Source organism: Cucumis melo, chromosome 10, assembly GCF_025177605.1.
Source record: "Cucumis melo cultivar AY chromosome 10, USDA_Cmelo_AY_1.0, whole genome shotgun sequence".
NCBI lineage: Eukaryota > Viridiplantae > Streptophyta > Magnoliopsida > Cucurbitales > Cucurbitaceae > Cucumis > Cucumis melo.
The window spans coordinates 5776607-5848695 of record NC_066866.1 but is presented as its reverse complement, the minus strand read 5'-3'; the positions used below and the strand labels follow the sequence as shown (position 1 = coordinate 5848695).

General features: G+C 29.0%; 5 protein-coding genes and 8 non-coding genes across 16 annotated transcripts; 10 read left to right on the top strand and 3 right to left on the bottom strand.

The window, feature by feature from the left end:
• The first annotated feature begins 7161 nt into the window (after positions 1-7161).
• LOC103500179 (60S ribosomal protein L35-like) lies at positions 7162-8660 on the top strand. The gene is made up of 4 exons (XM_008463395.3): positions 7162-7269; positions 7424-7559; positions 7699-7855; positions 8384-8660. Exons 1-4 carry the CDS (start codon positions 7266-7268, stop codon positions 8456-8458), a joined length of 372 nt encoding a protein of 123 aa, XP_008461617.1. The 5' UTR covers positions 7162-7265; the 3' UTR covers positions 8459-8660.
• A 3333-nt stretch (positions 8661-11993) lies between these two features.
• LOC103500178 (3-ketoacyl-CoA synthase 19-like) lies at positions 11994-15141 on the bottom strand. 2 transcript variants are annotated; one of them, XM_051091354.1, is made up of 3 exons: positions 14668-15141; positions 14030-14123; positions 11994-13754 (listed from the first exon to the last, which is right to left on the bottom strand). In XM_051091354.1, the coding sequence occupies exon 3, from the start codon at positions 13605-13607 to the stop codon at positions 12198-12200; it is 1410 nt and encodes a 469-aa protein (XP_050947311.1). In that variant the 5' UTR covers positions 13608-13754; positions 14030-14123; positions 14668-15141; the 3' UTR covers positions 11994-12197. The 2 variants fall into 2 exon arrangements, with proteins under 2 accessions (XP_050947311.1, XP_008461616.1); XM_008463394.3 differs by lacking the exon at positions 14030-14123.
• A 1537-nt stretch (positions 15142-16678) lies between these two features.
• On the bottom strand, positions 16679-18948 carry LOC103500176 (exocyst complex component EXO70H1). Its single transcript, XM_008463392.3, has one exon. It carries the CDS (start codon positions 18828-18830, stop codon positions 16974-16976), a length of 1857 nt encoding a protein of 618 aa, XP_008461614.3. The 5' UTR covers positions 18831-18948; the 3' UTR covers positions 16679-16973.
• Positions 18949-32718: 13770 nt separating this feature from the next.
• Positions 32719-32834, top strand: LOC127151503 (U5 spliceosomal RNA). The gene has a single exon (XR_007824554.1). It is a non-coding gene; the product is annotated as a U5 spliceosomal RNA (small nuclear RNA).
• Positions 32835-33531: 697 nt separating this feature from the next.
• LOC127151498 (U5 spliceosomal RNA) lies at positions 33532-33646 on the top strand. Its single transcript, XR_007824549.1, has one exon. It is a non-coding gene; the product is annotated as a U5 spliceosomal RNA (small nuclear RNA).
• Positions 33647-35425: 1779 nt separating this feature from the next.
• On the top strand, positions 35426-35542 carry LOC127151504 (U5 spliceosomal RNA). Its single transcript, XR_007824555.1, has one exon. It is a non-coding gene; the product is annotated as a U5 spliceosomal RNA (small nuclear RNA).
• An 804-nt stretch (positions 35543-36346) lies between these two features.
• Positions 36347-36463, top strand: LOC127151499 (U5 spliceosomal RNA). The gene has a single exon (XR_007824550.1). It is a non-coding gene; the product is annotated as a U5 spliceosomal RNA (small nuclear RNA).
• A 4024-nt stretch (positions 36464-40487) lies between these two features.
• On the top strand, positions 40488-40602 carry LOC127151502 (U5 spliceosomal RNA). The gene has a single exon (XR_007824553.1). It is a non-coding gene; the product is annotated as a U5 spliceosomal RNA (small nuclear RNA).
• A 7117-nt stretch (positions 40603-47719) lies between these two features.
• LOC127151497 (U5 spliceosomal RNA) lies at positions 47720-47834 on the top strand. The gene has a single exon (XR_007824548.1). It is a non-coding gene; the product is annotated as a U5 spliceosomal RNA (small nuclear RNA).
• A 3192-nt stretch (positions 47835-51026) lies between these two features.
• Positions 51027-51143, top strand: LOC127151500 (U5 spliceosomal RNA). Its single transcript, XR_007824551.1, has one exon. It is a non-coding gene; the product is annotated as a U5 spliceosomal RNA (small nuclear RNA).
• A 3652-nt stretch (positions 51144-54795) lies between these two features.
• Positions 54796-54908, top strand: LOC127151496 (U5 spliceosomal RNA). The gene has a single exon (XR_007824547.1). It is a non-coding gene; the product is annotated as a U5 spliceosomal RNA (small nuclear RNA).
• A 2456-nt stretch (positions 54909-57364) lies between these two features.
• On the top strand, positions 57365-60235 carry LOC103500175 (3-ketoacyl-CoA synthase 19-like). 2 transcript variants are annotated; one of them, XM_008463390.3, is made up of 3 exons: positions 57365-58274; positions 59188-59560; positions 59824-60235. In XM_008463390.3, the coding sequence occupies exons 1-3, from the start codon at positions 57483-57485 to the stop codon at positions 60096-60098; spliced, it is 1440 nt and encodes a 479-aa protein (XP_008461612.2). In that variant the 5' UTR covers positions 57365-57482; the 3' UTR covers positions 60099-60235. The 2 variants fall into 2 exon arrangements, with proteins under 2 accessions (XP_008461612.2, XP_008461613.2); XM_008463391.3 differs by having other exon boundaries at positions 57366-58274; positions 59794-60235.
• Positions 60236-64219: 3984 nt separating this feature from the next.
• LOC103500174 (uncharacterized) lies at positions 64220-66985 on the bottom strand. Of its 2 annotated transcripts, none has more exons than XR_539990.3 (5): positions 66672-66960; positions 66512-66561; positions 66132-66267; positions 64594-64739; positions 64220-64519 (listed from the first exon to the last, which is right to left on the bottom strand). XR_539990.3 is itself a non-coding variant. In XM_008463389.3 (5 exons), exons 1-5 carry the CDS (start codon positions 66856-66858, stop codon positions 64478-64480), a joined length of 522 nt encoding a protein of 173 aa, XP_008461611.1. In that variant the 5' UTR covers positions 66859-66985; the 3' UTR covers positions 64220-64477. The 2 variants fall into 2 exon arrangements, 1 of the variants encoding a protein (XP_008461611.1); XM_008463389.3 differs by having other exon boundaries at positions 64594-64700; positions 66672-66985.
• Positions 66986-72089: the final 5104 nt, after the last annotated feature.

Sequence of the window (72089 nt, the reverse complement as noted above, 5' to 3'; positions counted from 1 at the left end):
ATAACAAAATGACAAAATATTTGTACTGTATACAACAAATCCAAAATCAGAAAAAGTCCACAAGCCTATTATGAAAAATACAAAAAATGTTCCGTCAACCACGTCATCACTATAAAAAATACAAAAAATCTCTCATCAACAATGCTCATAATATATTTGGACATTTAGATTTTACTATTGTTTGCTACTATTGTTTAGATTTGGCTATTATTTAGGATACGATTGTTTAAGATTTGGATCTTTTTATGCTAAAAGATTTTTCTAAGACTTGTTTTTTTTTTTTTTTTTTTTTGAATTTGGATGCAAATAACGGTAAGAAATGAAGAGAAAATTAAGTTAATTTTTAAAAATAAAAAACTAAATAGTTACGGAAGGGAAGTTTGTTTTTAAATTTTGAAAATTAAATTTATAATAAAAAGTTAGCATTTTAAAAATGTAAAGCAAAGGTTTGGAGAAGTAAAAAAGAAAATTAAAAAAATGATATTGTTCATAGCTACTCTCTAACGTTGTCATTCTATAAAATATCATATGTAGGAGTGATTGAATTTCATTTACAAAAAGAAAATTATTGTCCACCACTACTACTACTACTCAAGTTTCATACTACTTTGTTTTTGTCATGGAATCACTTGATTGGTAATGCCTTAGAGAACAGCCATTGTCACATAAACTGAGCTTCACATAGGTCCGATAATCCTTACCAATTACCACAGTGGTATACTTTTATTTTGATGTTTGATTGATAATGTTTGTTGCCAATTGCCATACTCCCACCATTCGTATTACTACAAACAAGTATCTATCTGTCTATATATATATATATATATAGTCCTATGCTAAAGATTTAAAATTATAGCATCAGATTCAAATTGAATTTGTTTCTTTTTTCTCCTTTTGTTATTATAATACCATTTTGATATTCGTGCTTTGAGATTTATTGTACTTTAATCCTTATATTGTCAATTGTTTGAGTATTTTCTTTCATTAAATTTTTGTCTTCTTTAACTAATTTTTTTATTTTTTTTTATATAAAAGATAAGTTTAAAATATATTAACGGATGTTTGGTCGGTGACTATTTGATTTTTTTAATTATGTTTATAAATATTCATTTCTCGTTTTGTTATCTATTTTTTCATCAATGTTTTCAACCGTCAAGCCATGATTTTAAAACTAAAAAAATAGTTCTAAGAACTAATTTTTGTTTTCAAAATTTTGCTTAGAATTCAAAATTAAATATACTAAACATTTTTTTTACCACTATAAGAAACCAAGAGCAAATAGACTTAATTTTTAAAAACCAATAACACAAAACGAAAGCTTCATGTCGTAACCCTTTGGTTTTTTGTGTTTGAAATTTGTACTTGTTTTCTCCAAATATCTTCCTCACAGTATACATATTTCCTAGGTAAAAGTTTGAAAGTTTAGCCAATTCTTGAAAACTAAAACTAGCTCGTTTGATTATAATCGTTGCTTTAATATATATTTTTTTATCCAGTTTTAAAAAATAAAGTCAAAATTAGAAAAAAAAAAAAAAAAATATAATTTTGTAAAACTTGTTTTACTTTTTTTAAATTTTGTTGAGAATGCAAGAAAAATGAAAGAGAATGGACTTGATTTTTAAAAGACCAAAAACAAAAGAAAGAAATAGAACTTTCATAAAATACAGTGAATAAAAACTTCAAAACTATTTGTTAGCTATTTTTTGTTTTCAAGGCCACAATTTAGAAAATGAGCAATAGATTCTTCATTAACTTTTGGCATAAGAGTGACAAAGACTATTGTCAATATGTTTATTTTTCTTAGTGGAGATTTTGACAAGTGCCTGACACTAAACAACGTTAACCTCTCCCTAAAGAAACATAGAAAGAGAAGAAGAAAAGTTAAAAGATCCCATCAAATCATGGAAGAAAATATCGTTCTATTGAAATATTGACTATAATAATCATCTTTTGTTACAGTAAACATTCATTCTCAAACATAAATTATTATAATCTATTCATGTAATAATCTAAAATTATAATAACTTAACTCTTCGATCCAAACATCTTCTAAAATATTATAAATACCTAAAATGTAGAAGGTGGTGTAAAAATATAAACTCTCCGAGGTGTGTGCAATAATGTTATTGGATAAAAATACTAACATACCATCAGTACAAATAATTGAGATTCATTTTAACCTTATTAAATGGTTGGCTAAAAATTTCCCCAAAACAATAATTGTATACTTGTCTATGATATTTTTAAATCATTTTTTTCTCTTTTAGTCGACAATATTTATAGTTTTTCGACAATTTTTTCATTCCAAAGTAAGTTTCTAGTTGATACTTTCATTGAACGTGGGAATGATTAATTTCAAATGTGAGGTAGCAATTTTCTTTTGGATATGAGTTTTGAAAATAAAATTGTATCCACAGGTATTAAAATTGTATCTACCTATAACTTTTAGTACATACATTATATATGTGTTTTAAAATGAAGGAATAGCACAGAGGAGTTGTAATGGACACTTGAACCAGCTGACTTTTATGTAAAATCCAAAGTCTAATAAGAGTTTTAAAAGGGGTATGCTCCTGACCTCATGTATTCTAATTTTCTTCTTGGAAGATTGTGATGGGTGGTCACTTTTTGTTTGTTGTGATTAATTTGAAATTTAATTTGGTTTTTGTTTCTTTCTTTAGGACTGATGTGTAGATTGAAAAGAGATTACATCACTATCCTCTTCCATGGATTTTTCTTCTCTTTTTTCTTTCTTCGTTATTATTGTTGTTGTTTTTTTTATTATTATTTACTTATTTACTTATTCACTTATTATTATTATTATTATAAGCAATGAGAATGAAAGTAAATTGGTACCTTTTTTAAAAAAAAAAAAAAAAATCAATCTTGAATGGTTGAACTAACCCTTTCACAAATCCCATGTCATATCAATGTTATATCATCACTCTCTTTAGAAAATTCTATCATTTAATTTATATTGACTGTACAAATCCCTATAAACCCCATACTATCTTTATTAATTAAGTAACAATTTGATTTTTGTATCGTCACAAATCTCAATTATTATAGATCGAATATTTTTTATTTCTTTCAATTCAATATGACATTTTACTATATAAGAAATTCGAGTTTTTGATTTCTTCATTGACGAAACACGTATGTGCTAGTTGAACAATATATACTCGTATTGAAGAATATTAAAATTGGTGATATATTATATTTGACATTCAATCCAATTTTTTCTTAAAGTACTTTTTTTTAAGTATAAAAAAGATCGAAATTAAAAGTCAAATGAAATGAAGGAAGGAAAATATTAAAAATAAATTAAATCCTAAGGTTGATGAGGTGATAAAAGAGAATGTGGAGGAGCATAACAATGGAAGAGTATGGACCTCACAACACTCATGCAGAGACACAAAAACAAAAATGAACTTAAAGAGATTGATCTAAAATATCATAATTATATATTATAATGTGGTAGAGATCATCTCGACTTGTAGATGAGATGTCATGTCATTGAATATCAATAAAATACCTAAATCATTCTAAGAAATAATATACGAAAAAAGATCGTCAATATTTAATATGTTAGATTATAAAAATATGTTTCAAAATTATCTTTAAACTTTCAAAAGTTTTATAAAATGTCTTTATACTTCTGAGAAGGGTTAAAAATTTCCTTATCGTTAGACAATTTTATTTTAAAAATACTCCTGAACCATATTAAAAAGTTTTGTAGATATCCTTAAACTTATAAAAAGTTCAAAAGTATCTTCATTAATATATTTTTTACCCCAAGTTTCTTAACCTATAAAATAAAAATAGAAAATTTAAATTAAAACTATAGTTTTAAATTCTCATCGATATTTGAATATTTGTATTGATATTTTCACATTTTCATGGATTTGATATTGATAGAATCGATGAATCAATATTACCATTACATCGTAGAAAAATCCACGAATCCCAAAAAATAAACATGAAAATAACACTAATTAAATATAATATAAATAATAGACATATTTACTTACTTGAAAATAATAAAACATTCGTCGACTAACTTAAGATTATTTTTTGAATTTTTTGTTTCTATAACCTTTCGTAAATATCCACCGAAATCGAAATTTCTTAAAATTAAGACTTCAATTTATCAATCAACTATATTTTATACCTCGTTTAAAATACAAAATCTTACGACATCTTTTCAAAATAAATATCTTTAAAACATAACTTTTACAAAATTATGGGAAATTAAATCTCTTAATTATATTTTCACAAATTTCCCTTCATGTAAAACAAAAAAAATCATGTTTTGAATTTTGCAAAACTAATTAAAATGTAAATTTCAGAAAAAATGCGAATTAAAATTGAAATTAAACATATTCACCAAACATTTGATTTTAAGTATTTGAATGAGTTTAATTATGCCAACTAATGGTTAAATAGTAATAAAATTAACAAACATTATTATTTCACCTTAAATTTACTTAAATAATCTTTAGTATATATTGTACTACAAAATTAAAGGGTTTAGTATGTTAATTAAAAAACTCATTTTCCTCAAGAAAGATAAGATTAATTAATGTTCTTATCTGATTAAATATGTGATTTTGATGCCTTTAATTATATAAAATGGAAGCTCCATGTGAGTGGGCAATTGAACTTTAGGAATTAATTTAATGGTTGAAATTATATTTGGATTTACTTTAATTTATACTCAACAATCCAATTTGTTGATTAAATATTCAAAGGAGATCATAAAAATACATTTAAGCATATAACAAGAATACCTCAATATGTTCTAATTATCAAAGATGTGGTCACAATAAAAGCTTTTCCTGTATAAGTTTTATGAAACATACTTATTGTTATTATTTATCGTAATTATCGAGATTGAAATGTCAATTAAACCCAAATCTATTAATCAAAATATTAAGTTTTGATTAGTACACAACTCAAATTTTGTTTTATGTTTTTGGATTCGACAAAGGTATATTTTTAGTTGACAATATGAATTTTGTTTCTAAAAATTATTTTTCGATTTATGTGATTCGAACACTTTTTTAAGATATTATCATAATATATATATTTTGAATTTAAAGTTTTAAAATCAAATAGTTATATTAAAATAGATAAGAAAAACATTGTATATTATAAACCTAGTTATCTTCTTGCAAATGAATTCTTTTTTCTTTTCATAAAATTAGTGAAAATTAGAATATGACATATTTCTAAAATAAAAAAATATTAAAATTATTTATAAAATATAGCAAAATCGATCATTATAACCTATTTTATAAATATTTTTTTTTTGTTTTGCTATCTATAATAAATAACAATTTAAATGTAATGTATTATATATATATATATATATATATATACATACATACAGAATCATAAAGTCAAAGATAAGGTGAGAATTAGGATCATAATTGTTTGTTTTATTTATTTTATTTTGTAAAGGTACACTTACAATTAATTGGTTGAAAATTAAAATATTTCATAAAAAAATTAGAGATACGTCATTCTCTTTGATAGTCAAAGATTGTAACTTTTCTTTATTTTTTTTTTAAGAGTTAAATATTATAAGATGTCACGTACGGTAGAATAAGACGATAATAATGTAGCACCAAAAGAGATTGTCACTTTCTCTATGAATTATTAATGGGTCGGTTAATATGTTTCACTATAATAATTGAATACTTTTTCCACACTAAGCAAATTGACTTTTTCCTTCAACAATACTTAAAAAAAAAATGTTTGTTTGTATATTTGAGTAATTTTCACTGTGTTTCAAATTTCAATTCCCAAAAGATAATTTAATTTAATAAAAACAATATGGTTGATTTAAAAATATTAATTAAATTATTGGTCATTACATAAATTCCAAAATATACTAATTAATGGCCATGAAGCAAATTTTGTAATTTTATTATTTAAAAACAATTACTCAGATCATTCAATTTTTCTAATTACAAAAATATCACAATGGAAAAAAATGATGATTTAAAGCATGGGCTTGGGCTTCAAATAGTTTAGTCATTGACAGAATTGCTTTTCTTTTTATCCTTTTGGGTATTTTTATGCTATTAAGTAGTCTAAATAGATAGGTCTAATTATACAATGTGTATAAACTTTTTCTAATTTTTATATGGTTTGTCAAATGAGCTATTATTTATACAATTTACCTTTTTAGCCTTTCTTACTATTTAATTTCTTTTAATATTTAATATTACTATTAATACCAAAAAACCAAACTGAGGGAAGTTCCCATCAACTTTTCAAAATGATTTTCTTTTCGAAACCTACACAAATTAATGAACGTTTTCTCTACAAATTTGAAAATTGTTATCATCGTCGATAAAAGCAAAGGCAGTCTTGGAAGAGAAAACAAGGTATAGTATGTATATATATTCCTCTTTTCGAGGCATTTTGAAATGTAGTAGAAAATAAAAACTATTTGCAAAATATAATAAAATCTAAACGATATTGTACTTTGTCTAAATGATTTCGATACACGATTTTGTATCCTTGTACCTAGTCTAAACGATTTTGTACCAAATCTAAACGATCAATTAGTGATAGTAGTCTATCTCTGTCTATCTAGGATAGACAACTGCTCATTTAAATATAGTTACACGATCGTGTAATGAAAAAAAGACACAATACTTGATAATGAAAAAGAAAATTAAAAAAATAAAAAACATTATCTTTATGAAAAAGATAACACAGAAGACGAGATATGAAAAAAAAAATTAAAAGTGTAGACGAAGAAATCACATACATACAAAGAAGATGTAGAAAGAGATGAGTAATAAGATAAAGAAAATGCATAGACATTCAACATGAAATTTAAAGCCAACAAGGACAAATATGCAATTTATGAAATTACAATAATAATTTTATATACTTATATATTTTATTACAGAAGTCATAAATATTTTTAGGTTTTGTTGTAGAGAGGTCATGTGAGATATTACATGAGATCTACATGGTCTATTTTCGTAGTTAACCCAAAATCAAAATTTAGCCCAGCCAAGTTTTAGTGGACCACAAATTTAAAGCCCATTCCACAACAACTGCTCTTAATGGGCCTACGGATAAAAGCCCAACTCAGATCGAGGAACGGCCCATTCAATTTGAAATGAAGGAAATTATGGGCGTCTTAAATAGGTTTGATCTTCCTCAGTTTCTTCAACCTAGGGTTTTGAAGACCACCGCCGAATCCCAAAACTCAACTTCCGGTCTCTGCTTAACAGATTCTAATGGGTAAAATCTTACGAACCCTTGCTTAATTGAAGCGTTTTCTTCATGAATTTCTGCGTTGTCGAGCAACATCCATCGATTCGAGATTGATTTCGTCCTTTTTTTTTTTTTCATTTTGTATTTCTCTGGGTGATTTTCTTGATTTGATTGAGTGCAGCGAGAATTAAGGTTCATGAGCTTAGACAAAAGTCGAAGGGGGATCTTTTAGCCCAGCTTAAGGACCTTAAGGCGGAGCTTGCTCTCCTCCGTGTCGCTAAGGTCACTGGTGGTGCTCCTAACAAGCTTTCCAAAATGTACTTTCTTCTACCTTTCTATTGGTTTTCTTTCTTTCTTTTTTCTTTTTTCTCTGTTAGTGTATGTATTTTGATTGTTGTACTTTTGGGTTTTTGCTGTGATTTTTATTGGGTTTGTTTTGATTGTTCTTCACTGCAGTAAGGTAGTGAGGTTGTCTATCGCTCAGGTGTTGACAGTGATTTCTCAGAAGCAGAAGGCTGCTCTTAGGGAAGCTTACAAGAAGAAGAAACTTTTGCCTCTTGATTTGCGCCCAAAGAAGACCAGGGCCATTCGTAGAAGGCTCACCAAACACCAAGTAAGACTTTTCTTCATCTGAAATATATTCCTTTCCAAGCGGTTGTATTTGTATCTTTATGCTTAAATTTCTGCTAAATATATGATTCCTTGTCAATGGCTGGATTCGCAATGTTGAATAATCTATGTTGAATGGATATGTATTCTGTTGTTTGCTATAAATTTATTGTTAACATTGAAGCTTCGAGTGTCTAACGTGTACGGTTTTATCACTTTCGCCATTTATTTGACTCTTATTTTCCTAAGATTGTTGAGCCACCGGATTTTAGAAATTAAAAGATGCTTCTTTTTATTAGAGAATGATGCTACTAGAATTGGAAGCCTTGTAGATAGTTTTCATGCCTTAGTACTATTAACAAGACTCAGTTTCCTGCCTTATTTAGAATGTGTATATTTCAAGTAATCTCTCAGTTCTCTATGGTAATGAATATTGAGAGTGATCAGAATTGTGTGTTTTTGTTGTATTGAATTACTGAGAAGTGTTGTTTTTCCTCTTTCTGATTCGGTATTTTTGTATTGCGTTTTTCAGGAATCTCTAAAGACGGAGCGACAGAAGAAGAAAGAGATGTACTACCCACTGAGGAAGTATGCCATTAAGGTGTAGGCTTAGAGAGAATTGATTGATGATCCTCCGTGGTATCATGCATCTTCTACTCATTTTGGCTTTTGATTTATCTATAACTTTATTCAGACATGAGTGCCTATTTTCAATCTTATTGTTAGATCTTTGAACTTTGAAGTCTTTCCTTTCTTTCCATGTAATACTTTAGTTTCTCAAGTTATAATGAAATGGTTTTGGTTCATGACCTTAGGCAGCTCTATCTTTTGCTAAGTTGAATGTGCTCTGATTTTAAACCATAGGCAGCTCTATATTTCCATGTAATACTTTAGTTTCCTAAGCCATAAGTCTTCAGCAATTTGGTGTCTCTCTTTACCTGAACATAATTTTTTACTAAGATCAGGGAATGAAGTCGATATAGCCGAAGAACACATTCTTAATCCATTGGATTCGACAGACTATCAGATTAATTGGAATGAACAAAACTCTTTTTAAATGCTTAAAGTGTTGTCTAGTAATCGGATATGATTCTCCGTCGTTACAACAGAAGAAACACTTGCGTTAACTCTCTCATTACTGCTGTCACGTTGGGTCATAGTTATTGGTTAGTCTTTTCAATAGCCATTTTAATTGCATAAACCATATAGTAATTTTGAATCTGTCTGTATATGTTAAATATTTGGAAGAAAAATAATTCGTACTTTTTAATTCATTATGGTTTAAAGAAGTTACCTGCTTTAGGAAGTTGATCAAATTAAGTTCATACTATAATAAAGTTTTTACATAGACATAAAACTTCTAAATTTTATGTTATGTTCATCTTTCTCTATTGATTTGGATTAAATGGCTTTTTTCTTTTATAGATAAGAGTACAGCAAATTATGAGGTGATGCAGTAAAAGCTCACTTTGGAAATTGAATCAATTAGGAAATGTTAAGTTAAAAGTTCATTAGTACTGAAGATTTGTAATTACTTGATCAACTTTCAATGTCAACCAATATAAGTTTAAAAGAGGATTCTGTCTATACCTCCCTTTTCCACTAATTTGAAAAACAGAGGCTTCTTTCGTTTGTTATTTATTCTGTCTCTATGTATTCGAAAGCAAAACAACATCGGTATACTTATTTTTATATACAACATTTTAAAATTCGATAGAATTGGAACATGTGATGAATTATTGCATTTTTTAATTGGAAAAATTTTGGGTTTCTAATTTAAATTTCAAAAATTTAAATTAAAATCAAGGGTGCTTTTTCCTAATACAAAAAGAAAAACATGTTTTCAATAAATTTCGCACCCTTTAAATTATAATTCATTTTCATTTCTTTCCATTCCTCTTTCTATCGGTGAAATTATGACTACTATTTTCGATAAATTGAGTGCCTTAAAGAATAAAATCAATTCAAACCATGAACAACTCGAATTATTATATAATATAGCTTAAGAGTAATTTAGTTATTTGTCATTTTGATGATTAATTCCTAGGTAAGGGGAACGTTAGATATCGGTAAGGTCAGTCCATTGATCCAAACATGCCCGAGAAAGAAACAAGGTATAGTTGCCAACAAACTAGATGTTATCTATGTGTTGTGAGAAACATATTCTATACATACAAAAACCGTAACAAGTTTAGGAAAATAATTGACATTATCTCTATCGCTAGAAACAATTAAGACAATATATCAATCCAAACATAACTCAATTTATAAGGTACTAATTATATAATTTTAAAGGTTAAAACTTCGATCCCTACCTTCTTCAACCAAGGAGGAAAATAATACCAATGAAGCTAGGTAATGTTGTTTGACTTAACTAAAATTGTTTGATATGTAAGACCCCAAGCACCTAATATGTGTACTATAAATGCCACCCTTCAACTAAATTTGATATTATTTCAAACATAAGATAACGTTGCTCATTCAAAGTTCTTCACTCTTTTGTCCACCTAAAGAAAACCAGATATGAATAGAATGAGTTGGTATATTGACATAGCTATTACATGGTCAATATATATCTCAACTAACATCATTAATCACAAACATCTTACACAAAATAAATAATAATCAAGATGGTGGGTCATAATATAATATAATCTTTACATAATTAAGATAGTACTTAGTCACAACAAAGCTAAAAAATGGAAAACATTATTTCATACAGGAAACCATGGGTAATAAATTAGGTTTGGGACCATGGCCTTAACATTTTAGCATCACTTATTGCTCAATTTTAGGTGGCTCTAGTAAGTACATGTGTTTGTGTTTCGTGCGTGTGATTTTTTATTTTTATTTTTCTTTGTGGTACCAACAACGCTTTATTTTTCTCTTTTACATGATTTTAAAATAATTATCTTAAGGTAAAAGTACATGTTCTATGTTGATTGACTATCTTTATTTTGAAATTTATCGGTTGGTTTAACTCATAATCTTATGTATCAAAACAGTTTATCAAAATCATCGCATCAATGTGTTAATTAATGATGTTTAATAGAAAGGGTTGAATTGGAAGATTATTAATACTTTACGCGTATTTTTCTTGTCAAATTAGTAAAAATAAAATGAAACCTTTAGAACTTGGAGAAAACTTTAATTAGAGAAAATAGAAAATTGATTGACCAATAATAACGGGAGATAAATCTTTTGTTTTTTTTTTTCCATTTTTTTGATTATTTAGAGAGAGATTTTAGGTGGTATTCTTAATGAGGATTTATTGTTTTGGATCAGAAAGAAAAGTAAAGAAGGTCCAACAAATGTAAATGCATAGTGATGAAAAGTTGGTGAAAGTGTTAAAGTATAACCTCCAACACTGTCTCCTCAATCCAACATTTTGTATTTTATCATTTATCATTGTGAGAGTGACTCTACATTCCATTTTTTATTTTTATATCTACTTACCTCTTAATTTTTCTTCTTCCAAAATTTCATGTCTAAACATATTGTTTAAGTTAATTTATAAGTTTTTGTCATAAATTTGGCCAACATTTTGTAATGATGAAATTGAACATAAAAGTGTAAATACAACCTTTTGAAATTAAAAACTTATTATAAATGCTCAATGATCTATATTAGACAATCACTTTTCTAAGTTAGGATAAACCTATAATCGATTAAAGCTTATGAATTAAAAGCATGATAAGACCACACAGATTTCTTTGGCCTTTCTCCATAAATAACTTCGTAAGGTACAGAGTCGTTGTGTAAAACAACAGTGAAGGTGTAATTGCCTTTTCGTGTATAACGGCATTACTATGGATATTTAAACCTTCGACCTCCACGTGTTACGTTTTTGTTTTCTCCCCCCACAAGTTATATACTCAACAGTGTTTTGGGGCACAAAATAATTTGAAGACATTATGGCATATAATAATACAGAACTTATCAAAACTACAAAATTTAATGCACTCTCACTGTGCATCTCTAGAGCAACAGAAAATTATAGAATCATAATTCGATACCAAAATAATAACAACAAAAAATAACCAAAGTTTTGATTTTTTTTTTACAAATATACTTCAAGCAATTACTGAATCATTGATAATCACATTATTGAATCATAGTGTTTAAATCTACTTGAATCGAAATGGAGTAGAATTTAAATATGTTATATTTGTGATTTCTCAAAATGAGATGTTGAACACGATGGAAGAACAGGGTCATCACTAAAGAAAATAAAGAAGCAACAAAAACGACCAATCTTTTACAAGCAAAGCAAGCAGTAAAGTTACACTACCTCCCCTTCCAAACCTGAACCAGAGAAACAGGAAAAAAGGAAACAGACCTTTTGTTCAAAGAATTTGTCGCTGTAGAGTTTGTTTTACGTCGTCGAACTTAACGAAAGATAGACGCTCGTCGTTGAGCCAACCGCACTTCTCTGCAAGCGGATGCTTGGTGTTTTTTGTAGGGTAGTTAAGGATACAGTCTTTCCAGACATTGTCATCTTTTAAGTTGCTCATTACCTCCCAAACACAGCTGTTGCATTCATAGCCTGCTCCAAAGCTTATCATCAGAACCTTGTCACCCTTTTTAAGCCTTTTTTTGGCTTCCATGTAGCCCAAAACATACCAAAGGCCACCAGTGGATGTGTTTCCAAATCTATGGAGTGCCATTCTTGCAGGTTCTAGGTCATAATCACTCAGGCCTAAGCTCTTACCGAGTCCATCGATGACTGCCCTTTCAGTTGGTGGGATCCCGAAGTGGTCTACTCCAGTCTTCAGATTCAAACGGACTTTCTTTGCTTCTATGTTTTTGTCGACAAGTTTGTAAAGTGGATGAGTTAGGATGGAATAGCGAATTAGTTCCCTTAATGGTAAAATTCTAGGCAGTAGACTTTGAAGGTTGAAGGTGAGAGCTTGAGTTGCAACAGCTTTTATGTGTTTGGTGAGACGAAAACCTCGGTGACCATGGTCGTCTTCAACTTGAATGGAACATCCATATGCTTCATTGCTTGATCCCAGATGCGTTCGAAGAATGCATTTAAGTTTCAGCAAAGCAGAATGCTTCAAAGCTGAATTGTTCGTCAAGAGCATCGAACAACCTCCTGACCGGTACAAACAGTTTGTGAGCATCATAGGCTGTTCCTTTCCACTATACCAATTTGGCCCTATAGATTCTGTACTAACAACAACAGCATAAGCATTCCTGTTTGTCTTGAACAAGTGTTTCACAAGATCAATAGCAACAATACTTGCACTGCAACCCATCCCAGAGAGGTTGAAGGCCTTGATGTCTTCCTTCATCTTGTAACGGTTTATTATTCGAGCAGTCAACGAGGGTGCTGGGGAGAACAAAGACACATTCACAACAAGTATATCTATGTCAGATGGTGAAACACCCGTCTTAGCGAAGAGCTTGTCAAGTATACTTGAAAACACATCATCCATCTCCAAAATAGCTTCTGATAGAGAAGGGTTTTCTTCTCTGCCAGCAATTACGTTTCTTGGGCCATATGTTTCTCCACCTAATCCCGAATTGACGATACTTTTGAGTAGGTATCTGTATTCTTCAAGCCCCAGGTTCTTGTTCCTCAAGATAATATTTATACAGGATTCTACACCCAGTTTCCTGTCTTCAGTAGTTTTATAGCACTCATACCCTAACAAGTAGCAGCACTGCCCTCTCCTTTGCAGAATCAATTTCCAAATGTAGAAGAAAACATAGAAAAGAGACAGCAAACATATTGGTACGAAAATCTCCATGGACAGAGTGAGGGTGAGAGTGAGGAAATCAAGTTTCAGTTGGCTCTTCTCATTCTATTGAGTGTACATATATAATATATTCAAGTTCTGTACCAACTAAGACAGCCATGTAATTTACTTTGCTCACAAAGAGATGAGAATTCCAGCCTGTAAATAGTTTGGTTGATAAAAAGTGCCATTAAATTTTGATGGGCCAATAAAAGACTCTAGAGACCAAAGGTAACCAACCCACCCACCTCATATATGGTTAAAACATGGTACATGCTCCCAATATAACAAGAAAACTTACTAAATAGCCTAGAATATAATCCCCTTAGAAAACTAACAATTGGTTTTCAGAAGTTTAAAACACACAAGTAATAAATTTCAGTTTAATTATTAAGAGGATTCTTGAAAATTGTCGTTTCATAAGGAAACATTACCTGAAATTATCTTTTTGCTCTGTTTTTGGTTAGTTGGGGTAGTTGGTAACAAAATAGCCAATGTCTCCTTGGGATGAAAAGTTAGTCAAGAATGCTACATTACATAATAACCATTGGAAGTAGATTAAAAGATCTATAATTCTCTAATAGAACATATATCGAATTAAGATATTCACAAGTATCAATCACATTGTGACAGTCCCATTTTTCTAAGTTCCTCTTAGAGATTAATACATTAACTGAGGAGAAACAAACCATTCTCAATGGCGAGTAGAGAGAGAGAGAGAGTAGGGAAATAAGTATGTTGAATTTTACAAAGAAACTAAGCAATAACATGGACAATGGCTCTGATAGATTCAATATGGTAACTGGTACCAATCATGAAACGAAGGGAAACCATTAATTACAATCTCAGTGAATGAGAATAAATCACATATTGCTAAAGAGATATCACATCAAAATTATCAAAATCACAAGACAAACAAACAAAACACAGAGGAATGAGGTGTTTTCAACTCAAATATGCAATTAATAACATGGGTATATAATCAAACTTGCATGTTTCAGATTGCAAGTAAATGAAAACCCCATTACAATTCCATTGAAGAATTGATTAAAACTCTGACCTCATTACTAACCTAACTAATGAAGTTTAATTCGATAGCCATTTGAGGGAAATTTCTTCTCCTGTAGCGATGGTAAGGAGAACAGAGCTTCCTCTTCCATTGCCACATGAAGGGGCGAGGGAGATTTAGGGCTGTAGGGAGTTGACGCGTCATGGTGAGATGACGGCACGTAGGATTTAGGGGTTTTGCAGAAAGGAGAAAAATGCTGGAGAGATGGTGGGTCCCTAGGTTGTTGGGAAGATAGAATGATGAAAATATGCTAAGATCGATGGGAAATTTACAGATGAAAATGGAGGTTCTCCCATGGTGACGGGTGTGCTTCTGACTTATTGACTTCTATGATGTGGCAGACGGCTGGCCACCGGCTTGAAATTGGATGGTGCGTCGGTCAGGCTCGTCGCTGTTCGACGGAGGCGGCTCCAGTGAGGTTCTGTGGAAGTGGGGAAGAAGGAATACCTCTTCTTTCTTTCTTTTCTTTTCAATTTAATTTTATCCAGAAAGGTTGGAAATTAAAATTTCAATTTTTTTTTAATCTAAATATTTTTAAAAATACAATAAAATTTTATTATTTGTATTATGGTAGACATATATTGTAATTTATTCGTAGTTTATTTTGTTATATTTATAAATATTTTCAAACGTTTTTGCCATTGAAATAAGTTTCCTTTTTTACATATTCTTACGTGACTATCATCTTGAATTTATCAAAAGAAATATTGTGTACATGCTCTATATCTTGCTCTCACTACTCTTATACTTTAGGTTTTTTGGAGTTCAAACACCCCGCTCTTTGTTCCCGTTGTGTTTTATTGCTACATATTCTCGCTTTTTTTAATTAAAAAAATAATGTTATTTTAATAAACAATGACAGAAACAATTTTTGAAATCGTGATTTATGATTTCCACCTATATGGTGCCATGTCATACTCGTACGGCCACATCAGAGGCTCATCTAAGATATAAACATTTTGTTACCAATTATGTTTTAAAAATGTTTTTGGTTTACTGATTTTCTGTCATCAATATGGTGATTGCTTCATCTTATATCTTAGATTCAATTCCTTATTTTCTTTACATATCAAGTTAAAGAAATAAATAAGACGTAAGATGGGAAACTCGTCATTTTGATAGCAAAGAACTAATGGGTTAATGGCCTCATTAAAATTTATTTGGTAACACGTAAATCTTAAATGGAATTCGTGAACCATGTCCATGATTTTCATTCTCTTATGTGTGCAAGAGTAAATGAGTGGAGCGGTGGTGCCATACGAGTGGAACCTATTATTGTCAATATTTTCTACTTTGTCCTACTTTTGTCAAATTTACAGAGATAGTTACAAATATAGTAATTATATTTAAAATAATTAAGTATATAACAATATTTTAAAAAATTACAAATATAGCAAATCTATCGATGATGAGAGTCTATCACTAATAGACTTTGTCATATTTACATTTTTTTTTTAAATGTTGCTATATATTTAATTATTATTCATAAAATTGCTACCGACTTTAATTACTCTAATTAACATAGGTATGCACTACAATTACCTTAAATAGTACTATAATTACTCTAAACAATGTGTATGGTAATGTGGCAAGAAGTCGTAGACCTCTCACACGATTTACCGTGTACCAAAAATACGTCTTCACTATCATACTTTTGTCGATTATTTGTCCACTACCCTAGTTTTATTGATAAATATTAAAAAGAAAATGAATCCCTGACTTTAATTAATTAGAAACCATCCCCAACATGTTAGAGAAATGAGCATCAAAATCAACAACATACTTAAGGTGGTGAGACATATTATCCAACCACACACCATCTTTAATTCTCGAATAGCCGCATTGAATCAGGTTGTCTTTCTAGATTGGTCAGGCCCAAAATTATGTAACATTTGAGGCCCAATCATAATCCAATTAAATAGTTGAGATCCATTAACCTTATATGCACCAAAAATGAGAAAAGAGAGAGAAGAGAAGAGTGAAACTTGAAAGTATCCATTACTATTAATTTATGTATTTATTTATTTGAAAAAGTTATTCCCAATATTATTAATCTCCAATATTCAATATTGTATTTTGTCAAATTGGAACCCTTAAAATCACCAAATCGAAACTCCCTCTTCACACCTTAGAGACCATATTTACAAACAACCGAACCCATAGGCTCAAAATTTCCAAACCAAACGTCATTCTTTTGACTTCATATATATATATATATATTATTTAAAAAAAAACAAATAAACATAATCCAGCTCAGAAAAATTCAAATTTTATACAATTTGACACGTGGGCATCTTCATGCCACCTCATCACTTTAATGCAGAAGACGAAGAAGAAGATGAAGAACTCCCCGAAGAAGAAACCCCATGAAACAAATCCGACAAGTAATTCCCCAAATCATCCGGCGAAAATCTCACGCCCACATTCACATTCATTCTCTCAGCACACCCCTCGTAAAACTCTCTGTAGATTGGCACAATTTTTCTCGCTATCGACACCTTCAATTCATCTCTCAGATTCCCGTCCTCCACTCTCCACGACGTTTGTTTCCGATAAGCCTCTTCAAACGCCGCGTTAAACCTCTTCATCCCCTCCGCCGCAGTCTCCGGCAACCCCACTTCTTCCGACCCCCTCTCCGGTAACGACTTTATCACTCTGTTCCACGCCGTCGCTTCGTAGTTTGTTGCATACACCTTCACTTTGGTTCTATGATTCGCCACCCACTCGCCTCCGATTAACATCTTCAGATTCGTCGTCGCCACCGTTTTCACGATGAAATTCAAATTGTTTGCTAGGAACAAGTACGATAATGATACGTCTCTGTATACCTCTGCTTTTGTGTCCAGTTTACAGAGAAGGACTAGAATTAGCCAGCCCAGTTGTGCAGCCACTGGCGATGAGAGTGCGTCGGCGGCGGCGATGGTTTCCATGTATGATGACGGAATTGGGGAGTTTTCGACGGTGAGGATGTCGGAGAGGGTTGCGGCGTAATCTCCCAGAGAGGAGATGTAACTCATTGCTGATCGTGTTAATGGGTGGATTCCGCCGCCGGGAGTTGGGTTTTTTGATGAATCTTTTTGAATTGTTGATTCGAATTCGGAAAGGATGTCGCGGATTGAATCGGCGAGCTTCGTCATTGAAGTTTGTGCTTGGGTTTTAATGACGGAAGTTGAGACAGAGTCGAATATGAATTCGATTTCCGGCAGTACGTCAGAATTCGCGTCGTAAAGCTCCATTAATATGAAGATTTTGTCGGAATCTTTCTTCCCTTTTGCGACTAATTCCGAGAATTTGAATAAAGTGATTGCACCTTCTTTTGTGATCTCATAAAAACAGGACTCTCTGATTCTTTCCGATCTCGAAAAAACATGGTCACAGAGAAATCTTTCGCCACGAAACAGAGTATTCACGGCGATTTTAACCGAATTCATCCAGTTCTTGATTATGTTCTCGAGCGAATCCCAATTCCATTTCAAAATTCTCGAGAGTTTGAATTTCTCTGTTCCCAGACGGTACAGAGTTTCATCAACAATAGATTTTCGAATTACTTTATAAATTTTAACACACTCTTTCCCATACCCAGAATCAATCATACAATCCGCAATGGATTTCAAATCCGCCGAAACTCTATCGAATTCAGTTATAGAATCCCCACCGGTTTCCCCGTCGGCCGTTGACCGGTCAGAGGATCTGCTGGAGATGGATTCAGGATCGAGATTCTGGCGATTCTCACTCAAAATCTGGTAAAATTCCTTCTCCAATCGTCTCATAGCGGCCTGCATCAAGTTCTGAGCAATAACAAGAACGGACGAGGTGGAATTTGTCGAAATAAAAAAGTCCATTGCTCGTCGGAGACTGTTGACAGAGTTGAGAAACTCCTCAGATTCGGCTCTGCCATGGCGGAAGAGGAAGGTGATTCTGTTGAACTCAGAAGCATCGGGGTCCCATTTCGTGATGATGGGTTCGGAGTTTACGATGGCCTCTTCCATGGCGGCGGACTCAGATGGGTCATAGGTCGGCGGCGGGAGTCTCCGGCGAGGAGAGTTGGTGAAAGAAGAAGAGGAGTGGAGGGATTTTGGAGAGGAAGAGTGGGAGATGCCAAAGAATTCTTTTATGTGCATTAATCTGGTGTTGTTATTACTCTTTGGGGGCTCTGAGAGTATCATTGGAACTAAAATTAGGAGAGAACGAGAGAGAGAGAGAGAGAGCTTTGAGAGATGGCTATGGGTGTTAGGACATGTGAAGTGTGAAGGGATTTTTATAGACAAAGAAGGAAGAAGAAGAAGAAGAAGAAGAAGAAGAAGAAGAAGAAGAAGAAGAAGAGGTGATTTCAAACAGCATTCTTAGACTAAAGAATCATTTGACTGACTCAACATTGTGTTATGTTTATACTTATTTTAATCAACATTAATTATATAATATAATAATTGGAGGGAAATTTTCCTTCTCCTTTATTTACAAAAATTTATTATGAATTGTGAACAAAAATTTCACTAAACTAACATTAATGTATATTTTTCTTATTATTTAGGTCTTTTATTTTGTTCATTTTAAATGAAATTAACATAAAGTATAATCATAGATTAATTATTAACCGACACGGTTGAAAGTATGAAGCTAAAATGAACGTAAGAATTAATTTGAAATTTTAGTTGATACCATTTTCAAATTTTAAGAGTATAAATCGATGAAAAATTGCATCAGATGACAAAAAAATAGAAAAAAAACAACTCATAACCCCTCTTTTTTTGCATATCGTAGATATGAAAAATATGACAAGTAATTAATGATAGCAGACAGCTAGCGGAGGGTTATAAATTATCCGCTTTTAAATTTACTATTTTTGCAATTTAGAAAATGTAGTGACATGTATCTCCTATTATTATAAGTTTTTTTTTTTTTTTTTTTTTTTTGCTATTTTTATAGGTGCACATAAATTGATTTCTTTATTGAAAAATTAAATATATGTAAATTACTAAAAATTCAAACTTCTAAACTTAAAAAAATGAAAAAGAATGTGTTTAACTAGTGAAGTATGCTTTAGGTTAACACGAACATCACAATTGGACTTGCAATAAGTTTTGTTAATGAATGTATTTACTAACATTGAAATTGTGAACTTGACTTTATGACACACATATTATATTGTAAGATGTGATACCCATGTTTTTAATTTGATGAGTTGGACATAATTTACCCATCAAATTGAAAAAAATGTTCATTCAACAAGATATTGATTTAGACACACTTGGTGCATAGTACCCTTTATATGATGAGATGTGAAATGGGTGTGGACTAACAATGTGTAAGGACTTGGGAGACAAGCAACTTAGCAAATATAGATTGGACTTAGTACAATTTCTCCATACGCTACTTGAAAATTCATCATTTATATTGTTTTAAATTTTCATCCAATGTCTCGACCTTATTTCTATTGATCCATAAGTTTACATGTTCAATATTTAATTGACGTAACAAGTGAATGAATTACTATCTATTTGTAACACAAACTTTATATTAATAATAGTATAATTAAAGTATTTATATTCGTTTTAAATGGAGTCAGGTTGTTCTAATAAAATACGGTTATTAGCATTCTTTTTACAAATATGTTCTCATAGTATTTTTTTTTCTGTCTGATAGTATTGGGTTACTTTGTGTACTAATAACAAAATGGCAAATTTGTTTATAAATAAGAGAATTATTTTAAATGACAAAACTATTAAAAATATATACTAGGTATAGTTTTAAACTTTATCAGTTATAAGTGATGATTAGTGTCTATCAATGTTTATTATTGATATAATCTACAACTTTATTATATTTCGTAAATATTTTGGTATATCGTGCTATAATCTAAAGTTTCTTGTAAATATAGAAAAAAAATGAAAATTTAAAAATAGAAAAATATTGAAACTAAAATTTATCCATCTTTATAGTGTACTTAATTAAGTTTTTTTTTGCTATATTTTGTAAATAGTTTTGTTTTTTTTTTAATCCATAGCAATTCTCTCGAAAACATTCCTTAACTCGTTTAAATAGTTTTTTATCGATATTAAATTTAATATTTTATATAAAAAAGATAGGATTAAAAAAATACAAGAAACATACATTAGAATTAACTCAATTATATGTATAATTTTCTTTTTTTTTAAAAAAAAAAAAAGCATTTACATTGACAATTAATTATCAATGTTTTTATCAATAGTTTCATACAGCTTGCTTGGAGACTAGAAAATCTCCCAATTATAATACTAATAATTGAAGTTGGGTTGTATCAAAACTTAAACCCTAATAATATATTAAAATTGACTAATTTCAAAATCCACATTTACATTAACAATAATAATAATAATAATAATAAATATATTTAGGCCTTTAGAATTGTAAAACAAGTCACCATTTGAAGAAATAATATTAAGGAAATTTAATTTTTATTCAAATAATTTCCAAAGACTATTTCTTCTTAATCCGATGGAGTTGATGATATTTTGTTTGTGATCTTAATTTTGTGGAGCTTGACTAATTATCTATTGGCTTCACGACTTTCTCATAACAAGAAAAAAGAAGCATATATATTATATTATTATAATATATGGTATAACCAACGCTTAATTGACACTTACAATAATATTCATAATTTTAATAGTAACGTTCTTCTTGTGCTTCTCCATATGTTGAATGTTTCAAACTTTGGATAATAATATAGGTCTTAGGGTTATGTAGCACACCATTTTTTGTGGACTATATAATTTTAAGTATTTTTTTAATATATTATTTATTCCCATAAATCTATAAATGTATCCAAGTTTATAAAATGTATAGATATCATTAACGAAAACGAAAAAAAAAAAATAGTTTAACTGACATTAATAAATTGTTTGTTATTTATATTATAACGAATGTCGTGGATTCTTTTAGACCTAAAATTATAGTCGAATGATGGGAAAAAAAAAAGTAAGTATAGTATAATATAAGATGGATTAGGTTGAAATAATTAAATTCAAAATCAATTAGTCATTAGGGTAATTAAGATTTAATCCTTACTTATTTAAGAATTAGAATGAGGGAAAAAAAATCACATCCACCATTTCTAGTTCAATTCTTTTACAAATACATAATTATAGTTTTATGTGAGATAGCTTGAATTTAATTACTCTCGAATTCTTTAATTAGCTTCCACATTCTTTCTTTTTTTTTTTTTTAATGTTTTAAGAATGGTTTTTCTACCAGGTTTATATAAGAATAAACTCATTTAGTTCTTAAGTTTTCAAAATGTATTTTTATAGTCGCTGAACTTTTAAAAATAGATTTAAAATGTTACTCAAATAACTTTATACTTCTATTTTAAATATTTATATGACATTCTAAATTAGAAGAATAACTTCTAAAATTCATGTCATCTCTAAAACTATTTTTTAAAATTTTAAATATCATATAATTATTTTTTAAAAAAACTAACCTAAAATACTTTTAGGACCCTATATGATATTTAAAATTTAGAAACTAATTAAAAAGGTACGTTCTGAAAATTCGATAACCAAATGAGTCGGTTGTTATAAACCTAAAAAATAAAAAAGTCTATTTTTAAAAATCAGCGACTAAAAATAGATACTCATTCAAATTTAGAGACTAAAAGGATACTTAATTTTCCTATAAATATTAATATGTTTATAAAAATTAAATTGTAGAATGATTTGACTTAATATATGTGACTTTTGTAGTAGTAATTGTCATTACTAAGCCATATTACATAATTAATTATGAACTTAAATGGACATAAATTGGAGTAAAACTATAAGTAGAAGTTTCTCTTTTTATTATTGTTTTTTTTTATTACTTACCTCGAAGTGTTATTAAATGATCGTTGAATACTTTTAGTTCATAAATTTTCGATTTAGTAGGCTTTTCAAATTTAAAGTTAAATATAATAAAATTTTCAAACGTCAAACATGTCCATTTAAATTTTTAATATAATTGTCTAATAGATTCTTGAATTTCATTTTTTGATTAATAGATTGTTGAATATGTATGAGATGTTTAGGGTAAGAGTTGATTATTAGTTATAGTATTAAATTACTATAGTTTGATTATAATATATAGTTTGTGTTTGTAATATATATTATTTTAGTTTCGGTTATAATAGTATGTGTTTGAGATGTAAACTATTTTAGTTTAAAAAAATAGTAAACAACATTGTAACAAAGAATAAAAAATGATGAATATAAAATAATAAATATTGTAATAAACGAAGATTTTGAAATAGTATTAACAATAGCTAATTGAGAAGTACGATATTTACGAAAGTGGAATAAAATTATTATAATCTTATATCTTTCTTGTTTCGAACATTTCCTTTAGTTTCTATTAAGTATCAAAAGTTGACCAAATGTTTTGTTATATGTATATATATACACAATAAAGTATGTTTTCTTAAGAAAAGAAAAACATTCTCTATGTCACTTCTTCGTCATCGTTGACTTGACCATCCAATGGACCAAGAAAAAATACCTATAAATAATGGAGGGAAGTTTATCCACACCACTAAATATTTGACCATATGGATTCATTTTAAAAGTTTTATCATATATCATTGAAGAACTAGAGTGGTTGTTAAATTTCTTTTTTTTTTCTTTTTTTGAATATATATTTACAAATATAGTTGAAGAGACCGTGAAAGTTGGTGAACTTCAAATTGAATTGAAAACCATCAAATTAAGATGATGTTTTGTGAGCAAGTTGAACTTGTAGTTTTTTCAACTTGAATGAGTTATGTTGATTTCAGTCAAATAACAAGTAAATAGAGTTAAATTTCATGTATGTATGTATCAATTTTTATATTTTTTTTGAATTTATGTAGATTTTGAAGAGTTACTAATTTCTTAGTTTACAAAAAGCAACTCCGTTATCATTTGTAGCATTTCATTCCAAAGTTAAAGTGCCCTCTCATTTCTTTTTTTATTGATTTTATTAAGAGTTTTGTCAGATCAGAATTGTTTGAAACTAGTTTTACCAGAGTTAGTCATTGTATCTTAGCTTGTTGAAACATTCAATCATTGTTGTTTGCTTGCAACTCATGCATAGCAAATTTCTTTCTCTAGGACAATGCTTATACCATAAGCTTGCCTCAACATAGTTTGAGTATATACACAATTTTTTAGGTCTTTTCATGTCTTAGATTATTTCCATATCTAAGATTTGTTACATCATCTAACTTCTAAATATTATTCATTAAATGTATTTGTTTTTAATTGAAGTGTAAGAAGTTTTGTTGGATTTCACAATCTTTTATAAATGAAGTGAGTCTTCGACAATCATTTCTTTCAAAATCGATAGATGCAAACAGCTAAAAAGAAAAGAAGAAGCTAAGTCTTCCATTACCTAATCAAAACTAATAACACACTATTATCCTTTTCTTTAATTTTCCAATAATGAAATAATTGATCCCTAAGACCCTAAAGTACTTTCTTTCCTTTGGTTGAAAACCATCATGCAATGGACAACCACACAATTAAATTGTTATTTTTATCATGATTACCAAAGTAGAAAACCATCCAAAAATAGAATAAGAATATGGCATAGATGGAAGAAAATTGGGATTATATATATGTATATATATAAGTCAATAGATGTGTTGTAAAGAAACAAAGTCAATAATTGGAATATGATTAAAGAGATCTTCCAAGTTTTGAAATTTTACCATTATTGATAACTACCAAATTACTTCCATCTCCAATTTTATTTATTTATTTATTATTATTTTAAAAAACTAAGTCACTTCTTGAAACTAAAATAATATTTTTTAAAATTTATTTTCATCGAAATTTAACTAGAAACAAACAAAAAAGAATACAATAAATATACTTAAAAATATACAAACTATTGTATAAAAAGATAGAAAATAGTCTTAATTAAGAAGTGAAACTAAATGATTACCCAAAGAGGTATATATATATTTTAAAAAATTAAATTTATAAATATTCCTTCCAACTTTAAATATCGTTTCTATATTTACATTCTATCAAAAACTAAATTAAAATTTTAAAAAAATCAATTTTTTTTTTATAGAATTACGGTAAGAATCCAATTTTTTTATCCAAGGAGGATGATAATCATAGGGATAAATTAAATTTTTAGAAAAAAAACTAAAAATTTAAAAACCATTTATTTTTAGATTTTTAAATTTTGACTCGATCTTTAAATCCTAAAATAAAAGAATTATAATTACTTAAAGGATAGTTTACATTTTTACATTTCTAAGTTGGGTTGGTAGAGAAAAATTGAGAAAAGAAAAAGAAAGAAAAGTCGGAGGACCGGACCGGTCTTCCCTTTAACATTCAAACCAATGGTCGAAATGACGTCACCTCATTGATGCATGATGATATATTAAAATATTTATACTTTTATTTTCCATTGAAATTTCTTTCTATTTTTTTTATTCTTTTATTGATTTAGACTATAACCAAACTTTTTAAGAAATTACAATCTAAATGTGGGTGCCATCTTATTAAAAATCAATCTAAATTATAAATGGGGTCTTTTAAAAAATATAGCAAAGCGGCAAAAGATTTATACTGTATAGAACAATTTTAAAACAATTTTGAAAACAGAAAAAGCTCAGGTCCACCGTGAAAAATATCCCGTCAACTACGTCTATCAACAACGTGCGCGTAATATATTTGGTACACGATCGTCTAGATTTTACTTTTTTTATACGATCGTTTACTTTTTTTTACATGATCCTTTGTATTTGGCTACTCCAATTTAAATGATTTTTTTTTAAGATTCCTATTTTTTTTGTATATGTCGTTTAGATTTGGTTACACAAATTTAAACAACGTAAAAAAAGAGAAGGAAGAGAAAAAAGACATAGAAAAAAATTGCAGCGAAAAAAAGATGAGGAAGATGATAAAGAGATCGCAACGAAGAGAAGAAAGACGAAATGACAAATCTGAAATACTTTAATTTTTCATGGACTTTTACACGTATGGTTTTTTGTTACATTTATGAAAATTAACCATTATAAATCATATAATTATTTAAAAAAAATAAAAAAAATGTATATATTCAAAACTAAACAAATTAGATTTTGAAATTTCCCAACCAAATAGCGTAAAATCCCATAGACTCGAAAATAAATATTTTGAAAAAGAAAAAAAAGCATAGATTTTTCAAAAATTGAGGACTAAAGAAAAAGAAACTCTTAATTGTCTTTTGGATATGTATTACATTTTTAACCAATTAATTATTGTAACTAAATTACATTTTTCTTTAAAAGTACAATGTAAAATCATATTTTTAACCCTTATGAAATCAGGTTCAACTCCAAATCAGGTGTACATTTGATAACAACTTGTAATGATAGGATGATAATAACCATGACTTGTCAAATTTGACTCTTTTATAATTTAAAATTATTTCATATCGTTACGGGCACAATCCAAAATAGAAAAAAAAACCACTAAAATCAACTTAAATCGATATTGGTGTGGATTATATAGTGACACAATCCTATCGATCTATGCAATATAATCAATACCACTAAAAAAATGTCATATATCTCTAACCATCTATCTATTATATTTATATCGTTTAGAAAAAAACAAAGTATCCCAACAAGTAAGTCGTTGAAGTTTATATTTAATTGAATTTAATTTGAGTTTATAAAGTCAAGGAGTAAAAGATTACTGCTGATACCCTTTCCCACCTAATTTGTAAAGAGACCTAAACCCCAACTTTCATTTCTACTTATCTTATTAGTCAACTACAGGTTAATCAAATAATAATAATAATAACAACAACAATAAACTAAAGGAAAATTTAGATTTTGTAGGTTTGGTTTCTATTTCTTTAAATGCCTTTTTAATCTTTAATTAAAAAATTTCCATAGTATTGATTTAGGTTTATCGATTTTTTTTTCTAAAAAACAAAAAACCAACGTAGGAAAAAAAAATCATCTCGAATTAACAATTCCAAGTTGTTTGATTTTTATAGAAAATTTCATAGAGATTGAAAACGAAACGAGGAACATGCTAGATTGAGTCGTGTATTATGTTGGTATTGGAATTTTCTCTCGTTCCCTCTTCTTATCTTCTATAGTATTTTTCGTGGATATGTACTTTATTACAAATGAAATCATATTATATTATTGACATAATCATGCTTTAACTTTTGGCCATGACTCACATGCTTCACCGAAATGATCTTCATTCGATTTATATTACTTAAAGAAATAAAGTCAAATATCTTTTAAGCAAGGAAGATTATCATTATTTTTTAAGGAAGTAATACAAATAAGCTTCCTTGTATAACGCATAGTAATCCAACCAATTTTAAGGAACCAATACATTAATTAAATCAACATTGTCCTTAAATAATTAAAAACGATCGTTTCTTATTATAAAAGTAATCTACCGTAATATCAAATAAGGTTTTATCGGCGAAGGAATTAGATTACGATCTATGTTTGAATTGTTTATGAAAAAAAAAAGCTATATATTATAATTTTACTAAAATGACACGACATCGTCATGTTTCTTAAAAACATTGTTGGTTCTAGACTACTTTCCTTTATCTTTTTGCATTAATCCATTCATTATCTAATTAATATTTTGTTACATGGCAAAACGAATTTATGTTATTTCTTTAAGACAGTTTGTTTTCTTTGTGAAGCTTAAGGTATATTATCGTGATCAATAATTACTTCTCGAGATAGAATGAATTACTAATATTATTGTTCGAATGGAACACTTCAACCATATGACTTTGACAAACACTATAATGTGTTTGTCAATTTATAAGAAAATAAAATATTTAAAGCTAGGTTGGACAATTCACAAAACAATTTTTATATTTTTGTTTGTTTGTTTTGAATGGATAAGAAAACTGTTTGTATAAATATTGTACTTAGAAAAAACAAAATTAACTGAAAAATCATTTTTAAAAAAAGAAATAAATTGTTTAATTACATATCATTAAACAAGTTCAATATTCTAAATTCAATTATATATATTTGAAGTTTTTGGTAACATCAAATTTGACCAAACCTTTTTGTCTTAGAAAATAAATAAAAACGTCTTTAAATTGGAAGGGAACATTCATAACAATTTCTACAAAATTGCAATTTAAGAGATGAAGAAGCCTAAATGTAACATTTCTTATATCATTCTAAATGTCAATATATATATATATATATATATATATATATATATATATATGATAATAAACAATAGTTTCAAGAAATTAATTTAAAACAAAACTTGACTTGATCAAATTAATTATTAATGAAAGAAAATCAAAGGATCAGAATCCACACCACACTCAAAATCTATTTAATTTGTATGTGAATTAAAAAAAAAGTGATTGACCTCACATAAGGATGATTAATTATTTTAATATGAAGATTCACTATATGGGCTAATAACAATATGCCGTATAGACATGATGCTTAGTTCATGGCTATATTATTTGAATTAAAAAAAAAAAAAAAAGATATTTCGTCGTTTTCAAATATAACAAAACGAACTAAAATATTTATATGCAGTTAAGTTTTAATTGAAAAATTAACTTTTTAGTCCCTAGGTTTGATGAATATATACACTTGTTTCTCCAATTTTAAAAATAGAACTTTTTACTCCTCACGTTTGTAAGAATAGACTCATTTGGTCTTGTGTTTTTAAAAACTATTTTTTTTAATGAGTTTTTAAAAATAAGTTTAAAAAGCCTATCAAATAACTTTATATTTTTATTTTAAATAATTATAAGACGTTTTAAATATGATAAATAACTTCTAAAAATCAAATCCTCGGTTAAAATCACGTTCACTATAATTATTCTTTTAAAAGAAATATATAAGGTTATTTCAGGAGCCTTTTAACCCTATTTATAAAAACTCAACAGTTAGAGACCAAATGAGTATATTCTTATAAACGTGAGACTAAGAAAGTTTATCTTTAAAACTTAGAAGAACATACTCATGACTAAAAATGTAATTTTTTTCGATTGTGATAAATTATGCATTACAATAAATTCAAATAATAGTTTAGCATCAATCTAAGGTTAATTAACTATGAGATTAAATATTTTGAGTTAACATTATTGTTGTTGTTATTATTATTATTTAGAGAAAGAAAGAAAAAAGATTGTTTAACCAACTTGTATTATATTTAATTGATATGGAAAGTCAACTTTTGAAGATATAGTCAAGCCATTACAATTGAAAGGAAGAAGATGATCCCATAATGCCCATTTGAATTTAGACTTTTTTCCCCTCCTCTCTCTCTCTCTCTCTCTCTCTTTCTCTTTTCATAGTTTAATAGTAATTATTAACATTACTTATGCTACAGACATTTTTTTCAATTTTAAAAAGTCATAAATAAAATAGCTAATAAATTCTAAATTTAAATCATTTTTTTTATATGGTTCCTTCCCCAATTACATTTGAAAATATAGACCATATTATATAATTTTAACCTTCCAATTATATATATATAAAGCTCTTAAAATAAAATCAAAAACTTTATAGCTTAATAATTTTCTTTAAGAAACACATAACTTAACTTAACTTATATAATTTAACTATTTGTCCTACTAAAACAATTTCTTTTGCTATCTCTTCTAATATTGCACTTTCTTTTGTTTATTTATTTATTTCACATAATCTCGACAACAACAAATATTATAATTGTAGTACTGTAAATATTTTTTTAAAAAAATTTATTGACGAAAGAGAATCAAATTTTAGTTGGAAATTGATATAGTATAGTTTTTATGTAAATTATTTTAACTCTTGTCAATAAATAAAATAGGTAACCACTGTGATGTTGAAGATTGTCGATAAATCTTATTTTAAAAGCACTATTCAATCACATTACACTTTTCCATAATATTCTATAACAAATAGCCAATACGTTTTTAATCGTACAATGATATTAACAAAAAAAAAAAAAAAGAGTAATCATGCATAATATGATTTGAAGCACTGTTTTTTTTTATTGTATTGCATACTGCTGGACTTGTATAATAAGTAAATAGTTATTGTTCTTGGAATGATTCTAATGAGTCATTTGGATCGTAGATATTGTTTCATAGACATAAACATTAAGAGTGATTACAATTGGTAGCAATTTTAGAAATAGTAATTAAGTGTATATAGCAACAATTTTAAAAAAAAATTGCAAATATAATAAAATTTATAAGTGATAAATCAATATTTTTAACATGATCTATCGATGATGATTAACTTCTATCATTTATAGATTTTGACAAATTTTCCTATAGTTGCAACTTTTTGAAATTGTTGACATATATTAATATTTTAAATATAATTGCTATATTTGCAACTATCTCAAATATTATATATCTGACATTTGAATTTATGAGATAATTATTGTTTGAAAGTTAAATATTTGTGTTTCAATTCAGTAATTTCGACATAGAAACTAGAAACTAAAAGTATATAATTACTTAATTAAATACAAGAGATCAATAAGGCCTCGTTTGTTTTACATACTTTTCTATGAAATTACAAGGAAACATTTGATATCCTTATTTGTTTCACACAATTTCACTTTTTAAAACCCGTGAATTATTATTCAAGGAACTTTTTAAGATCCCGCAAAAGTATGATATTTTTATGTCTAAAAGATGAACAACAAAAATATAGCTTAAGTAGTTTATAAATTGATATCAATTATTAATTACTATAGATTTTAGTTAATTATTAAACATAAAATATATTGTTACAAATTTTTCAAAAATAGAATAAAATATTTATGATTCATAGGAAAAGCGAAGTATAATAAACTTTGTCGTTTTGTTGTGCGGAGGTGTGTTAATAAATTTCTAATAATATATATGTCATTAATATTTTATGCTATTTTAATTATTTAATATAAATTATTATTGTTAATGATCGATATTAATTCTATTTAATTTAATTATTCTTAGTAAATAAGTTATTTTTAGTAAAAAAGTGGAGACATTATCAAGTATAGAAAAAAAAGCTATTTACAAAATATAACAAAATAAACTAAATATTATATAGATCATTTAAGTTTTTCTTTTTGTTATATTTTGTAAATAATTTCAATATTTTGCTATCCATAAAAATTTTTCCCTAAAAAATATTCTTTTGTTTGTATTATATTTATATAATTAATTAACATAACAAGAAATTAATTTTATATTAATTTTCTATTTAATTTTATTTTCTACAAATTATTGAATCGATGACAAATATTTAAATTAGAGGCATTAATAATTATGTACATCGAAACACATGCATAATTATCACAGACATTGAAAATCTAGACACATTCATATCCTAGATATTTAATGGGGGGATTTTCATGAATGGTAACATATTGAAACTAAAAAAAAAAAAGTAGGTCACGGAGAGTTTGATGATTTTTGCTATATTTTGTAAATAATTTCAATATTTTGTTATTTTTTAAAATATCCCTATTTAATATATATGTTCATGAAACAATATATCAAAATAATTCAAATAATACATTTAATCAAAGGTGGCTTAAGATATATTGGAAGCTTAGTTAACCCCATACCCATTTCATCCTCATTAAAACATAATTTAAATTTTGTATTCTTGTAAGAATTTTATTATATAGTGTACTAAAATAAATAATATATTATCATTTGGTATTATATTGTCAACTTTTGATTCTTCTTTATCCATTTTTTGTTTGTTTTATCATCAAGCTTATACATCACTGTCTTGTTTTTCTTTTATCATTTATCACCTTCTTTTCTTGATTAAATTAGCCTCATTTTATTTCCATTTTTATGAATAAAATTATTAATTATTAAATATTAATTTAAATCTCGACATCGATTATATATTCGCATGACAGTTGAAGTATGCTTGAGGAATGATATCTGTTTGATTTTATTAACTACTTCATTACGAGTAAATAATTAAGAACATACATGAATTTTAGGTGAATAAAATTAATTTACAAGATTCAAATAAATTACGTGTTATATTTTTAGTAAACATTACAAGACCTTATATTATAATAAAAAAATGAAGTCGAAAAAATAATAAATACCGACTTTGATAAGTACATAATTATAAATATGTTGTGCATTCAATTACCTTATAATTAAGACATTAAAAATTCATAAATTATAGTTTTTTTTGTTTCGATAAGAAGAGATTTAAATTTTTTATATTTTAATAATAAAAACACACGACTTAACTAGTCAAGCTTTATTTAAATTGGCTTACAAAATATAAATCAATAAATGAAAACCGAACTAAAATCTTCTAAGACTATAAAAATCCATTCAAAACAAACTATAAAATTGAATTGAAAACTAATTATCATAAAGCTAGGTTCATAAAATTAGACCAATTTATAATCCCACGATCACATATAAGATAAATCACCGTTTTCTATAGGACAATTTGTTGAGGCTACGAGCAACTTTCTAAAACAAGTGATTTATCTTCTCTTTGGGTCGAAGTTGATTCCCTAATTTATTAATCGTTTAGAGTCTCTTCATAAAATTAGACCAATTTATAAAAAACATAATATGTGAATGACTAAACAAAGAGTTTTCCATCATTGATATCATTCAGGACCTCTATCTCTCCGACCCTGCTTAAAGCTTTCTCTTGTTCAACTTTAAGAGTAACTCAATCATTCATAACTTAGACTATGATAGTTGAAGATTTTGACTTTAAACAATCTAAATTGAATAATTTTTTTTGATCGATGATTTTTTATTTATATATATATATAAATAATATAACATTTTTTATTATAAAAAAGCATTATAATTAATTTGGGAAATCAAAGATATGTATGTAGACAATGAAATAAAAATACCAATCAGTAAAAGGTCAAAAGGCGAATTTTCTTTTTTAATGCATAAGAATGTTCTATCTTCAACAAAAGAGAGCTATTAGTTTATGAGAAAATTGAATTGAAATAGCTTGATGAGAATTTCCCACATAGAAAAGAAGCAAATACAGTACTACACATCCACCGCCTATATAAAGTCGCCAACATCCACTTACGAAACCCACGGAGCCGTGCGGTGGGCACAGAGCGAACTATTCTTTCGCCTTTTACTAAAGAATACCGTGTGCTTGCCGCCTTAAGCGGCATACGCCTATTTTTGGAGGACTTCCCTTTGGGGTGGGTCCCTATAATATATTAGTATCAATTTTTTTCTTCTAATAAGTATATTTGATTCTTTGTTCGCTGTGGTTAAGTTTACAAATTCATAGCGCAATATAACTTTAATAGATAGTTTCATTGATAAAAATAGGTGAGACGGACAAAATCAACAAAACATGAGGTAATATATAAATAATTTCAACGATTGGTTTCCGATGTTTTCAAAATGTACTCCAAACTTCTTAAAACATATTTTGAGGAACTACTCGATCACTTGCTAAAACATATTTTGAGGAACTACTCAATCACTTGCTGCCGTTACTCTTCAGTTTTCTGTTGAGGTCTATCCTGTGGAGGTACTCACCTCCACAAATTGGGTAAATGACAAAAAAAATAATTGAAAAGCCATAGAGATCTTTAAAATTTATTCTTAAAAATTCAATATATATTAAAAATTAGAGACAAATTAATGGAATACAAAAAGAAATAAAATTTTAATTTATAGAGAATATTAGAATTTAAAAGCCAAAGAAATAAAAAAGGTAGATTTTTTTAATATAATATTTAATAATGTGAAATAAATTGGTAGAGGATCACAGCTGACATCCCATTACTGAGTAAAACATCTTAGAAGGCGAAACTCCCACATCGAATAAAACTACTTTAGACAACCCCTCCATCTACTACATAAAGGCGCCCACGACAATTTTCCAATCCACGGAGCCGTGCGGTGAGTACAAAGCGAACTATTCTTTCGCCTTTTACTAAAGAATACCGTGTGCTCACCGCTCATAGCGGCATACGCCTATTTTTGGAGGGTCTTTCCTACGGGATTGGTCCCTACAATTTTTAGTTAATAAATTCTTCTTTCAGTTCAAGCTGCTCAATGCAATTATTATTTTATTTTTCGTTTATAAATTCTTCTTTCAGTTCAAGCTGTTCAATTCAATTATTATTTTATAAAATATAAAATTTAGTAATGAACTAAAATATTTTTCAAATACTATGGGAATGTCAATGAAAGCTTAGAAACACGAGGTTGGGTAATATTGCCAAATTGAGGCTTGGTTAGGTTGTGGGACCCCTTGAAACTTAAACTTGACTAGAAATGGGCTCAACCTTCCTCGCTACAATTCAGAAATGAAGGAGGACGGAGAAAATCAAACCGGAAGATGGAATGAAATCGTCTTTGATAATCTTGAAATGAAAAGAGGCCATAGGTTCGAATCACATAGCCTCAGAGGCTGAGTCTGCGGAGAGGTTATTTGTCCTAATTCCCTGTCGTAAAGCCGAAAGAATTTGCGAAGAGAAGCGATTCTTCTTTATCTTTGAGTAGGTTTGGTTGGAGATCTTGTGTGACGGACTAAAAGGATTCTGAGTGATAGGGCCTCGTCCTACTCCGTCAAATCCCCTCTTCCCCTTCCTTTTCTTCTTATGCTGCCGCGCAACTGGGACTACTTACAGTCCTTGACGCCTATCGGGGTCCTATTCACACCTCCTTCTCTTTCTTTTTGATTGAAGGCTTTGACCCTCCTTCAGACTCGCTACAATTCAGAAATTCTAAATCAAATCAAAATTTACCAACTTTATAAGGTTGGGATTTTGTTTTTGTAAGTTTTATAAATACATTGTTTATTGATAACTCCCTACATTGTTAAAATTTCTTAATTTAAATATTACTTAATTGACTCAAATATATAATTAGTTTTATTTTGAAAATGTGTATAAACAATCATTTATTATCTCATAGACAAATACAAAAATCAACACACTTTCAAGAAGAAGAGTTGTTGAATTGCAATGAAGTATCTAGTTCTAGTCTATCTTGACCAATTTTGAGAATGTTCTCATCAATTTAATTTATTGTGGCACATTTCTTAGTTTAATGTGTGATAAAAGTATCAAGTTAAAACGTGTATCTTTCCCCATTTTTTTAATTTAGTGTTATCATATGTATGAATTAAAGTCATATTAATTTCAGACATAATTTAAAATCTTTCTTTCAAATCATTTCACCGTTTTCAATTTTATTATTTCATCCCATATCTACATAATAATTCTCTTTTCCACATATATTCATAAGGTCACACATGAACACATATCATCAAACATGCACTCATCACATAGTGTTCTATTCTACCACCATTAATTAAGGTTTTATTAAATCTTCCTTGTCTTAATTTATTCTAAGCTCCTTTGTGACATAATAGTCAAATTTTGCTAAAGAAAATCTATTGAATAGTACTTTCGTAAGTCTTAAATTTTCGAGAGTAAAATCGATCAAATCCTTCCATTTATGAATGTAGCGATGATCCATGGAAGTATTTTAATCATCCAACATTAATTTCAGTCTTTTCTATGCATCAAATTTAGATCACGAACTTCAAAGTTTAAAGAAAAGAAATTTTTAATAAAATAAAAGAGAATAAATAAAGTGATAAATAAGAGCAAAGGAGTGGTGAATGAAGGAATGAGTTCCAAAATGAAGACATCCCCATTGGTTAATTGAGAAGAGCAACACTTGGGGAAAAAAAACCCCACATCGAAAAGGAGTGCCGAAGTGAATGTGGCGGGTGCCTATATAATACAATCTACATTTACGATTGAAGAATACGGAGCCGTGCGGTGAACGCACAGCGAGCTATTCTTTCGCCTTTTACTAAAGAATACCGTGTGTTCGCCGTTTTAAGGCGGCATACGCCTATTTTTGGAGGGACCTTTTCTCGGGATTGGGTTCCTACATCAAATATATTTTTGAAATATTACATTTTGTATAATGATCACTCGAATAAAGTATTCAAGGGCCCAGTTACCTTTTGGGCCAAATAAATAGACATGGGGATATGGCCCAGCATTTTTCTTTGGTTCAATTCTCTGAGAGCTTGAGCTTGAATTGAATGGAATTGGATTTTGTGAAGATTGAGCTCAAATGATTTAATAATACAAGAGAAATTAGATAATATAAAGCCAGATTTGGGAATGTGGTGGATCTCCCTCTATTGGCCTTAGAAACCCAGAAATGAAAACTCTCAGATGGATTTTGAAACTTACTCCAAGACAGTTTTCGTTATTCTTTTTAGTTTTTATTCTTGAAAACTACTTCCTTTACACATCAGAAGTAGAAATGTAATTTGTTGCTTAAAACTTATATTTTAAAGCTCGCATTCAAGTTTTATCTTTTAATGTTGAAAAGTTCGAGCATCTATAATTCATTTAAATTGGAAGTTCAACATTTTATTTTATTCATCCAACGTTGATCATACATTTTCCCACCTTCAAAGAAGAGTTTTATAATTTTCAAGAAAGAAAAATTCAGAAATAAAACAAATAAATTAATAAATAACCATGCTGAATGGGATAACCACGTGGCAGTTTTTCTTTGGTTCCTGACATGTGAATAGTAGAGAGCAGCAACCCAAAATAAATAAACTAAAAGTTGCTTTTGAGAGTAAAACTCCCACATCGGAAAGCAGTTGGTAAGCCAATTTGTCCAGTGCCTATATAAACCCATTAATACTTTCCTCGAAAAGCCACGGAGCCGTGCGGTGAGTACAGAGCGAACTATTCTTTCGCCTTTTACTAAAGAATACCGTGTGCTCGCCGCTCACAGCGGCATACGCCTATTTTTGGAGGGCCTTCCTTCGGGTGGGTCCCTACAATTATGGATTTCCAAATTTTTTGATCGTACAGGAATTAGGAGAGGCTCGAGTGGTTCACAACAGTTCAAAGTAGATTGCACAATTGAAGTTCATTTCAGTAACAATATCCAGCCATGGACGTACAAATATGCTATTTTATAAGATGGAGAACTATTTTGAGTAAAATCTAAAATTAAGAACAAACTTATATGCAATGGGTATATTTATTTTGTAAATACAAATGAAAAGTATGTACTTCTTTTATATATTACACGTATATTGAATTGTTTGTTTATCGATGTAATTAATCTATATATGAATTAGTACCACAAAATTGACGAGAAAGATTATTTTCCAAACTTATTTAAATTAAAAAGGTTGTACTTGTAAAATTGTTTAAGTTCGTATGAATTTGAAATGTAATCAAGTATTGTATGCAATGCAATGAAATATTAAATTTACAATTTATATCATAGTTTGTTCATAAAATAAGGAGAATCTTACATAATTTGCTATTTGAGAGTGTTCTGTTTATTTAGGTCGATCGATTGGATTGTTCTGTTGGATTAATATTTATTTAAATATATTAAAAAAAAACTGTAAAGATAAAGATATTTGTGACATTTAATTATAGTCATGCTGTCTGTTCTTTACGTTCGATGTGAAGTATGATTGAAATGTTTTTGATAGGGAAAAAAGTCAAATTATATAACTATCGTCAATATGCAAATAGTTAGTTATTGTCATTTTATAACTATCGTTAATATGCAAATAGTGATAGACAATTACTCTAATATGTATGAACTGATAACAGTTAGTTATTGTTATAAAATATAAAATAATGAATATTTGTCAATACAACTAGATATATGATATTTGTTTTTTGTCATAAAAATACTTATGGTGACAAATCTAACCTTTACAGGCGATACAATCACTACAAAAAATTGTCATGAATTTTAAATATAACAGATCTTAATTGTCGTGACAGACCATTTTTCTTGTAGTGATTGGTTATGGTTGTTACTGTTGGGTTTCATGTCTTAAAACTCGTAGATAGTAATATAATCAATTAACCGTTATTAATAAAGTGTTTTATTATTATAATTTCAATAAATGTTATTGATTATTAGTTTTGTCTTAATAACCTAAATCTAATAGACTAACATTTTTAGTTGTTTGATGAGTATATAGAGACATATGAGGATCAATGTTCAAAATCAACTTAAAGAGTCTATAATATAAGGTTAAGGTTGGATATCTTATCCTGGTAATACTATGGATATGACCACTTTGTATTTGATACAAACATATTGATCCAATGCGTTCATGTATGCGACATGTAAGTGAGGGTATCCTACGCAATGAGTTTGCATAAGACTAGACCACAAAATAGTAATCACTAGATGTAGCTCCGTTAACTAGTTGGGTTTTTATTTCATTAGAATGATTTAGGTAACTTAGTCCAAATCCTGAGTGCATTATGAACTCTTATTCGCGAGAGATTGTTCTTTGATTTGCACGATCGAGAGTGGCCAGACTGATATGCTTATCATTTTGGGGACAAGACCGAGTGAGGAGCTGGGAACATAATCACACAAGATGAAATTCACACCTTTCCAACTTTAGGGTAAGTAGATAATTAAGTGTTCCTTTAAATGGTGTCTCCGAAACTTAAACAAAGGACTCTACCCTCTCTATAGCACGAGAGAGAGGGATTTTTGTTTAGTGGTTGGATCATAAACAAGTTGTTCATTAGAGAAGCATTGATATTTAAGGACTAGAAGTAACTTAGGAGTAAAATGGTAATTTGACCCAGCTGGTCTTACGAACATTTGTGGAGGACTAACTTACTGTTATTGGTCTATATCCATGGACACAGAAATATATCTACAGTGAGAAGAGTTTAGCTGTGAGTTTTTAGTGGAGTGTAAACACAATTAACGAATATTGATTAATGTGGTTAATGAGTTTAGCTAATTAATCTCATATTGTTTTAGCTTCTGATCTGTATGTCCATTAGCCCCTCTTCTTAGCTCGTAAGGGTAATGAGATTTAATTTTATTGGTTATAATTTGAAACGAGCAAATTTACTTTAGGAATTAATATAATGTATGACAATACATTATAATATAAAGTTTATAAAACCGTAAACCGTAAACTTTATTATATAAATTTAATTTTGGATATAATTCAAAATTAATTTATGAGATAAAAAATATTTGAATAAGTTCAAATATTAATTTAGTGTGAATTAGATTCCTATTAAAACTATAGGTTAGGAGAGAAATTTATTATTGAATATGATTCAAATTTGGATTAAAATATGATTTTAAATTTAACTATTAATTAGTTTAGTTTAATTTGATTAATTTAATTTAATTAATTAAATTAAATTAATCAAATTAAAACTATAAGATAGGTGAGATATTCATTTAAATATGATTTAATTAAAATATTAATATAATATAATATAATTAATTATTAACTTAATTAATTGTTTTAATTAATTAATTATCTTAATTTAATATTTATTTATTAAATTAATAGGGAACGTAAATGGTTTTTCCACATTCCCAATTATTCTGTCAACTTTCTACTTCTTCCGTCTGAAGAAGAGAGAAATTTTTTTGTGTAACAAAATAGAAGAATTGTTCTGTGATTCAGCAGACGCTCAAATTCTCTCTGGAAAAGAAAAATTTTCTCTGAAAAAAAAAGTTCCCTTCCAATTGGTTCCAACAAACCAAATCTCAACTAGAGAGTAGCAAGTTTTCCAAGTGGTGGTGTCTTCCAATTTGGAGTTTTGTAGATACAGTGACGTCAACGATCGTAAGTTTCCAATTCTCTGTATTTCTCTAATATTCATTATTTCAAAGCATGCTTAGCCATAAATAAGGTGTTGTCAACGTATTGTTATTTTTTAGGTTCCATATTAAATTGAGTTTTAGTCTCTGTTAATTCTTCCACTGCCTAGGGTTTTTATCCTTACAGTTACTATATATTTTCTCGAGGTTGTTAATATTTATTAATAAATACATAGTTAATATTTATTAATAATTTCATGAAGTTGAATTTAGTTTTTGCATGACCTAAATATAAGCTTGTGCTTGTGTGATATTGTTGTGGTGGAAGACATAAGTGTGGGCGAACGTGCAACAAAATTATGTGTTGAGAAAGTCTTTTTAATTACTCAGTTTTTGTGGTGTGTGGTGTTGAATACTTTGTTTGTGGCATTGTGAGTCATTTGTGCGAAAAGATCTGTGCAAGTTAGGGGAGCCTAACATTAAAGATTATTATGAGGCGTCTCTTACTGGAGAGCCTACAAAGTGAGATGCAAATGTGAAACATGAAACATATGATTTAGGGGGAGTCTAGATGAATTCCTTATCCACACATGAAGTGGATTAGGAGGAACCTAAATGTTTATCTTTTGTAAAAGCCATATAAATCAAGATAGTTGATTCTTGATAAGTTATGTATTTGTGATCCTCTTCAATCGGACTAAAGGTTTCCTAGATGTAGATATTGTGACATCTAACTAGGTTGCCGACATGCTAGCATTTTATTATGTGTTTTTGTCTGATACTCATGTGTTACTTTAGTTATAAAACTTAAACGTTAATTTAAGTTGTTAGGCAATTAATCGTGACTTATTTTTCTCAATTGGTATCAAAGTGGGTTGATTACGGGTTTATTGAATCTTCAATTGAGTCCATCAGGGTTAACAACTTATTTTGACATTGATCATAGATTTTCCCACCTTCAAATATTTCATACATTTCAAAGAAGAGTTTTATAATTTTCGAGAAAGAAAGATTCAGAAATAAAACAAATAAATTAATAGATATCTATGCTGAATGGGATAACCACGTGGCAGTTCTTCTTTGGTTCCTGACATATGAATAGTAGAAGCAGCAACCCAAAATAAATAAACTAAAAGTTGCTTTTGAGAGTAAAACTCCCACATCGGAAGAAGTTGGTAAGTCAATTTGTCCGGTGCCTATATAAACCCATTAATACTTTCCTTGAAAAGCGACGGAGCCGTGCGGTGAGTACAGAGCGAACTATTCTTTCGCCTTTTACTAAAGAATACCGTGTGCTCGCCGCTCACAGCGGCATACGCCTATTTTTGGAGGGCCTTCCTTTGGGTGGATCCCTATAATTGGGTATTTCCAAATTTTTTAATCGTAGAGGAATCAGAAGAGCTTCGAGTTGTTCACAACGGTACAAAATAGACTGCAGAATTGAAGTTTATTTCAGTGACAATATCCACCCACGAACTATTTTATAAGATGGAGAAATGTTTTCAGTAGAATCTAAAATTAACAATTACCTTAGAGATGCAAGTTATTTGGTTACGGAATTATACAGTAGGTACATTTATTTTTATAATATAAAGGAAAAATATATACTTTTTTAATTATTCCACGTATATTGAATTGTTTGTTTATCGATGTAATTAAACTATATATGAATTAGCAATTAATCTAATTAATCATCGCACAATGTTTTTTTTTATGAAAACAGAGACTACAAAATTGACTAGAAAGATCATTTTCCAAATTTATTTAAATTAAAAGGGTTGTACTTGTAAAATTGTTCAAGTTGGTATGAATTTGAGATGTAATTAAGTATTGTATACAATGTAATGAAATCTTAAATTTATAATTTATATCATAGTTTGTTCATAAAATAAGGAGAATCTTACATGATTTGGTACGTTGGATTACGTTTATTTAGATTGGATTGTGTTGTTAGGTTGGATTATGTTTATTTAGATTAGATTGTTTTGTTGGATTAATATTTATTAATAAATATTTTAGAAAAAAAGTGTCAAGATAAAGATATCTTTTACATTTAATTATAGTCATGCTGTCTGTTCTTGACGTTCGATGTGAATTATGATTGACATGTTTTTTACAGGAAAAAAAAGTCAAATTATATAAATCCATGATATTTTATAACTATCGTCAGTATGATTACTCTAATATGTGTGAATTGATAACAGATATAAAATAATGACATTCATTATTTTTCAATACTACTAGATATATGATATTTGTTTTTTGTCATGAAAATACTTATGGTGACAAATCTAACCTTTTACAGGCGATACAATTACTGTAAAAAAACTGTTATGAATTTTAAATATGACAGATTTTAATTGTCGTGATGGGCCATTTTTCTTGTAGTGATTGGTTATGGTTGTTATTGTTGCGTTTCATATCTTAAAGCTCGTAGATAATAATATAATCAATTGACCGTTATTAATAAAGTGTTTTATTATTATAATTTCAATAAGTGTTATTGATTATTAGTTTTTTAATAACCTAAATCCAATAAACTAAAATTCTAAGTTGTTTGATGAGTCTTGAAGAGTATGTAGAGAAATATGAGGATCAATGCTCAAGATCAACTTAAAGGATATATAGTCACTACTAGAAAAAGACCCTTTCTTGACGGTTGATTTTTTCTTTTCTTGACGGTTTCTTGAAAAACCGTCAAGAAAGGGGCGGTTTAATGAAAAAACCGTCAAGAATTTTGATTAAAAGGCGGAGGGGAGGCAATTTACTTGACGGTTTTGAAACGTCAAGTAATATGCAATGTTTCCTTGACGTTTTGGAACCGTCAAGTTGTTTATTTTACATTTTTGACATTTTTAAAACGTCAAGAATTATCATGAGTTTGATATTCTTGACGTTTTTTTAAAACGTCAAATGTATATATTTATCCTTGACGTTTTAAAACTGTCAAGAAATGTCGTTAAATTCTTGACGTTTTAAAACGTCAAAAAATTTCATTTTCAAATTTATTGATGTTTCTTGACGTTTTAAAAACGTCAAGAATGTTTTTAAAAAAAACCTATTTTTTTAAAAATATATTATTATTTTATATTATTTTTTAAATTTTTTAAATTTTATTATTATTATTAAATTTATTTATCTAAAAAAAACCCTAGAGGCTTCGCGTGGCTTTCATTCTTCTTCTTCCTCATCGCGAAAGGCCACCGCCTCGCGCCATTCACCTCCGTATCACCTCCGCGTCTCTTCGACGACGACGAAACCTTCGACGACGACGACGACCACCGCCGTATCACCTCCGCGTCTCTTCCGATTCGACGACAGCAGCTTCGACTACAACCGTCGCGTCTCTTCCGACGACAACCGCCTGACGACAACCGCCGCATCACCTCATTCATCGGCGACTACCCAGCCGTAAGTCATTTTATCATAGTTTTGATTTCTGAGGTTAAGGCTGGATATCTTATCTTGGTAATACTATGGATATGGTGTAACGACCCAACTTTTCCGGACTAAGCTCAGGTCACTACCAAATACCAAAACTCGACTATTCAACGAAAAATTTAAAACGGACCAAATACGATTCATTAAAACAGTATAAACCTTAAAAAAGACAGTTTCGGGCCCTATTTTAAATAATTCAAAAAGAAAATCACAAAATACAATGTCAAGTCACCAGTCCAAAAATCATAATCAAAATATTCTGACAAAATACATAGCGGAAGCGAAAGAAAAACGGACGCGTCCATATGGCCTTCACGCATCCTTCCTGCCTCTCGTCGGTCTGCCCCTCGCTCTACCCCTACCTGAAAAGTTAAAGAAGAGAAAGGGTGAGTATAAACATACCCAGTAAGGGACCCACTACTGGGCCCGTTAGGGAACAACAGTTAACTTCCTATTCGGGGGTACCCTACATAACAGTCTAGTGGTTCCGTAGAACGCACATATCAGTCTAGTGCTCCCGAAGGATGCACATATCAGTCTAGTGCTCCCGAGGGATGCACATATCAGTCTAGTGCCCCCGAAGGATGCACATATCAGTCTAGTGCTCCCGAAGGATGCACCTCTCAGTAAGGCACACTACCCCATAGATGAAGCTAACCGTTACCCCTCAGCCCTTACTAAACTGTCTACATCAGTCACATCTCAACGGCATTCATATTACGGTCCCGCCATAGACTTTGTCAGTCAGATAGTATAGGTTTAACATCTACACCCTCAGTTGCTTTATGCATTACCGATTCGCACACCAATAGGGAAACCCTAGGTCCAATCGACTAACCAACCAAAACCGGACTTACTGTCCTTTCCCGTCCAAACTCCATGAACCACATCCAGACCAGTGTTTAATACATACTAAACCGTAACTTTAAGGTCCATCAACATATAATTTCAATCCACAAATAGCAGTCACAGTATATTTTCATCAGACAAAATATAATATCAGTACTTAACAGTCAACACGCATACAGATATTCAGTACAATCACCAACGTGTAATCCCCTGTGGATTACTACGGTTTTAACCTGGACTCGGGGTCCAGTAGTAGGAAAACCCTTACCTGAAACTCGGTTATGCCCCTCGATCGAAATCCACGCTTGACAGATCCAAGGAAAGGAGGCTATCTCCAACCAGGCCTACCGCGAGACCCGAGAACCCAAGTGTCAAATCTGAACTACCTTCAAGGGAGACAAGTAGGGTCATATCTTATTCCAATATTCAAACTCTAATCGGATGTAGCAACATTAGAGAATTCATCGAAAACAATCCTTACCGAAGACTCACCGTGACCCGGAGCGGAGGAAGGAAGGCTTAGGTGGCTTGGTGAAACAGGGAGCTCGGCTCGGCTTGAAGGCGCTCGGCTCGGCTCGGCTCGGCTCCACCTCGGCTCGGCTCGGCTTGGTCTCGGCTCGGCTCAACTCGGCTCGCGGCTCGGCTCACTCGGCTCACGGCTCGGCTCACTCGGCTCGCGGCTCGGCTCGCGGCTCGCTCGGCTTAGGGCTCGGCTCGGACAAGGATGGCGGCTCGGGTACGGCTCGCGGCTCGGCTTGGTCGACTCGGCTCACCCGGATTGTGTGGCTCGGATCGGAAACGGGCTCGGGTCAGCTGGAACCGGGTCGGGTCGAACGGCTAGCACGATTCCGCGGCTTCTTTTCTTTCCGGCGAACGACGGCGCTTCCTCCGTGCTCGGTCGGCGTTGGAGACACGAGCTGATGACGGAGAGTACGCCGGCGGTGGTAGAACGACGAGAGAACGACGGAGAAAGAAAAGGAAAATGGATGGTTTGGGTGGCGGTGGCGCGGCGGAGAGAAAACGAAAACGGAGGGAAGGAAAGGAGATGGTGGCGGCGTCGGCTGTCGTCGGTGGGGGCTGTAAGGAAGATGAAGGAGAAGAGAAGGAGAGATGGGCTGCGCGAACGGCGGCGGTGGTCGGGCGAAGGATGGAGGAAGATGAGGAAATGGATGGCTCGGTGGCGGCGTCGGCGAGAGAGAAAAGAAATTTCGAGGGGGGGGGGGCTGCGCGCGAACTTAGGGTTTTTTCTTTTCTTTTTTTTTTTTTGTAAATTATATATATATATATATATATATATATATATATATATATAAACTTTAATAATTATAAACAATTAATAGTTTAAATTAAATTTAATAATAATATATATATTAAAATATAAATAATAATAATAATAATAAAGTAATAATAATAATATATTAATAATATTAATATTAATAAATAATAATTTATTTTATTGTTTTATAAAAACAATATTTCTATAATATTAATTAATAATAATATTTATTATAATATTAATATTATAACAAATAAAAATAAATATTAATAATAATAATATAATAATATTATATTATTATTATATCGACTTGCAATTTACATAAAACGAGAAAAATTTTACCTTAAATTTTCGGGGCGTTACATATGGCCACCTTGTATTGCTACGCTGGAGCTAGGGAGAAAGAAATGAAGAAGGCTCGACTGAAAGGAGAGGGAACAAAGGCACGCTAAAAACGTATTGATCTAATGCATTTATGTATGCGACATGCAAGTGAGAGTATCCTATGCAATAAGTTTGCATAAGACTAGACCACAAAATAGTAATCACTAGATCTAACTCCGTTAACTAATTGAGTTTCTATTTCATTAGGATGACCTAGGTAACTTAGTCCAAATCTTGAGTGCATTATGAACTCTTATTCGTGAGAGATTGTTCTTTGATTTGTACAAGTGAGAGTGGTCAGCTTGCCAACTTAATATGCCTACCATTTTGGGGACAAGACCGAGCGAGGAGCTAAGAACATAATCACACAAGATAAATTCATACAAGATGAAATTCACACCTTTCTAACTTTAAGGTAAGTAGATAATTAAGTGTTCCCTTAAATGGTGTCTCTGAAACTTAAACAAAGGGCTATACCCTTTTTATGGCACGAGAGAGAGGTTTCTGTTTAGTAGTTGGATCATAAACAAATTGTTCATTAGAGAAGCATTGATATTTAAGGACTAGAAGTAACCTAGGAGTAAAATGGTAATTTGATCCAGCTGGTGTTACGAACATTTGTGAAAGATTAACTTACTGATATTGGTCTATATCCATGGACACAGAAATATATCTACAGTGAGAAGAGTTTAGCTGTGAGTCTTTAGTGAAGTGTACACACAGTTAACGAATATTGATTAATGTGGTTAATGAGTTTAGCTAATTAATCTCATATTGTTGTAGCTTCTGATCTGTAGGTCTATTAGGTCCTCTTTCTAGCTCGTAAGGGTAATGAGATTTAATTTTATTGGTGGTAATTTAAAATGAGCAAATTTACTTTAGGAATTAATATAATGTTTGGTAATATATTATAATAAAAATTTTATATTTTAATTAAACTTTATTATATAAATTTAATTTTGGATATGATTCAAAATTTATTTATGAGATAATAAAATATTTGAATAAGTTCAAATATTAATTTAATGTGAATTAGATTGAAATTTAAACTATAGGTTAGGAGAGAAATTTATATTTGAATATGATTCAAATTTGGATGAAAATATGATTTTAAATTTAACAATTAATTAATTGGAGAATTAATTAATAGTTCAATTTAATTTAATTTAATTAATCAAATTAAAACTATAGGATAGGTAAATGATTTAAATAAAATATTAATTAAATATAATTTAATTAATTATAATTTAATTAATTATTAACTTAATTAATTGTTTTAATTAATCAATTATCTTAATTTAATATTGATTTATTAAATTAATAGGGAGCGTAAATGGTTTTTCTACATTCCAATTTATTTTCTCAACTTTCTACTTTTTCCGTCTGAAGAAGAGGGAAATTTTTTTGCGTAACAAAACATAAGAACTGTTTTGTGATTCAGCAGACGCTCAAATTCTCTCTGGAAAAGAAAAATTTTCTCTGAAAGAAAAAGTTCCCTCCCAATTGGTTCCCACAAACCAAATCTCAACTAGAGTCCAAGTGGTGGTGCCTCCTAATTTGGTGTTTTGAGACGTCAACGATCGTAAGTTTCCAATTCTCTGTATTTCTCTAATATTCATTATTTCAAAGCATGCTTAGCCATAAATTAGGTGTTGGCAATGTATTGTTATTTTTTAGGTTCCATATTAAATTGAGTTTTGGTCTCTGTTAATTCTTCCACTGCGTAGGGTTTTTATCCTTACAGTTACTATATATTTTCTCGAGGTTGTTAATATTTATTAATAAATACATGGTTAATATTTATTAATAAATTCATGAAATTGACTTTAGTTTTTGCATGACCTAAGAATATAAGCTTGTGCATGTTTGATATTGTTGTGGTGGAAGGCATAAGTGTGGGCGAATGTGCAACAAAATTATGTGTTGAGAAAGTCTTTTACGAAGTACTCAGTTTGTGCGGTGTGTGGTGTTGAATACATTCTTTGTGGCATTGTGAGTCATTTGTGTGAAAAGATGTTGTGACCAACATGCTAGCGTTTTATTCTGTCTTTTTGTACTGATACTCATGTGTTACTTTAGTTATAAAACTTGAACGTTAACTTAAGTTGTTAAGCAATTAATCGTGACTTATTTTTCTCAACTGTTATCAGAGTGAGTTGATTTCTGGTTTATTGAATCTTTAATCGAGTCCATCAGGGTTGACAACTTATTTTGACATTGATCATAGATTTTCCCACCTTCAAATATTTCATACATTTCAAAGAAGAGTTTTATAATTTTCGAGAAAGAAAGATTCAGAAATAAAACAAATAAATTAATAGATATCTATGCTGAATGGGATAACCACGTGGCAGTTCTTCTTTGGTTCCTGACATATGAATAGTAGAGAGCAGCAACCCAAAATAAATAAACTAAAAGTTGCTTTTGAGAGTAAAACTCCCACATCGGAAGAAGTTGGTAAGTCAATTTGTCCGGTGCCTATATAAACCCATTAATACTTACCTTGAAAAGCGACGGAGCCGTGCGGTGAGTACAGAGCGAACTATTCTTTCGCCTTTTACTAAAGAATACCGTGTGCTCGCCGCTCATAGCGGCATACGCCTATTTTTGGGGGGTCTTTCCTACGGGATTTTGGTCCCTACAATTTTTAGTTAATAAATTCTTCTTTCAGTTCAAGCTGCTCAATGCAATTATTATTTTATTTTTCGTTTATAAATTCTTCTTTCAGTTCAAGCTGTTCAATACAATTATTATTTTATAAAATATAATATTTTGTTATATTTTATAAATATTAGTAATGAACTAAAATTATATTTTGTTATATTTTATAAATATTAGTAATGAACTAAAATATTTTTCAAATACTTAGGGAATGTCAATGAAAGCTCAGAAACACGAGGTTGGGTAACCTCGCCAAATCGAGGCTTGGTTAGGTTGTGGAGCCCTTGAAACTTAAACTTGACTAGAAATGGGCTCAACCTTTCATGCCAATTTGGTATCAAATTAAAGCTTTTTAGTACCTTTGTGACATAATAGTCAAATTTTGTTAAAGAAAATCTATTGAATAGTACTTTCGTAAGAGAGTAAAATCGATCAAATCCATATATGATCCATGGAAGTATTTTAATCATCCAACATTAATTTTAGTCTTTTCTATGCATCAAATTTAGATCACGAACTTCAAAGTTTAAAGAGAAGAAATTTTTAATAAAATAAAAGAGAATAAATAAAGTGATAAATAAATGAATATTTTTATAAATATTTTTATATTTTGTTATATTTATCAAAATTAACCTTATTTTCTTGTTTGTGACTCGTTTGTTTCTAAATTTGAATGCAAGAGCTCACAACAGTGTTTAAGGTCCCAAAAACTAAAAAAATGTGAGTTATGAATGTGAAACTAAAAAAATGTGAGTTATGAATGTGATGAAGCGACAAAATATGATGGAGTGAATTATGTTTAATTTGATTCCATGCTCCATTTCCTTGACAAATGCTCCAACTAAAGTAGACTTATATAATTTGTATCATTATTAGGTAGACTCAAAAATGTCAAATTAATACCCACTTTAGTGGTTGGAAGAAGTATTTAATTGAGCAAACCCATGTATCCATTTATTTTTCTCTCATTGTTTATAAATCTAACACTTTACATACCATCTGTTTTCTTTTAAATTATTTCTTTCATTCCCATGTGTTTATTTCTTTCATTGTAATGCACCATTTATATCTTTGTCTTCTTCTTCTTCTTTTTTTTTTTTTAAGACAAGTTGCATAAATGATATTGGAGTAAAAAAGGAATAGAGTATATAGTAAAGGTTAAATTAAAAAAAAAAAAAAACGTACACGAATTTTGTGGATTGTATAAAAAAAATATTCTTAAACTTTAAAAAATATCCTTACCATTAGACTGTTAGTTATAGATGGAAAGTGTTTAGTTTTATTTCAAAAATACTTTTAAAAGGTTTCAAAAATAACATTGAACTTAGAAAAAGTTAAAAGGTATTATTTTTGTTGAATCAAAATTTACACCAATTTTCTCACCAACCAAAATAAAAATAAAATTTTAAGTTAAAACTATAGTTTTAAATTTATTTAGCTATTAACACATCATGATAGATCACGAAGTATATTCGACTATTAATACACGGTGATAGTTTGATAAATCTCTCGGTGTGAGTTTTTTTTTAAATTTGACTAGTTATTTTTTTAGTATGTTTTAAAGAGGTTTTTTTTTAAAAAAATTACATGAGATTTTGTGGGATTTTATGTTTTAGTGAATGTTTAAAATATTGACGTTGATGGATTTATCGAAATCTAGTTTTACAAAAATTTAATTTTAGTGGATATTATTTGAAAAGAAAAACAAAAAATTCAAAAAATAAATTTAAATGAGTAAACAAATCTTTTATTATTTTCAAATAAGTATATAGATCTACTATTTATATGATATTAACATAAGAATTATTTTTGTGTTTATTTTTTGTGATTTGATAATTTTTCTATGATGTCATAGAAATATTGGTTCATATTTTCTATCGATATCGAATCCACAAAAATGTTTGACAAAAAAATATCGACATATCGATGAAAATTTTGGAACTATGGTTTTAACTTACAATTTTGGTTTTTTTTGTGGGTGAATAAATTTAGTGTAAAAATTGGAATGACTTTTTTAAGGTTTAAAGGTGTTTAGAACTTTTCAATAATTCGTGGGTATTTTTGAAACAAAACTTTAACAATCTTCATAAATAATTAACAATAATGGTATTTTCAAACCATTTTCAAAAGTTTAAGGTCATTTTTGAAATGTTAACCTTAAACTTTCGAAAGTTTAGGGGTATTTTTGACACAAACTACAAAATTGAGGAGCATTTTTTTTTTATATATAATTTAGCATATAGCAAAAGGACAAAACAATTGCCTATATAGCACAAAAAATTGATAAAAAACTAAAATGCTCACGCCCAACTACTATTTCAAAGATTTTTTTTTCGATTTCTCAAAATTGAAAGCTATCAATGATTACACTCATCATTCATAACTATCATCACTAACAGTTGTCATCTTAAGTGACTTTCAATTTGAGAAATGTGTTTTTATTACTTGTTATCATTGATAACGACAATCAGTGGTAATTCCTATCAATGATAGTCATTAAATGATAAATTTGACATTTTATAAATTTTACTAGTTGACTGGTCATCATTTGCTATTTTTATACGTATTTTATTATTGTGTTATATTTTTAATTCATTTTCTAAGTTGTGCTATTTCCTATCATTAATTTTTCTTATTTCCTTCCATGTAACATCTCTATATCTATGGATAGAGTTGAGACTCCTCAAGTTTTAGATTGCCCATATATTGATTCTAACTTGCTTAGTTGGAAACTAACCATATTAAATTGGAGTTATAGAGTACTTGGATTGATCAGACAACCAAACTTATATTTTAAAGCTCACATTCAAGTTTTATCTTTTAATGTTGAAAAGTTCGAGCATCTATAATTCATTTAAATTGGAAGTTCAACATTTTATTTTATTCATCCAACATTGATCATACAAGAAGAGTTTTATAATTTTCAAGAAAGAAAAATTCAGAAATAAAACAAATAAATTAAATAAATAACCATGCTGAATGGGATAACCACGTGGCAGTTTTTCTTTGGTTCCTGACATGTGAATAGTAGAGAGCAGCAACCCAAAATAAATAAACTAAAAGTTGCTTTTGAGAGTAAAACTCCCACATTGGAAAGCAGTTGGTAAGTCAATTTATCCAGTGCCTATATAAACCCATTAATACTTTCTTTGAAAACCCACGGAGCCGTGCGGTGAGTACAGAGCGAACTATTCTTTCGCCTTTTACTAAAGAATACCGTGTGCTCGCCGCTCATAGCGGCATACGCCTATTTTTGGAGGGCCTTCCTACGGGTGGGTCCCTACAATTATGTATTCCCAAATCTTCTAATTGTTCACGAGACCAAAGAACCCCGAATGGTTTACAACGGTCCAAAAAAGATTTGGATGGTGAAATATTTTGAGTAAAATCTTAAAGTAACAATATATTATGAAGGAAAAATATATTGAAATGTTTGTTTATCGGTAATTGATCTATATATAAATTAGTAATTAATTAGCGCACAACTAGAAAGATCATTTTCTAAAATTATTTAAATTTCCTTTTAGTAATTAATATCTATTAATATATATGATCAATAATTTATTAATAAAGATGTAATAGAGGATTATTTAAATAATTCGTCATATATTATAATTGTCATGAATGATAAATAATTATTTTCATATGTGTGAATTGATAACAGTTAGTTATTGTCATAAAATATAAAATAATGACATTAATTATTTTATAAAATATAAAATAATGACATTAATTATTTCCCTAAAATAATGAGATTAATGAAAATAAGTGACCATTTTTTCAATCTGTCATAGTTAGCTATACCTTTACTGGTGATACAATGACTATAAAAAACTGTCATAAATTTGAAATATGATGGATTATAACTGTCGTGGTAAACTATTTTTCTTGTAGTGGTTGGTTATGGTTATTATATATTCTCTCAAGTTGGTTAATATTTATTAATAAATCTTTTAGTTTTTGTGTGACCTAAAATTATAAGCTTGTGCTCAGTGATATTGTTGTGGTGTAAGACAGAAGTGTGGGTGAACATGCAATAAAATTATGTGTTGAGGAAGTCTTGTACGAAATACTTAATTTGTGTGAGAAGATTTGTACAAGTTAAGTTAAGTGAGACTATTATGAAAATCCTCTTACACGGGGCATGCACAATAAGATGCATAGTGATGAGTCTCATGATGAGCTTGCGTAATTAAAGTTTATTAGAGTAACAATGGTCTAGCCATGAACATACACTGTTTGCTATTTTATAAGATGGAGAGATATCTTCTGAGTAAAATCTAAAATTAATAATATATTAACTTAGATACATATTATTTGGTTACTGAATTATATAATAGATTCATTTATTTTTTTAATATAAAGGAAAAATATATACTTCTAATTTATATATTGCACATTGAAATGTTTGTTTATCCATGTAATTAATCTATATATAAATTAATAATTAATCATCGCCAAATGTTTTTTATAAAAAAAAATTGACTAGAAACATCCTTTTCTGAAATAACACTCCCCTCAAGCAAATAATATAGAATTTGTATTAAAAAGTCAATTTAAGTCTAAATAATATGAATTTTAATATGACAGTTCGGATCATCTTTTTAAATGTATAAATATTTTTTTGCACTTATAAACACATATTTGAACATTTAAATTAAAATGTCACACTCCTCCAGACCTCTCTTTCTAGTCTAAGAGGGAGTGTAAACTCAGCAAGCATTATCTTACTCTTGTGACACTTACTGAAGTCTTATTAACTCCCAATTTAAGAAAATTGATTATAATATGCATCAACCCATTCTCAAAACATAAGGCATACCGTAATAGTGTTATCTACATCATAAGACTATAAGGAGCTTCTAGGAACATATAAACCCAAACCCTCACTAAAACTTACTTACTGTCAACACAAAATGCATGAACCAGCTGTACAATATCAAAAAAAAAAATCTAGACAACATAAATAATAATGTGGTTGCGTAGAACAGTATTACTCATCATGTTACCTAATTTTTGCTCATAACATTTGGTTAGGACCCATTACCACCATTTCACCGAGATCTTTAGAAATTAAACATTTAGGTAAGTTAATCTTGCAGCTTAGCTCCTCCTCTTTAGGCCACCTAGGGAACACTTTATCTCACACACAACTTTCATAACTTGGTTGTCTAACGCTCAAAATGCCTAACATCTTCCTCGCTCATAATTTAGCCAACACATATACCTTAACCACCCAAAACTTAACTTAATTCCTTTTCTTGCTTGTCCCTCTATTCACCTTACTTAACAATGAGACTTCAACACCAATAATAACAATAACTCTATAGCACAATTACACAAGTATACTCGAAGAAAATACAGGTTCTAAGGTTTACATAAAACGTCAATTCAAACACGTCTATACAATTGAAACAAACTTTTAAAATAAATGAAATGGACCTTAAAAAGTGTATGGTGTGAGGTATCTTATCCATTGTATTAAATTGATTCTAACTTGCTTAGTTTGAAAGCAACCATATTAAAATTGAGTTATAGAATGCTTGACGTAATAACTTTCTATTTTGAAAAGTTTGAGCCACTTTTATGTGTACACTTCATTTAATTTGGAAACTCAACGTTTTAACTACTAAATTTAGAAGCATAGTTCTTAACCCAAAATATATAATGATTGAGCTCGTTATACGAAAATAAAAATCATTACATGATCAAGCTAATTATCTTTGACTTCTTGATTATCTTGATATTTTGACCTTTGACATGGTCATCAATGGACCATATAAATTGCAAAAGCTTCATAAGTCATAGTGACATGCAACTAATTGGTATTTTGTTCTATGAAACACGTAACTTTGGTAACTTTAAACATCCAAATGTGTTTGACATGCCGCTACACCAACACGATTTCACATATAGGTCAATTCTACAAATATACCAAATTGTTAAATGCCTAACTATGTTCACTAATCAACCAATGCACTACCGGTAGTTGAATACTCTTATGATCCTTTTCTCTCGAACTAGTCCCAACATGGATTTCCTAAACAACTTTAAGGAAATACAACATCCTTCCCAATATTTTTTGAACAAATAATGTATAAGGGAAATTATCGTTAATTTCAATTGTAACTTATTAAATTATAATTATAATTTCAATTATCAAATTTTACTTTATTACATTTTCTATATTTAAATTTGGTCCATATATCATTTTAGTTGATATAATTTGAATTTTGAAGTTTATTCAATCTTAATCTATATATTTTTATTTAAAAATTTATTCATCCAAAGTTAATTTTACTAAACTTGGTTAAATAACATCAATATTTTTCACCAAGAAAATACAATAAATGTAAATATATGACCATTTTTTTAAATAACAATAAACCATAAACAACATTGTTATATAATAAAATCGAGCAAAACTTCGAAATATATTCAAAATAACATCTTCTTTTCATAGATATGTAACTTATTAGCTATTTAACAAATATTCAATTGAGATAATTTCTAAATAATTTCAAACTAAAACTTCACCAAACTATCATCACAATTCATCATCATCATAAACACCCCAAATTTGCACCATAACACCAAATATATCAATTAGAACACTCAAATCCATCCTCTTATCTAAAAGTAATCCAAAATTTCATAAATATCAAAAAAGAATTTATAATTTTCCACAAAGAATATTTATAAAAAAATAGAACAAATGAATAGAGTAGTATTGCTGTATGGGATAAACCACGTGGCAGCTTTTTTTTGGTTTGTGATATCTGAATAAATAGAGCAGCACCCCAAAAATAAAGTAAGTACTATAAAAAAAAATAGCCTTCGAAAGTGAGGATTCCCACATCGGAAAGAAGTTGGTGAGTCAATTCGTCCGGTCCCTATATAAAAACATTACCAATATCTTTTGAAAGCCACGGAGCCGTGCGGTGAGCACAGAGCGAACTATTCTTTCGCCTTTTACTAAAGAATACCGTGTGCTCGCCGCTCACAGCGGCATACGCCTATTTTTGGAGGGCCTTTCCTACGGGATTGGTCCCTACAATTTCATTCGAATTCTTTCAAAAGTACTGTAAACAATAATAAAATACATAATGTTGAATTTATTATTGTGGTAGTTTTTCGCTTTTAATATAATTTTGATTTTGAGTTTAGCAACTTTTGAACTTCTTTATTTAGAACCAAGTAACTTGTTGTAGATTTTGGAAAACGAAGACCTATAAAATAAACGAATAAAGACAGAGGGATAATTGCGCAATTGAAGTGAAGTTTAGTTTTGTATGTAAGCTATTTTAATATGATTAATTATTAAATGTCCATTTTTATTCAAGCAACTAATAATCACGTGCTATGCACACACATGCTAATTTATTTTTGTAAGACTACAAAATGGACTAATTAAAAATATAATTTTTCATAATTATTTAAATTAAAAGGGGTACACGTGTAAATTTCTTTTTGAGTTCGGAATGTACTTCAGTTTCTTCTACTCAATTTAATAGAGTGCAAATTTATAATCCATATCATAATTTGTCCATACACTTGGAGAATCTTTATATAATATGGTCAACAATACAACTGAAAGCTTAGCTTAGACAAATCTCCCCTCAAGCAAATAACATAAGGTTGTTATAAATCCCCCCTAAAACAATGAAAATAAGATGGGACAAAATCCATAAATACATATCATCTGGATTGAAAATAAATCCTCAAATCTCTCGCTAAAATAACTCAAACTATACTCTATTTGAATTATGAATATCATAACGTGGTTAGTTGAAGTAAACAAAAAGAAAAATCTTTAGTCTGATAAGAATACACTATTATCATAGATAGAAATTATACTTAATTAGACGTCAATACTAAAGAATCCATTAATTTTTCCGTCTGATGCATTTCTTCTTCTCTTCCGATAAGGCTTCTGGAGAGATTGTTTCGGCACAAATTGCTTTTTCTTTATACAAAAGGGCTCACGACACTATGTGCCTCACGCTAACACCTCTTGTGTTGCACTCTTCTCTTCTTCCACAGACACACACACATATAATATTTGCTTGTGGGAGAGAAAAAACTTAAAAGTTTTGTTATGGGTTAAAAGCACCATGGACACGTCTCTAAATCGCCAATTAAAACCAATCACTTAATGCTTATTTTGATAACTGCCTTCCACAAAATCCAATGACAAGTGTTCTTATGGGTTAAGAAACATATTAGTTTGCAGTTTTCTACTCCATAATTCCTTACAGATTGTATTAAATACTAATATTAAAATTAAAAATTTATTTGTATCCATCTGTATCGTATTTAATTTTAAATTTTAATGAACTAAATTAAAGAAAAAAAAAATGCTATACTCTTGTAAAAGTTCGGACCACATAATTGAAAGTGATTACACTTTGACAAAAATGGAAGAGAATTATTACATAAATGTTTTTCAAGGTTTTATCCCTTTTTAAAATTTCAACTAGTCGAAATAGTCAAATTTCGATTTGACAATAATATCTCCGAATTCCAAACCAAAAAATATATACACAAGAAACTACTTTTGAATGATAAAGTTACCACCTACATTATTTAAAGTTGAGATCCATTATATATATAATATGAAAGGATAGAGAAATTGAATTTGAATAAAAATTGGTAGTTTTCTTTCTTCTTTGTTGATACATAGAAGGGTAGTTTGTCATTATAATTTGTACTTAAACATTGTTAATTTAGATTAAAACCCTAAGCAAACTTTGAATGTAATAGTTTATACTAAAAAGAATAGAACTTAACTAAACGTACGTGGATGTGTTAAGTGATTAAAAAAGAACATATAAATCAATTACCACACGTGTGTGCTAGAGTGCGTGATGCTAAAGGCATGCCATTATCTCTTTTTTGTACACAAATTAGTTATAAAATTCTTTAAAGAAAATGAGGTTTTCACACTCTAAAATAATTTTGTATTAAAATTTATCCAAATCATATCAATAACATAGCAAAAGTATTATTGTACCAAGATTTTACAACCACATGGCATAATCTATCGCCAAAAATTGTAGTGTTCAATTAAAAAAAAAAAAGACCACGTGAATTCGATTCAAATCTTCTATAAAAAGAAACCAATAATAACACATTATTTGATTGGTTTGTGTGAGAGGAGTGATGTAGAGTGAGAAAGATAAGCATTCATTTGGCTGTTTCATATATATATATATATATATATATATAATTAGTTGGAATAGGTTGTCACAACGTTGTTGGCAATTTTTCATCCTTAAATGAACGAGAGGGAAACAATAAAAATGCTTCAAACAAGTAGAAAGAGAGACATGCGGATTTTTGAATCTTACCTTGAAAATATAACTCTAAACCTTCAAATAACTTTTTTTAATTTCAATCAAAGAAAATGGGAACAACATTAATTAATTCTAATCCCTCTTCCTTTGGCTTTAAATTCACAAACCCACCAAACAATATGAATTCACTACTCTCTTCCAAAGCAAATAAAAAAGAGAACCCATCAAATTACTTAGTACTTCAAACAATAATAAATAAGCAAGAGAACTTTTTTCTTCTTTTAAACACAAATAACCCTTCTCTCCTAAATCCCATAGCCAAAATGGAAGGAGGACTCACGATGGCACTATGTTTGATCACTCTCCTCTTCACCATCTTCACTCTCTTCAAGCTCCTCCTTCAATGGAAAAACCAATCTTGTTGCTACATGCTAGCCTACCAATGCTACAAACCCATCGACCCAACCCGAAAACTCAACACAGATTCTTGCGTAAAAATCGTCCTCCGCAACAAAAACCTCGGCCTCGACGAATACCGATTTCTCCTCAAAACAATCGTCAGCTCTGGCATTGGCGAACACACCTATGCCCCCAAAAACGTCCTTGAAGGCCACGAAGAAAACCCCACATTGAATGAGGCCGTTGCTGAGATGGATGACATCATTTTCGACACGCTTGACAAACTCTTTGCAAAGACTCTCGTTTCTCCTTCGGACATCAAAATCTTGGTCGTAAGCGTGTCGTTGTTTTCGCCTTCTCCTTGTTTGACGTCTAGGATTGTTAACCGTTACAAGATGAGGGAAGATATTAAGGCCTTTAATCTATCCGGAATGGGATGCAGTGCAAGCATTGTAGCCATCGATTTGGTTAATAATTTGTTTAAGTGTTATGATAATTCTTATGCCATTGTTGTTGCTACTGAATCTATGGGACCTAACTGGTATGTTGGGAAGGAAAAACAAATGGTTCTTTCAAATTGTTTATTTCGTTCGGGTGGTTGTTCTATGCTTTTCACGAATAAAAGAGAGTTGAAACATCAAGCCATGTTGAAGCTCAACTGTTTGGTTCGAACACATCTCGGTGCAAATGATGAAGCTTACCAATGTTGTATTCAGGTAATTAACTGATAAATTCTATCATCATCACTACAATGTTGTGTTAAACACAACATTAGATTTTATAATAGAAGATTTAATAGATAAAGCTTAATCTCATCGGTAAGATAATATCAATTGGTTTTTTTTTTTTCTCTTCTTTCTTTTTAGTTTAGCCTTTCGAATTAGGATATGAACTTTTCAAATTTTCTTAGACGAAATATATATGTATATATACAAACCAATTGAGCCATGTGCTCAAAATGATAAATTAATGTTTGAATATTGAACTTATAGTTGGATATATAATTTTTAAACTTTTAAATAAAATAAAGGGGTATAGTAAAGATTTAGTTTTTTTTTTTATTATTATTTTAAAAAATTCTCAAACATTCTCTAAAAAGATATCAAAAAAAATGTCAAACAATCTCTAAAATGATATTAAAAAAATCTCAAACATTCTCTAAAAAGATATAAAAAATTTCTCAAATATTTATATATATATATATAAGCAAAATCATCAGATTCGGTAGTTCATTTGATATTTTTTTTCTATACTTCGTAAATTATTTCAATCTATTTTGATATTTATGATAATTTCTCATTTTTTATTATAATTATTATTTTAAATAATAAAAATATAATGGTAAAGACAAAGAATATGTATATTTGAACCTACCTCAATATTAAATGAAAAGGGAAAACAGAGATTAATAGTGATTATTATCGATTTATTTTGGATAAATAATTTAACCGACAAACTTCTCAAAATATAAAAGAAAAATATCACAATAAATTAAAATAGAGATAGACATATATATAAATAATAGTGTTGATATTTTCTTTATATTTTGTAAATATTTTGGCCCATTTTTTTCTCTATTGGAAAATAATTTAGTTAAATTTATATTAATTTATTTATATTTCTACGAAGGTTGAAGATGATAGTGGGTATCGTGGGTTTAGGCTAACAAAGAACCTCCCAAAAGCAGCTTCAAAAATATTTGCAATGAATTTAAGGGTTTTGGTGCCAAAGATTTTGCCATGGAGAGAGTTGTTTCGTTATGTCATAGCTAATTCTTTTATTCGAAAGAACAAACTACCAAAAGGAGCCATGGGAGCAAAGGGTGGTCTACGTCAAGGTCCAATTATAGGTTTGAATCTTAAGACGGGTGTCGATCACTTCTGCATTCACCCTGGCGGGAGGGCCGTTATTGACAGCGTCGGGAAGAGCTTGGGCCTCAACGCTTACGATCTCGAGCCAGCTCGAATGGCGCTGCATCGATTCGGAAACACTTCATCTGCAGGTAGTTCGCTAAGAGAATGGTTAGAAGTAACAATTTAACTTAAAAATGAAAAATCACTTTTCTTGACAACCATTTTTTTTTTCTAAAAAACACAATGAAGTGTCGTTTTAAAGCATTTTAAACATCATTTGATAAAATTTCTAAGGGAAGTTTGAAGAAAATAATAAAAAATTGTATAGTTGTCTATAACTTATCGATAAAAAGTTGATAAATCGTGAAATTGATATTTTTAGTGACGTGATCCATCGATATTGTTTGCAAAGGATTTTGGTACGTGTTTGGATACATGGAAGCAAAGAAGAGGTTGAAGAAAGGGGAGAGAATATTAATGATAAGCTTTGGAGCAGGATTCAAGTGTAATAATTGTGCATGGGAAGTGGTAAGAGATTTGGAAGATGAAAATGTATGGAAGGATTGTATTGATTCTTACCCTCCTCAATGCTTGACCAATCCTTTCATGGAGAAGTATAGTTGGATCTATGATGAATCTTTGAACTTCATTAGGAATAAAGATTTTAATTTTATAAAAAACAACTAATCTCTACCAACTAATTAAACTAAGCTTTAATCCATTATTGCATTATTATTGTTTTTTTTAATCTTCTCTTATGTATGATGTTGTATTTTCTATTTGGGTTATTGAATTTGAATAAATAAACTTAATTGATTGTGATTGTTTGGTAATTTGGATACATTTTTCTTCTCTAATTAATTAACTGCGAGTGTGATTTTCTCTGATCAATTTCCTTGACAGTGTCATTTATCTTGAAGAATTATTGTAAATGACAAAATTTTGTTGGATAATGTGTTATCTCTTGCTTATGTTCTTGGGGTTGTCCATTTTTCTAAATACCTAAGAATTTGTAATTTGGTTGTGCACTCGCTAACCAGATTGGTTGTCTAATGTTTTTGTTGTTTTTTTGGATTCCCCGCGTCTAGAAGGTTCGAGTGTGGGTTTTTTTGGGGGGAAATATCCCTACTGTTTTCTCCCCTATTCTTGGAGAGGGATTGTTGTCTATTACATTTTTACTCTACGAAGTATTTATAAAATATAGTAAAATTTTAATTTATATCAAAATAATAGATATGATAGACACCGATAGACAATGATAAAATCTATCATTGATAGAATCTAAAATCTTACTATATTTTATAAATATTTTTGTTCATTTTAATATATTAAAAAAAATGCTCCTAAAGTTTAAAAAAGTTAATAGTCCATAATTGATTAAATTTATAAAAAGCAAAAAAAAAAAAAAAAAAAAAAAAAAACATGTTTGTTCGACAACTATATGATTTCATTGAATAAAAGTGCATACTTAAAAAACATGTTTACACAATAATAAAAAAAATATATATTTGTTGCTACAATAAAAAAAATAAAAAATAGAAAACAATTTAGTTCTTGTTTAGTAAATCTTTATTTTTATCTTATTTTATTTTCTAAAATTAATTAAGCTTATAAAAACACATCTCATCTCAAAAATTTCATCCTTCATTAGCTATATTTTACCAAGATTTTTAAAAAACCAAATCAAATTTTGAAAATCGAAAAAAAGTTGTTTTTTTCTTTTATTTCCAATATGACCGAAAATTTTTACTTTTATGACCAAAATAGGACTTAAACCTTTTTTTTAGGTACTTTCAACACATACATGTCGCCAAATACTCGAATACTTTAGACCTAATTTGATGGGGATGATTTGATCTTTCACAACCTCTAATGGTTGGAACTGAAAAAGAAATTGATTGTATCATTTTATTGGAAAGAAGAAGCAGTTTCATTATTAGAGGTTTTGCTTTCTCCCCCCATATGTATTCTGAGTGAGTAGTTGTGCATGAGAGGCATGCGTTTACATGCAACCAAACCACACACTGGCAGGAAGAAATAATTAAAAGTACTTTTGATGAAGCCAACAATAATAAATAAATAAATAAATGGTCAAACAAATAATATTAAAAACTCTCTGTGAACCCCAATAACTCTGTTTCTGAAATGGGTTTATTATATATGAAGTACTCTGACACTCTCTATCTAACTTCTTTCCATCTTTAATTTTGAAGTAAATAACCAACCAACTCCATCTTTTCTCCTACTTTTTTTAATATTTCCAGACCCCCACCTGACTCCCAATAAACCAAATCAAAACATAAAACTTCTATATACTCACCTGTTGTACAAAGTTCTTTTTTTCAAAATTGTTCCTACTCTTTTTTTTAGCATATGAAATATTTTTTCCAATATTCATATTGTAAGTGAGAAGACGCTATGATTCTATATCTATATCAAGGCCTACAAATACGTTTAGAAAATGGGTTAAAATGATATCATTTTGTTATTTATATTTTGGATACTTTCAACGTCTAATCATATCAAAATAATTAATACTTGAATCGTATTAGAATTGACTTCTAAGTTCTAACACAAGTGTTCTTAAACAATATATATACTTACGTCAAAACTTATTCAAACAATGGTAATGATAAAGATAAATAGAATTAGTAGGTAAATAGAGGGGAGTGTTTAACCAACCAATTCATTAAGTTAGTGTAAACAACCTAATTTAACTACTAAATGTTATCGAATTTTGGATATTTATTAAGCAACTTTCTCTTTTCATTTTTTATACCTTTTACGCTTAACAAGTAACTTAATCTTGCTTTCTTAACTTATCTTTTATGATTATCGAAAAACGCCGTCCGTATAATTCTATACCTCAAACACACTTATCAATTGACTTATTAATATCACTTAATAAGTCAAGCCCCAAACATTTAAGTTTACATGACCAACACATTTTTATCTCAAACAACTTTGATTTAGACATTCAATTAAGGTTTATCACGTTCAGTATTATTGTCAATTTGCCACCGATGGGAATTTAAGTTTCATAGGCAGCATCATGGATTGAAAAGACTTCTTGTGCCTTCTCAACTTTAGGGTCCCTTATCATTTATTTCACACAATTTCAATGGGAAAAGCTATTTACATAGACTTAAATAATGTCAATTTTATGAAAATTAATTTCCATCTCTGAATTATTAGACTTTTCTCACTTTAAGACTTTAAAGTAATAACACTGTTCATTTGAATCCATTATTTTAAAAGTTAATCGATTTTGGGATTTTGTTTTTAGAAATCAATTTAGCGAAAGGTGAGTATTTCATTTTAAAATCGTCAATACATTATTTCACAATTATGGCTTATACATAAATTTTTTTCTAAATGCATGAATTAATTAACATAATGTTAAAGGCGAAATGTTGAATTTTTTTCTATCTATATTGATTTTTTTAGACGAACATAAAAAGTTGAAATTGAATAGATAACTTTCCATTAATAGGGTTTAGGGTTTAGACAAACATAAAAGTTGAAATTAAATGGTTTATCATCTATGCATCTTTTTTTCTATTTTTATCTAGTTATTTAGGAAGGATTATGTAATACTTTGTCTTGCTACTTTTGTTGAGTCTTGAGAGAAGAATAATAATTCTTTATGTGATATCGAGTTAACTTTAAATGGAAATATTGATAAATTAAGTTACTAATAGATATGGCGTATGTTTATTAATTCATAAAATTTAGCATTTGAACCGATACAATCACGTGTTTATGAGTTTCTTTTATATAACTATGATTTAAGGGCATAAACTTTTTTCAAAAGAAAAAATAATAGTAACTTAAAGATATCAACTATGATTACTACACTTCAATGAATTTCACATAACGTAAGAACGAATTTCAATTTTTGAATAGTAAATACATAAATTCATGTCCGTCCTATTTTTATTTTTCAAAACATCGTATAATATTGATTGTCCCAGTTGTTGAATCTTCCAATTTACTAACGTGGAAATACCATAAGGTTATATTTAGTCAATTTTTGTAGTTCAAAAGTTGAAGATAGAGATTTGAAGACAGTATTATAGTCAGAAGAAAGTCAGTACTTTTCAGAAGAAACAATGGTGTTTTTCTTGACAAGCTTTTTTGTGCATTCATTTTGTTATTAAATGCTATTTTACAAATATAGTTGTTGAAACCACAAACGAAATATTCAAAATACCGTTTTTCTTTTATTACTTTCCTCTGCTTTCTCATATAGAAAAGGATATTTTTCTCTTTAGGAAAATACTTAGGTACATTTCGAACGTTATCTATATGTGTGTATTCCACTAAATTGTCATGTAGTTATACTTTAATTGTTTTTCTTACGTGTATAATGAAAGTGAGATGTATTTATGTATGATGTTCGGAATGCATCTAAGTATTACTTAGGTTGGGCATAAGAAAAGCATACCATTAATAAGTCAGATCAGTATGAGCTAATTTTGAGTAGAAAAGTGATTACAAGTGTTCAAAATATTTGGGGTTATTTAGTCTCGTTTATATATTTTTCAAAGGATTCAAACAAAAATTGGATAACCGAAAGGAAAGAAAATGATAACTTGAGTTTCAATATTAAGAAAATAAATGCTTAGATATTAACGTTTTCTTTTCACCATTTTCTTTGACTTAGATTTAAAGAACTCAACCAAAATAATTCTATGCGAATGGTTTGAATCCAACAAATTTACAACCAAAACATAGGATTAGTTATTCAAACAGAAGATAGAGTCATAAAGATAAGACAAGGTCACCAATCAATAAAACATAAAAACTTCTGAAACTCAAGCCAATAGATAACACATTGATGATACAAGGATAACACATTGATGATACAAGATTACGATATTCAAAATATCATATATCAAACTAAAATATTGAGATCTTATCTACTTTCTCACATCCAAAAACTTGTTCACATTTCCACATCCCATTAGTATCAAATCTCAAAATTTTCACATAATAGCAGGAATTTGAACTAGAGCAGATTCTTCAAGAACGTTGCACTCGTAGTTGACATATCGCATCAGTATTCAACATGGGGGTGTGGTTTTTGGTTGTAGTTTAAGAACGATCTGATAGATAATTGGAGCAATTGGTCATCTATATGAAGAAAACAAATAAAGGGGCAAACCCAGTGACAAAATACCTTAGTTTTCTCATTTCTTCCAATATAATCACAGAGTTGTTTCTCCTTCATGAGCTCCTTTCCTGCTAGTTTTAGCTGAGTCGTTTCCTTGTCAAGAAGCCTGACATCTGAATGGTGATATAATAGACAATCTCGTTTCTAGTCACCTTCATCAAAAGTTATAAGATTGATCTAAAACAAAGCAATTTTCTTTCTGAGGAACAGTTTTAGAAGATTGACAATGATGTGTGAAAGGATCTATTCATCACCAAGTACAACTTTATCAAAGAGCAGATACGAATGTTATTTAGATAGAAGTGGGAATACCTTGAGGATATATTAGTATTTAGCAAAGGAGTTCGTGGGAAAATGTTATAGATACAGTGAGAGGGAAGGGAAGAAATGAGGGTAGACAAGTAAACAGGCTGATTGGCATCTCAAGAGAGGAAAGAATCCAATTATCTTGAATACATGGGGAAGTTATTTTCTAATTTTGTAATCTAGGGAGTGTTTGGAGAGCTAGAATGTAATCCGGATTACTGAATATCAAAGGAGTGTTTGAAAACGCAAGTAATAAAAAACGAAACAGAAATGAGATCGTTAAGTATGAAAACAATAAGAAAGATGGTTGGATTGAAAACCGTAGGAACGGAATGAGTTTTGTATCACAAATCGGACTCAAAAAGCTCAATCCAAACGTGAATTTTTTATTATATTACATTACAAACTTATCTCATTACGGGTCACTAAACACCCATGTATTTCAATGTCTTGTAAAAAATAGTTCCAAAAGAGGTCTTTCCCTAGAAAATTGACATAATTTTCCTAGGAAAGTTAATATTCTATTGGTTCCTTTTGGGGAATCTGTGTGAACCAGACCAGGTATTAATGTTGTACTTCTTCATGTCAGCATGTACTTCTTCATGTTAGCATGTATAACACAAAAGTTCATATTTCAACTGTTCATGAACCAAAAAAACAAGCAGCAGTAAACAACATAACCATATGGCCTCTTGTATTTTGTGCCAATTGCAATCTCGTGCTAAAGGACCTCACTATGAATTTGACAAAAAGAAACAAGATGCATGTCGGATATTGAACGCACATCTTCAGTTGAGACAATGTTTATCAGTTCAAACCCCAAACAAATTCGACGTGGGATCTTGATTAATAACTCGAGTAATATAGAACTGCTAAGAACCTAAACATAACCACAATGTATGGTGGTACAAAAGGTAAAGAACTCAAAGGATAAACAAGTAAATCAAGATACTTGCACCTCTACTCTTGAGATCTTTAATTCACCAACTATAATACCTCCATCTCGCTCGATTCATAACCAATCTCCCAAACGACTTTTCTAGCTAATTACTAATATACCCAAAATAAAACCTCAATCAATAACATTATGTGACAGAGAAAAATATCATTCAGAATCATCAAGGTAATGCAGATAAACAGTTACATACAACTTTAAAGTAATGGACGGTAATATTATTGTTATTTAAGAAGTAACGAAAAAGCAGAACAAGAAAAGATAGGAAGAAAATCTCAAATACCTGATAAAAGTTGTTGATACTGAGTGGAATCATAGACACCCAAAGTATCAAAATTTGCTACCAATTCTCTTTCGATAGTCTCAAAATGGTGTCTCAACACAAGAAATGATAAAGGCCTATTGTGAATAATCATGTCCTGTAGTGAGAAAATCAAAATCAATCAATGAAAAAATGCAAAAGAATAGACTGATAATTACAACATAACGAGCACAATTCTACTTCCAATGCTATAATAACAGTTTTGATTTCTAATAAGGAAAAACTAAACAATCACAATGAATTCGTATTTACTCTGCTCCATAATCTAGGTTCACTAAACAACAGAACTCTCATCGATTGTCTCATTATCCAAACACGAAAAGGGGAATAGAGAGTGAAACCTTAGATGCGTAGGACTTTGCTTCTGAAAAAGCTCTCAAAAGAGGCGTAGCTTCACATCAAAGCCATCAAAGAATCGAGGAGCGTAAGATGATTACAAAAGAGAAAGAAAGAGTAAGGAGTGAAAGAGAAATTATTTGTCCGGATTGCTAATATTCAAACCTTTGGGATCGCCACTAAAGGGAAGTAGACGGGGTTCGAATTCAGAAATAAGCCGATGGATTTTAGATTGAAGATTGAAAATTTGAATGACTTCCGAAGCAATTTCTTCGATCAATGAGTCGCTGTGACACTCATAAAGAAACTCGTTCTGGCAGGAATCGTCGCCGGACTTGACGTGAAGTCTCATCGTTTTGGTGTTTTTGTTTTTGTTTTGTACTCAGTGGAGTGGAAACTAAGAAAAAGAAGAAAATGTAAAGAAGTTAATTGGGAGTCAAATATAATATATTGTATCAACGCCTAAGTCTAGAAAGGTCAGTATCCACAAGGGAATCTCCATTATATATATATATATATATATATATATATATATATATATATATATATATGAGACTAAAAACTTCGCTACATTTTGTGTCCAATAAGTAATTTAAAAACATTTATTGGGATGTTTAGCTTTAGTAAAACACATCCATTGAATGTGAAATTTATCCTCTTATTTAAGTATATAAAAAGAGTGATATTTGTATTGATATCATAATATAAATTTGTATTCAAATAGGGTAGAATTTTATCTTGTATAATTAAAATAGTCGTGTAATCTCGTATTATTTGAACATATATAATTTTTATGAACATGAAAGTAAACACACACAATAGGATATTAGACATTAAACTTCTTCCATCACCGACGAATATAGTATAGGTCTCGAGCCCCGTTAACTTTATTGTCTTTATATAATATATATAAATAAAACTATTTAATTTTTAATATTTATAGTTAGCTTAGTAGTTACTTTGGTTTGGAAAGTGTAAATTAAAATCAAGTGGAATAATTTCATCTTCAGCAACAACCAAATTGAAATTTTTTATGTGAAAATCAAAACTAATTTCAGAGCTTAATTAACGTTAGGATTTCATTTTCGATATCTTCGTAACTCTTTGAGGCTCACCATCTTTACAACCTCGTAAGACACCTTTTTTTAAATTTGACACTACTAAACTTGTAAACTGTTCCTAATTTGTCATAATTCACAACTCTTTGATCCTAAACCCTTTTTTCACTATTTTATATACAAAAAAAAAAAAAAAAAAAAATTAGAGGGTAAGTTGAGAAAGAAAAAAGAAACAAATTACGAAAAAAAAATGCTTTTATATAAAAAGAAATGTTGACTTTATGTAGTGAGAGACTTAAAAGATTATAAAACATTTTATTATTGGTACATAACCATTATATAAAATAACTAAGATTATAAAACATTTTAAAAAGAAAATATGTATGGAAGTCAAAATGATCGATATCTTAGTTTGACAACAAAGCATATATTCATCTCTTATTAATGCAAAAATATTGCTCTGCATTCTTAAAAATGTTGAAAGAATGAATTGAGCAAAAAGTAATTATTAATTTAAATATGCATAACCATTGAAATTCTGTCATTAAATATAATTAAATGTAAAATAATCAATTATTTAATTAATATTTAGAAATTCAAATAAAAAAAATTAATGCATTCTAGTATTTCATCCTCTAGCCTTTTTACTTCTTCTTTCTTTATTAAATAATTAATAGTTGGCTTTCTAAAATAAAGGAAGAGAAATTATATTAATTAATTATAAATATAATTAAATAAAATGTCAATTACAATAAAGCAAAAGTTGTAACTAAGTAAATTCAACTTTCCAAAAGGGTAAAATGAGGAGAAAAAAGTTTTATAACTTTTATATATAAATAATATAGATATATATATCTATATATATGACAGACCAATTAAAATGATTGGCAAATAAAATAATAAAAAAAATTACTCGTCTTTAAATTTTAAAAGATATGTATAGGTTTGGTTCCAAATGTTTTAAATCAGTTATTTTTGTTTTGTTTAATAAGGATATAGTTTTTTTTGTTTCTATTTCTCATTTTTCTAAGGAACACATGTTTTGATAACTATTCTTATTTCTCGTTTTCAATATTTAAGAAAGGTTTTTAAAAATTGGACAAAGTAGATAAATTATGGAAAATAGTTTCTTTGTGTTTCAATGTTTACGTTTCATGGAAAGAATCAAATGTAATGAATTTTTTCTTTAGTAATTTTGTAAGGTGTAAATAGTTTATCAATTTTTTCTATTTTTGAGAAAATCTTTTTTCTTTCTTTCTTAATTTTTATATTTATATGCTAATATTTTAATTTATTATTTTTCTTTATTTATTAATATTTCATATATTTGTGCGCTGCATGCGCGTGTTTAATATTTTTTAATTTTTTTTTCATTTATTCTCATTTTTAATTTTTCATAATTACATGTTAATTTATTTTTTAATTTTTGAATCTTCAATATTAGATTATTGTATTATTTGATTTTCAAATTTCTTTTATCTAATTTTAAATATTTTTTATTTAACTATTATTAGAATAAGAAATTTTAGAACCAATTACAAATTGTCACCTCATCTACTAAAATAATTGTATTTGGGATTAACTAAAAATTGACATGTGTTCTAAATTAAATTTAAAAACAAATTGAACAATTCTAATGATGTCACATGTCTTATGACAATTGGATTAAATTAATTATTTTGGTTCAATTAAGTATTATTTATATTTGGATAAAATTGGCTTAATTTAGCCTAAAATTAAATATGACCCAAATACATGTGATTGACTCCATGGACAGACCAGGTCCAAGTGCATAAAAGACCACCCGTGCACTCTAAGGAGTTGTTCGTGAGAATAGATAGAAAACTCCTCAACTCGCTTCTTTGAAGATAAGACTCCAACTTCAAGATTTGCTTCTTCAAATCAAGCGTAAGCGTAAGCATCCAGCCATCGAGAGAATCAAATAATCAAATTCTAGATATCGAACTACATTGCATCAAATCAATATAAATATAACATCAACACAAAGTTCAACTCTACAAATCAAATTTCTTCAAAAATCTCGCGTGAAAAGCTATATTGATATATTTTATATTTAATAATTTTTTATACTTATAATATATTTTAATTTTTTCAATATTTAAATTTATATATTATCTTTATCTTCCGAATTTAAATTGTGAATGTGTTTATTTAAATATTTTTAAAATTTTAAATTTTGCAATATTCATATTTATATGTTAATTTAAATCTAAATTTATTATTTGTAGGATCATCGAAATTAGTTAAAATTTTACGTTATATAATTTTTTATTAAGATAATTATTTAGGTTATCTTTAATATTTTATAACCATGACATTTACATAATAATATAATTGAGTTAATTTCAATTAACGATCATTTAAGAGAAATGAATTGAATGAGAAATAATATTTCAAATAAAGTTTTAACAGTATATGATTAATAAAAATTATTGTGTTATGTTATTAATTTTGCAATAGGATTAATGTGTATTTGATAATTTTAATGTTCTATAGTTTTTTCATATTAATGAAATTATACATTTTTTTTAATTTCTTACGTAATTAAATTATATTTAAAGTAAAAATATTTGTTGAAGACTGACTGAATGACTAAGTCTTATGAATCCAAGATAGATTGAAATGAATGTATCGCAGAAAATAGGAAATGAAAATTTTAATATATTTAATATGTAAAAAAATATACATGACAGTTAAAAACATGTCAAGAGTTAAATACTGTGTCAAGTAACCATATATTTCAAAAAAAATAAAATGTAAAAAATAACCAAAATATGATACAAAATCAACGTCAAGAATCCACCAACTTGACATGTAATGTGAGTCAAGTATACTATCTTATTCGACGCAAAAAATATATTAAGAAATATAAAACCTGACGTTGTTTTGGGATATAATGATCAGAGTATACCTAACGTCGAGTACGTCAAGCTATCCAAATTTATGTAGTAGTGACTACACACAAATCATTGTTAGAAGATTTTGATAAAAAATCAATAAAATAAAGAAAAATGAAAAGATATATTATAAATTAAAATCATAAAAGTTATAAAACAAATTAAATGTTGAATAATCTCGTATATAAAATAACAAGAAATAAATCAAAATGGTTTAATCCGAATTTAAAATTATAGAAAACAAATGAGATAAAGAAAATGTAAAAATATATGCTAATTTAAAATCATAAAAAAAATAAAAAAAAAATGAAAGATCGAATAATCCGAGATATTTTAAAAAAATGAGTTAAATCAAGCATATCTGAGATCAAAGTTTGAATTTAAAAGTAAAAAATAGAGAAAAATCCAATTGATTTAACTCTTCATTTCCTTTAAAATTTTATAACCTAACATCTAAATTACATAGTATTTCAATAACTTAATTAGGTTTAAATCATACCACTAGTATTTTGAATTACACCGTATTAAATCACATGATACATGGATAATACTGTACTCGATCAATTCATCATACGGAAAAAAAAAGAAAATACTATAAAAACACTGTTACACATTTTTTCCAAAAAAAACTTATTATTTCAATTTTATTTTCCAAAAAGACAATTTTCCTTTCATTTTACCTTTCCCACAAATATTCTTACTTAATCAAATTTGTTTTACGTCAAATAAACTACCATCCAATTAATTGGGTTTGATTATAAAAACTATTTCAATTTCAACCTAACTCAACCAATAAAACATTCTTTTTCAAGTTGGATTTGAAATAGCCCAGCAATATTCAATTATTGTTGTTAACTAACATTGAGAATAACATGCATATACTTAGACCTGATCAAAGATAGAAGAGAGGATTTCACTTTTTATTTGTCGCACCTTAAAAAATTAAGGAGTAACTAAAAGATATAAATATGAGATTCATCGATATAAAAGTACTTACAAAGGATTTGCACCATACCGATTGAAATTTACTAAGACAATAATTTTTATACAACAACAAATTAGTTTCTAATCTAAAAAAATAACAAAGAAGAAGGAAGAAGAGCGAGGAGTATAAGAAAAATGAACCAAAATACAGTAAAAAAGAAAAATAACCACAACTTTTATCGGTGATAAATAGAAACTAAAGTTTTGTAAATATTTTCGAACAATTTTATTATTTGCAATAATTTTTCTAATAATAATAATATATGTTTTCATTTTAGTTATAAATAAATTTATTAAGTATTTTCAAAAGTTTGGAAAAATATTGATAAAAAAGTTAAAAAAAAAAAAGGAATAATTAATTTGTGAAGCATTGCGATACACAAGCAAGTGCTTGAAGCATTTTCATGGCTTTGAACACGGCGCTTGTTTCAGGTGAATCCTTTCTTTTCCATTTCTCCATATTCATTTTCTCAATGCGTATCTTTGTTGCGCTAATTTTGGAAGGCATAAAACCAGGTGTTCGGAATCCCGATTGTTTCCTTTTTCTATGATTACAGAACTGCACTTTTATTGATTATCGATACATGTTGTTTACAAATCATGATGATATCGCCCAATATTTG

What these genes read in the sequence shown, in the direction of transcription:
- LOC103500179 (XM_008463395.3), top strand. An exon ending in CCTAACAAGCTTTCCAAAAT is followed by an intron (nt 7,560 to 7,698) that starts GTACTTTCTTCT and finishes TCTTCACTGCAG; the next exon opens with TAAGGTAGTGAGGTTGTCTA. An exon ending in GAAGGCTCACCAAACACCAA is followed by an intron (nt 7,856 to 8,383) that starts GTAAGACTTTTC and finishes TGCGTTTTTCAG; the next exon opens with GAATCTCTAAAGACGGAGCG.
- LOC103500175 (XM_008463390.3), top strand. Translation starts at nt 57,483, where the DNA reads ATGGAAGGAGGACTCACGATGGCACTATGTTTGATCACTCTCCTCTTC. An exon ending in CTTACCAATGTTGTATTCAG is followed by an intron (nt 58,275 to 59,187) that starts GTAATTAACTGA and finishes ATTTCTACGAAG; the next exon opens with GTTGAAGATGATAGTGGGTA. An exon ending in CGGAAACACTTCATCTGCAG is followed by an intron (nt 59,561 to 59,823) that starts GTAGTTCGCTAA and finishes TTGTTTGCAAAG; the next exon opens with GATTTTGGTACGTGTTTGGA.
- LOC103500174 (XM_008463389.3), bottom strand. Translation starts at nt 66,858, where the DNA reads ATGAGACTTCACGTCAAGTCCGGCGACGATTCCTGCCAGAACGAGTTT. An exon ending in CAAAGTCCTACGCATCTAAG is followed by an intron (nt 66,268 to 66,511) that starts GTTTCACTCTCT and finishes TTCTCACTACAG; the next exon opens with GACATGATTATTCACAATAG. An exon ending in GTATCAACAACTTTTATCAG is followed by an intron (nt 64,701 to 66,131) that starts GTATTTGAGATT and finishes ATCACCATTCAG; the next exon opens with ATGTCAGGCTTCTTGACAAG.
- LOC103500176 (XM_008463392.3), bottom strand. Translation starts at nt 18,830, where the DNA reads ATGATACTCTCAGAGCCCCCAAAGAGTAATAACAACACCAGATTAATG.
- LOC103500178 (XM_051091354.1), bottom strand. Translation starts at nt 13,607, where the DNA reads ATGGAGATTTTCGTACCAATATGTTTGCTGTCTCTTTTCTATGTTTTC.